Consider the following 70,020-nt stretch of genomic DNA (forward strand, 5'->3'; position numbering starts at 1 on the left):
TGACCTCTGCCCCCTGCCACACACGCTGCAAACACGCGTGCAACCCGCACCCCCCGGACAACGCGCTGTTTCTGGGCGCTCAGACCGCAGGCCGCAGCCCTGGAGAGACAGCAGGCCGCCCTCCTCTCCAGGCCGCACTTTCTCACGGTGTCTGGGAAGGCGGCGGTCAGGTGACGTGTGGGGCTGCTCCCGGCAGGTGCGGGGCAGGTAGCAGGGAGGAGAACCCCGCCCCGGGCGGACTCTCTCAAGCCCTTTCAATAGCTCTCCCAGGACGGCTCTTGGCAGGGCGGCCACAGCGGCTCTGGCAGGCTGCAGGGAAGCCAGTGTGAGAAAGTCAGTCAAGCGGAGGAAAAGGGGGGGGGGAAGGCTTCAAGTCCTCAGGCAAAATACCTTTTTTCTTCTCTCGCTGCTCTGTCTTTTCTGTAGCTTTAAACCAAACCCACAAACCATTCTGACGGCTAGGGACAAAGGGGAGTCTCACTAGAGGTGCAGTTATTTGTTTTATGGTTTCAAGCAAGCAGGTGATGGAAGAAGACAGAGAAAAATCACCCTTCGTGGGCCAACAGGGTCGGGGAGGGATAAACAGAGCAGCCCCCAGCCGTATTTAGGCAGCAGGATGCAGTGGGAAGGGGTCCCCGCGTGCTCGGCTCTCACAGTGGGATCAAAGAAGTGACCTCTGAGGATGAACAGGGCTCCCTCTTCCTCTGCTTTCAGGGTGGGGGAGGCCTTAAAAATAGAGGCCGTTCCATCCAAGGGGAGGCTTCCGATTCCAAAAGGTTCTTTTCTTGAGCAGAGGAGCTTAGATCCTCATTCGAGAAGGAGCTGGAAAGAGTGTCAGCTTGGCCCTATTTTCCCTGCCCAGGAAAGAACACCATAGAAGTACATTTGCAGAGAAATGTCCTTCTTGAATGGTTAGGGTGGAGGCCCAGAGAGATTTCATGGGGTGGGTTTTTTGTTTGTTTGTCTGTTCGGCCCAGAGACAAATTCATGGCAAATTTCTGGTTACTTGACTGACCCCTCTGTCTCTTAAAAAATGTGTGTGTGTGTGTTTAAGTTATTTGCTCACTCTACCAGTCTAAGCACTCCTAAAGTGGCAATAAAAGAGTTGCTGATTAACTATCTGACCCGCGAGGGCTGCTTCAGGCACAGCAGAGACCCTCACCTGACGGCATCTGCAGCCAACATTCTCCGCGCACCTTCAGCCAAATGCGGAGGAGACGCCGGAGGCAGAGACAACAAAGACTCGGGCCGGCCGGCCAAGGGTGGCACACCCAGGTAGTTAGCAGGCCGACAGGAGACCAAAGTCAACGTCATAGCAGAACTTGGGGGAGGAAGTCAGTGGCCCTCACAACCCAGGAAGGGTTAACATGCTTCCCTGGGAAGGTTTTGGTTCCTCGGAAGAATCTGGGTCAGAGTATTTATGCAGTTTTTAAAAAGTCAGATGCTGAGCAGAGCATTTTAAGAAGCTTGCAAAGTCTGCATGGCAGAAAGGAGGGTAACCTCGGAGCTCATCACCTTTCACCAAGAGGATTTCGAATACACAGGGAAACTCTACTTTAATTTTTTTTTTCAAAAGCAACAGACAATTTTCTGTCATCGCCACCTTTCCATCTGCTTAAAATAAAAAAAGTCCTGTCCCAGTGGCCCAGGGTACAGGTCAACAAAGGAGACATTGTTCATCATTTCTTCAGAACATGATAGGGCACAGCCCACTCTGCTGTGTGTTAAGAAAACACAGAAAAATCCCAGAGAGTAGCCCGAGGGGCAAGAGTGAGTAAACCAAGCCTGCAATGAGGTAAAGGTTTGGCTGCAGACTCAAGGGCTGTCCTGGAAGGTGGAAATGACACTTGGAAGGCAAATCCAGTCAGTCAAATGACTTTAGACTCCAGGTCTTGGGGGGGGGGAACGTGGCAGGAAAGGGTAGGCAGGTTTCTGCTGCGCGTGGGTCACTGGACAGGGTGCAGTCAACGCCCGGGTGAGCTGGTTCTGGGCAGGTGCTTCCGGGTGAGTGTCAGTGTACACCTGGCACTCGGGAACCTCCTTGACCGGCCTGAACCTCCTAGCTGGGCTCTCTGCCTCTAAATCCTGCGATCCGCGCTCCACACTTTTGCCGGAGCCACCCTTCTGCAGGAGAACCCTGATGCCCCTGCTCCATTCAAGAGCTTTTCGTTGCTCTCCATTGTCTAGAGATAAGGCTAAAATCCTTTAGCAGGATGTTTAGGGGTCTTGTGACTTGGCCTCACGCCTCCTCCTGCCAGCCCTACACCCTGGACTCCAGACCGCGTTCTGTGAATCACGACCTCAAGTTCCAGACTGTAGGGCTTGAATGCCATGGGGCCCTCCCATCCCACCCCCTAGCCCCATGACCCACATTTCCAGGGGCCCAATCCTACCTATGTTTCAAGATCCCCTCCTGGAAACATTCCAGGATGCACCCACTTATTGGTAATGGACTCCTCCTAGACCTCCGGAGCACCTTACTTCTGTCTGGAGCACACATGTCTCTCCCGAACCTGCGAGAGGCCTGTAGTGTGAGTCGCCGGCCGGCTGGAGAGGGTGGGGTCTGGGCGCTGCCGGCCTCCTGGGGTCCCCGGGCAAGAGCGCCCATGGGAGTGTTTAGGGCCTCCTTAGGTCTCCTGGCCCCGCAGGCCACCATCCAGGCCCGGGGAGGAGTGCAGGGGCAAGCCCGGTCATCAGAAAGTCAAGCTCCTCGCCGCCGGCCCGGGCACCCGTCCTGCGGGTAACCCCGGGGCCAACACGGAGCGGCGCCTGGCTCGGAGCGGGCGCTGCGCGGGGGAGGGGGGCCTCGCGGAGGTCCCGAGTCGGGCCGCTGAAGCTGCTGGGCCGGCGAGAGGGTGGAAGCGTTTACAACATTATCTCAGCGGGGAGCTCGGAGGAAGGAAGGAATGAAGTGTCTGGGAACCGTGTGCCAGGCCCCCGGCGGCCTCCAGGCCTGCGGCGGGGCTGGGGGGGGGGGGGGCGCCGGCAAACGCGACGCCGGCTCCGGGGCCCCCCAGCGTCCGAGCAGCGCGCGGAGCCCGCGGGGGCGGGGGCGGGGCCGGCGTGGAGGGGGTGGGGACGCAAGGGTGCGGGGCGGGGGGAGGCGCGGGCAGGGTGGAGGAGGCGGGCACGGGGGTGGGGGGCGGGCACAAGGGTGGGGGCCCGCGTGGTGAAGGGGGTGGGGGCGCGGGGGGCGCGCAGTGTGGAGGGGGCCCGAGGGTGGAGGGGGCCGGGGGGTGGGGGTCTCGCGGGATGGAGGGGGTGGGGGCGCGGGGGGCGCACAGGGTGGAGGGGACCCGCGGGGTGAAGGGGGGTGGGGGTGCGGGGGGCACACAGGGTGGAGGAGACCCGGGTGCCGGCAGGGTGGAGGGGGTGGGGGCGTGGGGCCGCGCAGTGTGGAGGGGGCCGGGAGGTGAGGGCCTCGCGGGGTGGGGGGGCGCGCGGGGTGGAGGGGGCTCGGGGGTGGGGGCGCGCACAGGGTGGAGGGGGCCCGGGGGTGGGGGCGTACGGGGTGGAGGGGGCCCGGGGGTGGGGGCTCGCGGGGTGGAGGTGGGGCGCGCGCAGGGTGGAGGGGGCCGGGAGGTGGGGGCTTCGCGGGGTGGAGGGGGTGGAGGTGGGGCGCGCGCAGAGTGGAGGGGGCCCGGGGGTGGGGGGCTCGCGGGGTGAAGGGGGTGGGGGCGCGGGGGGCGCGCAGGGTGGAGGCGGCCCGGGGGTGGGGGCGCGCACAGGGTGGAGGGGGCCCGGGGGTGGGGGGCTCGCGGGGTGGAGGGGGTGGGGGCGCGGGGGGCGCGCAGGGTGGAGGGGGCCCGGGCGCCGGCAGGGTGGAGGGGGTGGGGGCGCGGGGGCGGCGTCGGGGCAGAGCGCGCCGCCGGGCCGCGCGGCAGGCAGGTCCCCGGGGAGGCGGCCGCAGAGCCCCGGCGCTCCCGGCCCGGCGCCCGCCACGTGGCACCCGGCGGCGGCGGCGGCGGCTCCTCCCGGCGCGCGGCCCGGCCAGCCGGCAGCACGCAGCCGCCCGCGCCGCCCGCCTCCTCCCGGCCGCCCGCCGGCCGCCTCCCGGCCTCCGGGGCGCAGCGAGGGGGAGCCGCCGGGCGGGGGGGCGGGGGCGGGGGCGCGAAGCCGCGGTGACCGCAGCCGCCGAGCGGAGGCAGGAGGCCGCCCGGCCGCTTCCTAAGTGCGGTCAGGCATCTCGTGACCGCGGCGGGCGCCGGGGCCCCGCGGGGGGGGGGGGGGGGGGGGGGAGAGGGGAGGGGAGGGGAGGGGAGCCACCAGGAGCGCCCGCCCGCCTGGAAGCCCCCGCCCGGGTCGGGGTGCGGGGGGGGAGTGGGGTGAGCCCGCCGCCCCCGCCCGGAAGGCCGACCTTGGCCCGCCCGCCCCTCCCGCCCCGCCCCGCCCCTGCCCGCCCCGCCCGGACACACGCACCCCCGCCGCCGCGCGCGCCGACGAGCCTGCCGGGCGCAGGGGCGGGGTTTTCCCAGGCTCGGGCGCAGCAGCTGCTCTCGGCCGTCCCGGCCCCCCCGGCGCGCCCCCGCCCCCGCCCCCGCCCCTCCCCGCCCCCTCCCCCTCCCCGCCCCGCGCTCGCACACGCACTCACACACGCACACACACATCCTCCGGCCCGGCCGCAGCCGCCGCCGCAATAAAACATCCTGGCACGTGCTCCGGCCCCGGGCGCGCCCTCCCGGCCGGCTGATGTCAACCGCGGCGCGGCGGCGGCGGCTCTTAAAGGGCCCGCGCGCGCCGGGGCCGCCGGGGGAGGGGAGGGGCGGGGAGGGGCGGGGGAGGGGAGGCCGCCGCCCGGGAGCCCGTGGGCGGGAGGGGACGGAGGGCGAGGGCGCGCGCGCGGGCCTGGGGCCCCGCCATCAAAGCCCCTCTTGTTCATCTTTCATTTGAAATTCCATTTCCTTTCTGCCCGGTTGGAAATTATTCTGATTGTTTCCTGGGGAAGCGCGGGATCCAAGGCCCCAAGTGCAGAAGAGGAATGAGGGGCGCGCGGGGGGCGGGGGGGGGGAGGGGGGAGTTGCAAAAAAATAAAAACATCTTGCTCTGGAAACTCGCTCACGTAGGGTGGGAGGCACCTTTTCCTTTTTCAGTATGCAAAAAAAAAAAGATATTTTTGCCTCTTTTCTGCATGATCGATTTTACATCTCCCTCCTCGCCCCGATGTGTAGCGTCTCAGCGGTGACTCAGTTGGATGTTTCGGTAACTCACACCCTTGCACACGGTCTCCTCTTTCCTCCCTGTTCTTCTAAACCCTTTTTTTAAAAAAAAAAAAACATATTGCAAATGAAGTTCTTGTTAGTGCCAGAGCAGCTCTATGCTACACGTGGAAGGGAATAAAGAGCAGAGACTCTGGCCCCAAAAGAAATAAATTAGACTGGGGCGAAACCTGCGGAAAAATCCCCTCTAAAGCAAAGCCCAGCAGGGAGAATAGCAAAGGGTTAAAATCCTTTTGATTGACGTTGTAGCCTCCGGTGCCCCGGGCTCAGGCGCGCGCCATTGGCCGCCAGGCCTTGTGCCCGGCGGCCAATGGGGGGGCGCGGCCCACGAGCGGTGCCGCGTGTCTCCTCCTCCCATTGGCTGAAAGTTACTGTGGGAAAGAAAGTTTGGGAAGTTTCACACGAGCCGTTCGCGTGCAGTCCCAGATATATATAGAGGCCGCCAGGGCCTGGGGATCACACAGGATCCGGAGCCGGTGCAGATAACAGTGGGATCCCCCGTCTACCTCTCTCCTTGGTCCTGGAATAGCGCTGCCGGCCGCCGAGTGGCCCTAAGACTGTACCCTAAGCCCCCAGCACTTGCTCAGTCGTCCTGCGGAGGCCTCCAGTGAAAGGGACATAAACAAAGCAATTTTTTCTGTGTGTGTGTGTGTGAAGGACTCCAAAAATAAAATTCTCTAGGGACTTGGGGGAAAAAAAAAAGCAACAGAAAATGCCAGCTGATATAATGGAGAAAAATTCCTCGTCCCCGGTGGCTGCTACCCCGGCCAGTGTCAACACGACACCGGATAAACCAAAGACAGCATCCGAGCACAGAAAGGTAAGGGCAGCGCCGCTCTCCCTGCAGCCCCGAGACCCAGGTCGGCGTGGGGGGCGGGGGGCTCCCTTCTCCTAACCCCGGGGTGAAGCGGCAGATCCCAGGGGGAACTCGGGGCGCTTTGTAAAAAAAAAATTATAATTTCTTTGCAGTCATCCAAGCCTATCATGGAGAAAAGACGAAGAGCAAGGATAAATGAAAGTCTGAGCCAGCTGAAAACACTGATTTTGGATGCTCTTAAGAAAGATGTAAGTGGGTAATGCTGCTTTTTTTTTTCTCTCTTTCAATTAAAATGAAATCCCATTTTTGGGCTACTAAGCGCGAACCCCCCTCGCTGGCGGGATCGTCCCCGCCCGCATTGAGGTCTCGGGGCCGGAGGCCGGGCCCCGCCAGGGTCTGGGGATGTCGGGGGGCGGGGGGCGGGGGGGGGGAATCCCAGGTGTCGGGGCCGCGGCCGGGCGGGGGGAACCCCAGGTCTCGGGGCTGCCGGCGGGGGGTCCACATGTGTCGGGGCCGCCGGCCGGGTGACCCCAGGTCTCGGGGCCGCTGTTGGGGGTGACCCCAGGTGTTGGGGCCGCCGTTGGGGGTGACCCCGGGTCTCGGGGCCGCCGGCGGGGCCCTCACGTCCGTGCCTCGCCTCCTGCTGTGTGCAGAGCTCGCGGCATTCCAAGCTGGAGAAGGCGGACATTCTGGAAATGACAGTGAAGCACCTCCGGAACCTGCAGCGGGCGCAGATGACGGGTGAGGCGGCTGCGCGTCCCCTGGGGGCGCCCCGTGCGCCCCGCGGCGACCCCTCCCAGACTTCCGCCCGCGGTGGAGAGAGGCATTCAGCTGCGTTTTACTGCCTTGGCTCAGCCCCGCGTTCCCACGGTCTGGGCTTATTTATAGCCGCGGCTCCAAGTTGTTAGTGTTCCGGAGGGGGGGGCGGGCCGGCGGGCAGGGGGGGCGCGGGGCGCGCAGCCTGGGGTCCCCTGGCCGCCCCCTCCCCCCCCCCGCCCTGCAGGAGCCAGGCCCGGGCGGCGCGGAGGGGGAAGGGCGCTGCCCAAGGTCACCAGCGCGGGGGCGGGAGCAGAGGTGCAGGGCCCCCCCCTCCCCTCCCCCTGCCCTCCCCACCGGGTGGTCCGGGCGGGGCGGGCCGGGGCCTCGGGTGACCCGCGCGCCCCCTCTGCCCGCAGCCGCGCTGAGCACAGACCCGAGCGTGCTGGGCAAGTACCGCGCCGGCTTCAGCGAGTGTATGAACGAGGTGACCCGCTTCCTGTCCACGTGCGAGGGCGTCAACACCGAGGTGCGCACGCGGCTGCTCGGCCACCTGGCCAACTGCATGACCCAGATCAACGCCATGACCTACCCGGGGCAGCCGCACCCCGCCCTGCAGGCGCCGCCGCCGCCCCCGCCCGGCCCCGGAGGCCCGCAGCACGCGCCGTTCGCGCCGCCCCCGCCGCTCGTGCCCATCCCCGGGGGCGCGGCGCCCCCTCCTGGCGGTGCGCCCTGCAAGCTGGGCAGCCCGGCCGGGGAGGCCGCCAAGGTGTTCGGCGGCTTCCAGGTGCTGCCGGCGCCCGACGGCCAGTTCGCCTTCCTCATCCCCAGCGGGGCCTTCGCCCACAGCGGCCCGGTCATCCCCGTCTACACCAGCGGCGGCGGCGCCTCCGTGGGCCCCGGCGCCGGCTCGCCCTCCAGCGGCCCCTCGCTCACGGCGGACTCCATGTGGCGGCCCTGGAGGAACTGAAGGCCCGGGCACCCTCCCCTGCCCTGCCCCGCCCCCCCCCCCCCCCCCCCCGGGGACACTCAACAGGAACTTGGACACTGGGAGACCAGAGGACTGTAATGATCAAGTGGTTACTTTGTTTCATTTTTTTTAATTTCTAAAAAGTTACTTTTTTTTGTAGAGAGCTGTATTAAGTGACTGACCATGCACTATATTTGTATATATTTTATATGTTCATATTGGATTGCGCCTTTGTATTATAAAAAAAACTCAGATGACATTTCGTTTTTTACACGAGATTTCTTTTTTTATGTGATGCCAAAGATGTTTGAAAATGCTCTTAAAATATCTTCCCTTTGGGAAGTTTATTTGAGAAAATATAATAAAAGAAAAAAGAGTGAAGGCTCCTATGTCTTAGAACTGATTATTTCGGTATATATGTAAAAAAAAAAAAAAGGTTCTTGGCAGAATTTGTGGATTACATGTAATCTGAGAATTCAGTCATTGGCTCTATTGTTATTAAAAGAACATTTTTAAAAATCCAGCAGACCTTTTAGCGGCCTCCATGAAGTAAATTCCACTTAATTTGCAAGAACCCGTCTAATATGGCTACTCTGATCAATTTGCGGTCAATCTCTTAAATAGGATTTCAATTTTTTTTTTTTTTAGTTGCAGTTGGGTAAATCATTCAGTCCTGGTTTTCCTTCCAGCTCCTTCTGAAGAAGGCTGAACCAGACTGAAGTCAATCAATCGAGTAATGCGTGCCCACCACACAGTAAGTGAGACCCCCGTGGCGCCCCTTCCCTGGGGTAGCACACCCACATCCAAAGGAAACGGCTGCAGCCTCCGGCCCTCAAGCGCTGGAGCCCGTTTACTTAGTACAGAGGTGCAGCTAGCTGCGCAGTCCCTTGTACCGGCATCCAAAAGTTTGAAAATGCCTCTCTGCACCCTCTTCAAGCAAGCTGAGAAGGTCAACAGATTCCTTCTGCCAGGGGACAGCTAGTTAGACTCCCAAGTGGAGCCCAAGTCCAGATGATTAACACCAGACATATGTTTTTGATAAGTTTCTGCGCTTGGCTCTAATAGAGAAAGCATGTGGGGGCCGCGCTGGCAGGCACACAGGCCATCTTCCCTTTAATACAAACAGCAAGCGACCCCTTCGCTTGGTCATGCCCCATTTCCAGGCAAGATGTGGGCTCCAGATAGAAGCAAAAGGGTTGTCTCGGGTTTCAGCTCACATAACCCTCCTTAACAAGTCCTAACTCAAAGCGGACAGCTTTAAACTGTGCCAGGATCTGCAGGGAATTTCTTCCAAATCCCATCACAAAGGCTTGTCAGATTTTGTCAGATTTGGCCAGGTGTTTGACTGCATCCAGGTGTTGGGGAAATGAAAACCACGAGCCCTGCGAGACCAGACACATCAGCCGCGCTGTGGGTCTGGCGGGCGCGCCCTCCTCCCCCACCGCCGGCCAGTCCTCCTCCCGCCCGGCCCCTCCCGCCAGCTTCCTCTCATCCCCCTTTTAGAATGGCTTCTGGGAGGAGAAGGATGAGGCGGGAGAAATCAATCTTTGAAGCCTTCCTAACAAAGATAAAGCCAACGATTTTCTGTCTTGTTTCAAAAGCTTTACCTCTCCCCTGCCTTGCTCTGGCCTTTCCCACAGGCCAGCGTGGAGAGCGGCTGTATCGCGGGAATGATCTAGCCAGCAGACAGCACTTTTCTACCCAAATACCTTCGACCGACCCAGCTTTGGACGCAGAGGGAGAGTTTTCAAAGATATTTTTTAAAATTTGGCCCCTACTTGCCTCATTATGTGAAAGGTGTCCAATAAATACACGCACCCACCCCCGAGAAATACACGCACATGTACACACACCCTGCTTTATTGTACCATTTTTCCATGATTTCTCTCTTGTTTGAACACAAACAAAATATCAATTGCTCTATTAAGACATCCAACACAAGCCTGAGTGCTGCATTTGGTAAACCTGTCCTCTGGAGCCCTAGAAGTCCTGAACTGTCCTGGCATAAATAATGGAGACGTCAGGGTCTCCTTTTTATAAAAATACGTTTATGTTCTTTAAGAAGCCACAGACCCGCGCATGCACGCACGCACACACACACACACAGCGGAATCTCTACACCAACTTTAAATTAATTAAAGTGAATTCTATTCATCAAAACTACATAAATTTCTTGGGGGAGGAAGTAATAAATTTAAGGAAAAGAAGTAAATATTTGCTCTTCTGATAATTTGAAAATCGTCTTTTTTATTTTTTTCTTGGAATTTGGGTCTAGACTCTTAGAGGAGGCATTTGTTTCTGTACAATGTGGAGAGAAGGGTGACACCCTAGGCCCCAATGGGAACTTTCAGGCTCCTGTGCCAGCTGCACCACTGAACTGGCTGTGTCACTTTGGATGAGTCACTTCCCTTATCTGGGACATTTCCAGGTCCGTAAAATGAGTGGGTTTATTTGGAAGACCTTGTGCCCTCCTGCACCCAGGCTGTTTCTGGAGTAATTAGTCGGGGTGGTGGGGCGGGGGTGGTGAAGCTTCAAAGACGACTGCGACTTTGGCCAGCCACCCCCACCCCAGTCTGGCCTGGTTTTACGACCTCGGGGCCCACCCCGCGGCCCCTGTCCCCCGCCCGAGGCTGTCCCGATGGTTCCCGGAGATAAGGCCCAGCGGCCCAGCTCCCAGCCCGGCCCAGCTGCCAGCCCCGCGTCCAACCGGATGCGGGCTGCCCCCCAGGAGGCCGACGAGCACATTACCCTGTCAATGGAGGGCCTCAGGGCCCAGGCCCCTGCCGTCCGGGCCGCCTCCCTGGGGGCGGGGAGGGGCGCTGGGTCCCGCGATGGGGGCAGGTGGGGGGGAGGCGCTGGGCTGCAGGGGCGGGGGCGGAGGGGAGGCTCTGGGCTGTGGGGGGAGGCACTGGGCCGCGGGGGGGGGAGATAGGCCGTGGGGGGAGCCGCTGGGCCGTGGGGGGGGCGCTGGGTCGTGGGGGGGCGTGCTGGGTCGCGGGGGGTGGGGCGGGACATAGGCTGCGGGGGAGGGTGCTGGGTCGTGGGGTGTGTGTGACAGGGTCTGGGGGGACACTAGGCCACGGGTTGGGGAGGCGCTGAGCCGCGCGGGGGGGCAGGGGCCGTGGGGGGCTGCCGGGTCGCGGGGGGGAGGGGGCGTTGGGTCGCGGGGGCGGGCAGGGGCTGCAGGGGGGACCCTGGGCCGCGGGGTGGCCCCCCCAGCCTCCCCCGCCCCCCGTGAACACGCGCGCCCCCGCGCGCCCCCTCCCGGCCCGCGTGTTTCTGGGCTGGGGCCCGGGGTAGGCTGGACCCCCTCGTCGTCACCAGCGTCCCGGGAAACCTGTCATTAAAGTCCATTAACTTTTCCCACACCCCTTGGCCGGTAACAGCCGCCGCTAGCTTCCTCCTCGGCCCTAAGTGCAACCAGATGGGCCGCCGCCCCCCCGCCGCCCCCGCCGCTGCCCCCGCCGGGCGGCCCGGGCTCCAGGGAGGCCGCCGGGCTCGCGTCCGCGGCCCGGGAGGGAGCAGGCAGGGCGGCCACGCCGGGCGGCCCCGCGGCCAAGGTGGTTTGCTCAGCAGGCCCGGCTGCTCTCCGGCAGGAAATGAATAGCTCCCAGATGAGCTCAGGCAACCTGAGAGGTCGTGAGAACCGCGCGAACCCCCGCCTGTGCAGCCGGCAACCTGCCAGGCCGCGGGGGGAGGCCGCGGGGCGGGGAGGCCGGGGGAGGCCGCGGGGCGGGGAGGCTGGGGGGAGGCCGCGGGAGGGGGGGAGGCCGCGGGGCGGGGAGGCTGGGGGGAGGCCGCGGGGAGGCCGCGGGGGAGGCCGGGGGGAGGCCGCGGGGCGGGGAGGCTGGGGGGAGGCCGCGGGAGGGGGGGAGGCCGCGGGGCGGGGAGGCTGGGGGGAGGCCGCGGGGAGGCCGCGGGGGAGGCCGCGGGCGGGGAGGCCGACACACGAGCCCGCGCCCGCTCCCGCTGACAGGCAGGCGGCTGTCCCCGCGCCCCCGCCCGCCCCCGCCCGCCCCCGCCGCCCAGGCAGCAGGCCCGGCCGCAGAGCACCCCTCCCCCCTCCCGCGGCCTGGGGGTGGGGCGGCCGCCAGTGTTTTTCCAGCTCCCGGGCAGCAGTTAGAGGCCGGGAACCTGGGCCGAGGCCAGTGTCGCCCGAGGCCCCCGCGGCCTGCGGCCACTGTCCGACGTCGGCGGGGGCAGGCGGGGTGGGGGCCGCCTCCCAAGAAAGGGCCGCCAACCGCAACTCAGGACGCCTAAAAAGAAAACCAAAAAACAGTATCTGGCTTCTGCAACCCCGAGCACCTACTAAGTGCTGCAAAGTTCAAGCTCCTTGACGCTGCTCAGCCCCAAGTCCCAGAGCTCTGGCTCAGCTGGGGAGGTAGACAAACATTCAAGTGACTCACCCGGGCAGGGTGAGGCAAGTGCCAAAAATGAAGTTTAAACAAAGGGCACCTGAGAACAGAGAGATTAATTCTGATTTGAGAGAAAACCAGGTAAGTTTTTCAGAGACTTGGCACTTGGAGCGGAGAGGTGAAGGATGAGAGCAACAGGAAGAGAAAGGAGGAATGGGAAGGTGAAAGAAAACGCAGAGATAGGTAAATATGTAGGTCCAGTTTGGGGAAATTTCAGGAAGTCCACCAGGGTTGTCGTATTTAAATTTTCAAATGTAAATAATAATAATAATAATAAATTTTCAAATGTATAACTTGGCTTAAAGGAAAAAAAAAAAAAGAAAGGGAAAAGGAGAAAAAAGAAAAAGAGGACCAAGCTGTCTGCTTCAGTCCTCGGTTTACTGCAGAATAGCCCACGGGTTTAAAGCACAGGGTCCAGCTTCAGATGGCGTAGGTTGTAAGACCAGGGCAAATTAAATGCCCTAAGCCTCATCTGTAAGTTGGGGCTCAGAGGGGTGGTATTTCATGGGGTGGTGAGGATAAAATAAGTGAATGCACATAAAGCATTTGGAATGCTGCTGGGCACAGGAGACCTCAACACAGGTCAGCACAGCGAGGGGGTCGTTCACCAGACCAGGAAGCCAACCCTGGACTTTGCCCGGTGACTCCAGGGACTGCTTCTAATTGCACCAGCCCCACGTGGAAGGCCCACCGCTCCTTCCAGAGTTTCTGAATTTCATCTACTCATTCGATAATGACTGAGCAGGCACTATGGGAATAAAGGGAGAAGAAAGGCATGATCTCGACAGCTATAAAGCTCACGGTCTAGAAGGGGCGACAAATGATAAAATAATTAATAATAACGTAGTTACTCTGCATTAAGTGCAATAAAGAGTAGTGTACCCTGGTGATACGAAAGGAAAGGGGACATGTCATGGCAGGTAAGTTCTTGGTCCTCCAAATTATGATTAATCTGTGCATTTTCGTGACCACCCACACTGCTGGCACAGTATATGACCAGTCAGATTCCACCATAGAAAAGTTATTGTCAAATGGTTAATTTCTACACCATTTTACGACACTCATATCTTCTGAACGAGCACAATCACCGGATGTGGTCAAGGAACTAGACGCACAGTCTAGGAATCCTGGCCACTACCTGTGAAATGCTGAGCAAATCCCGTGGAGTCTCTGGGCTTCCACTGCCTCCCTGACAAGGCGAGAAGGTCGGGCCGGAAGCCTCTGAAGACCTCTTCAACCTCATGGTCCGCGATTCTCCTTCCTCAACACGCTCCCATGCGTCTCTACGTTTTGACACATGCTCTGTGGGTCCAGGAACCCGTATCGGGCATATTTCAAAACATTCAACCAAGGTCTGGGATGATTTTACAACCAAGTATTTTCACCTGCAGTTAAAGATGAGGAAACAGACCCAAAGAGATGGGCATTGGATTTCCACTGTGGCAGGGAGATAGCCTGGCTGTGTTAGTGAGAGTCCTGCTCACTGCGTGGCACATCAAAGGAAGACTGCATCTCACGGGATTTGCTCACATATCTGCTCCTAAGACCCTATTCTCCACTGTAATATCTTGTTATCTTGGGATCCCTGGGTGGCGCAGCGGTTTGGCGCCTGCCTTTGGCCCAGGGCGCGATCCTGGAGACCCGGGATCGAATCCCACATCAGGCTCCCGGTGCATGGAGCCTGCTTCTCCCTCCGCCTGTGTCTCTGCCTCTCTCTCTCTCTGTGACTATCATAAATAAATAAAAAATTAAAAAAAAAATATCTTGTTATCTTGCTGGAAAAACAGAAGAACAAGAGTTAAAAACACTATCACTTTCCCTCTTCATCCTAGAAGATTGCTTCCTATCCTTCTCATTTATCCATTTCTTTTCTGAAAAAAAGAACGTGATCTGTTGTTTATCAGGGCTCCTTCCATTTAGGGAACATAGTTCCACAGTTGGCTAGAATTTTTCCACTAGTACAGTCACTGAATTAAATAAACTTACTGAATTAGTCTCTTTAAACAAGAATGTGCGTCTGAATTAGTGAAAAATCTGAATTTTAAATATCCAATAGGGAGAGCAGTAAACTTTGCAAATACTTGTAGTGAGTCTGAATTCATGGTTTACAAAAGCACTTGCTCTTATAAAACTAATGCATCAGGGTCATTTAAAGAACGTATTCTCCTAAACAGGTTAAACGTGGCTCTTGCAATATTATTTATTTTATAGCTGACCCTTGAAGAATGCAGGTTTGAACTGTACAGGTCCACTTATACATGGTGGGTTTTTTTCAATAAATACAGTACTATAAATGTATTTTCTCTTCCTTGTGATTTTTTAAAAGATTTTATTTATTTATTCATGAGAGACACAGAGAGAGGCAGAGACACAGGCAGAGGGAGAAGCAGGCTCCATGCGGGGAGTCCGACGTGGGACTTGATCCCGGGACCCTAGGGTCACGCCCTGGGCCTAAGGTGGAGCCACCTGGGCGCCCCTATATGCAGATTTTAGAATGAGGGAGGCTGGTGCTACGCCTCCTGCACTGTGCGAGGGTAACTGTATAAATCTTTCTTTATAGTAAGAAAAAGAGCTATGATTGCAACCCAAGTAAGTAATTGCAGCCTAAATTCATAATAAGGCTTTCCCGTATCTATTCTGCGTCTGGATATGTTTCCAGTTGTAATTTGCCTCTAGTCAGGCAGAGATCGATCCGCGTTTTTCCCTTAAAATTGCAAGTATCACCTGACCAGAGCCGTGTTATTTAAGGAATGCTATTTGCGACTTACTGTTTTATCATTCACACATGTGGTCTGTTTTTACGTTGGACTAATTTCACCTGTTTAGTCACCATTGTGAGACATGACCTTCGTGAGTCCAGCTTTCAGAAGACACCCGCCTCGAGAACAACTCTTGGGGCCCACAGACACCAGCACCCAAAAGGTCCTGCTTCCTGCCACATAGGTTTGCGTCTATCAGCTTTTCCCCCAGCCATAAAACCCGTCTGTGTGGCATCAAAATGTGTAACAGGAATTCCATTCCTTCGCGGGGCCAGGAGAGGGCAAAAGCGAAGGCAAATGCGTTTGAGAAGCAGCTGCCGTAGATGACGTCCGGGAGTGAGACTTAAGTGGGAAAGTGCTGAAGCCATTCCCTCATTTCACTGAATGCCCAGGAGATATATGGGCTCAGGGGTAGGACACAAAATGTAAAGGAAAGCTTCCCACAGCCCAGCTTTGTGAGGAACAAATACTCTTGAACATGCCCAGCTATTCTTTCCTGTGCTCTGTTCCATAATGGGGACCCCCGTGGTTATTTTTATACAAATAGACTCTTGCAAAACCAGACAGATATTTCCCTTAAACTTCTTCATAACAAGGTAGTTGTGGGATTGGCCATTAATGCCTTGCAGAGGACAGCAAGCCTAAAACAGAAACAAAACAAAACAAAAAAACAAAAATGAAAGACTCATTTGTGTGTCTTTGGGTTTGTTTTTTGTTTGTTTTTTGCTGCAAAAAGCCGTATTTTTAAAAAGATTTATTTGTTTATTCATTATTTATTTATGATAGACAGAGAGAGAGAGAGGCAGAGACACAGACAGAGGGAGAAGCAGGCTCCATGCATGGAGCCTGATGCAGGACTCGATCCCAGGACTCCAGGATCACGCCCTGGGCCGAAGGCAGGCACCAAACCGCTGAGCCACCCAGGGATCCCCCCAAAACTATATTGTTTCCATTTGGTCCAGGGTTTGGGAGAGGGGCTCCATGGTGTTTAAAAAGCTGCCTAGTGGCCCCAGGGAGAGGCTCAGGCCCAAGCCCTGGGACCAGGGGGATGCCAGAGGGGCCCCTCAAAGGCTGCTGGGCTCCAGAGGCTCCTGGTGGTGGTGAGATCCTCACACAGCGCGGCCTGGGGGCCGGCCAGCCAGCCTGCAGAGGTGAGTCAGGTGGTCCCCAGCTTCCGGATGGCTTCCCCTCCTCTTCTGGGAAGTGGCTCTGCAGGAAGTCCAGAGACGGGGGTCTGAGTGGGCATGCAGATCCCCACGACCCGGGTTCAGACTCCTGTCCAGAACCAGGGCGGCATCCAGGGTTTCCCACACTGCTCTCGGGAGTGTGGCTTCTGAAGTCGCTGGGCTGGTGTTGCACCTTCAAGAGGCTGAGTGCCCTCCAGCTTCTCCCCAGCCAACTCCCCGAGGAGTGGCCCCCGCCCTCCAGAGCTATGTCATCGTGGTGGAGCCAGAAGCCCAGAGATGGGGCTGCGTGGAGGCTGCAGGTATGAGCTGGACACGTGGCTGACGGCGGCCTCCTCGTCGGTGAATAATTCCGCCAAATCTGGGAGCTCGTGGTTGATCCCTAATGAGGTGCTAAGCTGGAAATAGACTGTGGGCCACCCTGGAGGCAGAGGGTGGCCGGGGAGAGGGCTCCGAAGGCAGCTGCTGCCACAAAGGAGGGTGGCCGCAGGCTGCTGGACGGGGCGTCCCTGGGTTTGTTCCATCCCAACACGGTTGAAGGGAGACGCAGATTCACGGACCCCCCCATCCCCTGCCGTCTACCTCACTTGTGTTTTGTTTCCTTGTTTTGGGGTAGAGGAGGGGGAAGGTGGAGAAGCCAGGGTTGGAGAGGCAGCGTAGTGTGGTCCTCCAGAGAACTCTGAAGTGTGCTCTCCTGACTTCACTGTAAGTTCAAGGCAGAGAGCATCCGTCCAAAGGAGAGACGTTCTGGAACCGCCTAATGCTGGAGTCCTTCAAAGGGGTAACTTAAAAGGCTGTTCTGGCCTCACGTAGTCACCCAACTCCAATATCTGGTATCAAAAACCCAAGGCCGCGGCTCTATTTAAACACACGTTGGTATAAAGGACAAGTTGCATTTCCCGCGGTCCGTCGTCTTGAAATGCAGCAGCCGGTGCCTAACCTGATGCTGGGCTGATCTCAACTTGCTTTCTAAGAGCGAGCTTTGCGCTTGGCACGCAGGCTCCCCGGCTGCAGGCCTCAGCTCTCCCTCCCTGCCGGGGGCCCTCAGCCTCTCCACTGTGCTCCCTGGGAGGCTGTGCTCTTCGTGCACCCCGGCTCCTCGCCTTGGCTCTCCCTGCCTTTGTTTTGAGGCTGCTGGACTGATGGGTGCTCCTCTCCCCGACCCAGGCTGCCAGTGGGCAGGGCCGGGGGGGATGCGGAGCGTGTGCACTTGCGCTGGGCACCCGGGTCCTGGGAGTCGGGGTCTGTACCTGGGCCAGGGGTGCAGATGCCGTGAGCTGCGAGCGAGGACACCACCTTTGCCCCCCCTCCCCGCTCTCTCCCTCCTCCTCCCTCCTCCTCCCTGATGCTCACCCTCACCTGACTGGTGCTCCCTCCTTTCTAGGGGATGGGCTCTGAGGTCAGCGCTCTCCCCTGGGCAGGTGTGGTCTATTCCTGCCTTCCCGCCTCCCTTACCTTTTGCCTTTTCCCGGGGCACAGGCATGTTCATTCCTCCACAGCCTCCACAGGCCCAACGTCAAGCCCGCGGCTCCCCCCACCTGCGGCTTCTCCCTTCTCAGCAGGACCCCATGACTCCTCCCGCGTGTCCTCCCACATGGCCAGGCCTCTGTGTCCCCCCTCCACAGGATGCTCTGGCCAGGGCAACCCAGCGAACAGACCTGACGGTCGCTTTTCTGTCCTTCCCTCTGTCCCTCCCTCTGCCGTCAGTGAGGCTTCCACCAGGTGCCAACTCCGTGCCCTCCTTCCTTAGCCCCTGGGGCGCCTCTTCCTGCGAGCTTCCGCCGACCTGTCTGGCAACTTCTCAGCCCCGGTCACTGGGTTCCTCCCTCCTGCTCGCTCCGTTGAGGCCACTGTCCCTGACAACGTGTCCACGTCCTGTGTCTCCCATTGCCCAGCCGGCCACGGCAGGGATCGGCACCCGCATGAAGCCCATCACGTCTGCTGTCTCCCTCCTCGGCTTCTTTCCCAAGCTCCAGACCAGATCCCACTGACTGCTGGGCCTCGCCCCATGGAAGTCAGTAGGTCTCAAACCCCCACATGCGAGATGCCCACCTCCGTCTCCCCGGGGTTCCACGCGACCTCCTCCGCCCCCCACGTCCTCCCAGTGTCAGGGTCTCCAGGAGCCCCCCTCAGGCTTCCCTATCTGAGAAATCTCAACCCCCATTGGCATGACCTTCGTGCAGGAGTCTGGGGGCTCTGCTTCCCCCCTGCAGCCTGGCAGCCTCCAGCCTGTCATCTGTCCAAGGGTTCACACCTCTGAGAAAACACCCGAAGGCTTCCTATGGCCCATGCGACTGCAGGACCTGTGTGATTTGCTCCCGGCCTACGCACCTGCCCTTGGTCTGTAAGAAGCTGCATTCTGTCTGTCACCACCCGCCGGCAAGGCTCCCTCCGAGCTCCCTCTGGCTTCTACCCGTCACTACACTGTCTTGGGCTGGGGCTGGGCCTCCAGGGCTTCCCATCTCGGGGCCTCCTACCCTAGGTGTCCTGCAAGACTTTGCTCAGTCCACCCACTTCCAGAAGCCCATCCTGACCCCCCAGTTCCCTGCTATGGCCCCTCGTCCTCCGTCTTGTCCCATCCTGGGCTCTCGAGCACAGCGCTGGTCATACTGGGTTAGCGTGTCTGGTTCTCTGTGTCCCCAACCCAGAAGGGGCAAGTGTTGGAGGCAAAAGACACACGTTTCTCTGTTCTCCCAGCAAGTGGCACAGGGCCTGCCGTACAGAAGACGCGCAGAAGCTGCATGTCAGCGTGCTGAGAGGCTGGATATCGATAAAGCTGGCCGCCGACGTTTGAATAATACTTCAGGTTCACAAAATGCTTCCACGGCCCCCGCGTCATGTGACCCCCAAGGCAACCGATGTAGGTAAGTGGGCCTAGGAATGTTTTTTTAAAAAGATTTTATTTATTTATTCATGAGAGACACACAGAGAGGCAGAGACACAGGCAGAGGGAGGAGCAGGCTCCATGCAGGGAGCCCGATGTGGGACTCGATCCCGGGACCCCAGGATCAGGCCCTGGGCCAGAGGCAGGTGCTAAACCGTTGAGCCACCCAGGGATCCTTGGGCCTGGGAATGTTAACCTGATGGCAAACGTGGATAATCAGCCTCAAAGACAGTAGCTGGTGCGTCCCAGAGGGCGGCCAGGCGGGGGGGTCCCGGGCCTGCGCCCTCAGGCTCAGCGCCACCCTTCGGGGCCTGTAGCTACGAGGCCTGCCCCTGCCGCCTGCCTCCGTGGCTGCGCTGCTCCCTCCCTGCTGATGTCCAAGGGGGGCCTCGATCCAGCCTCGCAGTCCTGCACTTTTGCTACAGAGGTAACCAGCACCGATCCGGAGCAGCTGGAAATCTGTTCTCAGCCCTGCTCTGCGGCCTTAAGACCACAACGGAAACCTCTCAGGACCCGAGCGCTGCAGGTTCCTTCCTTCCCCTCGTCTCCCAAGTGGCAGGGAATTGATGCAACCGAAGGCAAAGAGGTTTTTTAAACATGAAGATTAATGATCCTCGGCGCAAATGAATTACCAGGAATTTTTGAGAATCAGAAGTTCTGCCGAGGGAACGGGAAAGCAAATCCCAAAGTTTATGAAGAAAGAAAGAAAGAAAGAAAGAAAGAAACCATCAGATTATGGAGATCGTATTTGTATGGCTGCTTCGAAACAGAGCCGTCCTGTACCAGGTGAAGCACCCGGGAGACTCTTCCTACGGGGCTGGGCTGCCCCTCACTTGGGCCCCCTGGTCTGATAAGTGACAGGAGCCCCGGGAAGAGCCCGACTGAGCTATTTGTCCCTGGGAAGTCCTCCCTGTGACCGTGAGCCGCCCCGCAGGGCCGCCCGTCCTCGTCCTCACAGGCTCCGGGGAACTCTGGGCCCCGCGCAGAGCCGGGCTGGCAGGGAGCGCAGGGCCGGTCTCGGAGGGCCCCTTAGGGAAGGAGGTTGTGGCTGAGGTTTCTTCCTTTCCCCGCTTTCCAAATACTCTGCAAAGCAGCGATGCTACTTTTGTAGCTGAAATGTTCATATTTTTAAAAATGAGTCTTTGGCAACTGCTTAGAGAAAATAATCTTGTCTCCTGAGTGCCAGCCTTACTGACCAGCAGCTCGGCTCAGCACTTACAATCCCTTCCCAAGTCCTGAGCGAGGCTGCGGGGGCGGGCTGCGGGGGCGGGCCACGGGCCACCCACGGCTCTTCTCCACACCCCTCTGTGGGGTGGGCCCCGGCCCAGGAGAGACCTTGTAGGCTCCTGCCGCAGGGTCGGGCCCGGCTCCAGGGCTTCAGGCTGTGGACCCCGCCCCGCCTGGCCTGACCTCGGCTCCACTCTCCTCCCCACGCAGGATGCCAAGCGCCCGTAAGTCTCCGAACTCAGCCCTCGGGAGAGCCACACATTGGCCTCGCCGCGGGGCAGAGGTGGCGCTTCTTTCTCCTTTGCTCCATCCGGCCTGGCCCCGTGGCCCTTCCGATGAGCAGAGGGTGGCAGGGGCGCTGCTGCCCGGGCCCCAGCCTCGGAAGGGCCGGCCTTGCCTTGGAGCCCAGGGAGCACCAAGCTGCCCCCAGGAAGCCCGCTACGCCTGCGAGGCTCGGGCCCCTCCGTGCGCGGCCCACGACAACGGAGACACCCCAGGCCTTCCGCTCTCCGACACCCCTCCTTCCCCATTCCCCTGATTATGCCCGTTCGCCCACTCATCGTGTTCATCACATACCCGCAGCACCCGAGGTGCCAAGGGGAAGAAGCGGGGCTCCCAGCATCCGAGCAGCCCGAGCAGTGATCAGGAAGCAGCAGAAGAGCATCAGACCAAACTGGTCACAAGTGATTGCGGCACACGGAGTGTCCCGAGGCAGCGGGCGGAGGACAGAGAGGCGGGCAGGGGGCGGCACCTGTGCCCACGTGAGGATGGTGAGCGCCCCCGAAGTCAGGTCCTGAGGAGTTGAGGCCTGCCTCTGGCAACTTCGCACCACACGGGCCTCGAAGGTCGTGGTGACAACACTGCCTGTGAACCCAAGTGTCACGGAAGCCGGTGGAGCCGGGGCTGCTCCAGGGAGCTCGAGCACCAGCTGCACAGGCGACCTAACGTGTTCCAGTAGCCACGTAATTTAAAAGGAAGAAAACCAGATTGATTTTAATGTTTTATTTGATCCTGTAATATATCCAAAATATTTCAGCACACAATCCACATGCGAAATTATTAATGGGATATTAGACGTTCTTTTTTTGGTTCTTAGTCTTTTGCTTTGTTTGTTTTTTTAAGATTTTATTTATTTGTTTATCCATGAGAGACACACAGAGAGAGAAAGGCAGAGACCCAGGCAGATGGAGAAGCAGGCTCCATGCAGGGAGCCCGACGTGGGATTTGATCCCGGTACCCCAGGTCATGCCCTGGGCCGAGGCAGACGCCCCACCGCTGAGCCACCAGGGGCCCCAGTACTTAGTCTTTGAAGCAGGTGTGTGTGTCATAGTGACGGCACCCCTCCATCCAGAGCAGCCACATCTCAGGTGCTCAGGTGTCCCACCCATGGCCGGTGGCTGCCAGCCCAGCCAGAGCAGCACTTGGGATGCAGTGGCCGTCGTCCTCCCAGATACCCCAGCTCAGGGCTGTCTTCTTCCTTCCTCCCCTCACACCCACGTGGCATCATCACCCAAGAGTTCAGGTAGTTCAATCCCGCTAGGGCTGTCCCATCGTTTCTGCCCCAGTGCAAGTGTCCTCCCTATTTTGCACATCAGTTATTGCTACGTCCTCCGAGCTGGGCTTTTGGCCTCTACGCCCACCACTCTCTGTCCACAAGGCTCCCGACACCCCTGCTAAACGCAGCTCCCACCTTCTCCCCTCTCCCTGCAAAACCTTCCCCAGCCATCCCGCCCACGGGGTTCAAACTCCCTCGAAGGCCTACAAGATCCCTCCAGGAACAGTCGCACGCCTCCTTTGAGCCTTCCTTCGCTCTGTGCCCTTCACACAGCACCGTTTACACCCAGGTAAAGGCAGTGCCGGCGACCTTGCAACATTTGGCTACGCGTCGCCTGCTTGTTGCTTTATCGCTTGTTTGTTCTTGCCCCACAAGCCGACTCTTAGCGAAAGCATGACATGGCGAATGGGCATAATCAGGCATCCCAAGGGGTGTGTGTGTGTGTGTGTGTGTGTGTGTGTAAATTAATGGGCTAAAGTATACTTAATTGTATTTTGAGCAACCTATGACATCACCTGAAACGGCAAGAAAGCCTGTGGGTTATGACAAGTCCGGGCTGGGAATCGCTCCCCTTGACTTTGGTTAGGCCGCCACCTTTGAAGTAGGGTGGGAAGCCCTTCCTCGTGGCTTTCTTCCCCCCGGACTGAAACGCTGAAGTAAGTGGAGGCGTGATTTTGCAGACCCCACTCTGAAGGAGCATCCAACCCAGGTTCACGCGGTGTGTGCATGCCGGGACCCCTCCCACGGCGGCTCCTGAGACGGTGGCTCTGGAATTAGACTTGAGGTGAGCTGAGTCGTAGGTCGTTACTGAAGGAGGCCACACTCGCAGCTCTGGACATGAATGTGCAAAGGCCAGGGGTTCATGTGCAAAGGCCAGGGGCTCACGTGCAAAGGCCAGGGGCTCATGCGCCTCCTCCGCGGCCCCATCACCTCAGTCTGGCCTGCAGACCTGATCTGGTTTGATTTTTATTTGGTTTGGGAACCTCCCTCAGTGCTTTGCATGCATTTGGGTGTAAATGAGGGTCTCCTGGCTAACAGCTTCTGCTCCCCATCAGCACATAGGGGCCCTTCCCCCTGCCACGCCGTGGGGGGCCGGGGCTTTGCTGAGAAGACCCTAAGCTCACCAAGCGCTGGCTCCCCAGGCCGCCTGGAGTCCTGGTCTCCTTCCTTCCCGCCTCCTCCCAACACTGGGCTCTGACTGAGCACCTACTGTGTGCCGTCACTGTGGAAAAACACATGAGTGGGACACTGGCCTCTCAGTCTCTGGGGAATTCAGGTAGAAATAAAGAACTTCTTATCAGGGGCCCCGTGAGGTGATTCAAGCGAAACACAGGCTTCTTTTCTTAACACAGGCTGGGGATTCCAGAGAGCTCGGAGGTGAGAGCAGCTGGCGAAGTGGAGAAGAGGTTATGGGAGGCTCCAGGGCTGGAGGTGATTTCAAAAGGGCAAAGAAAGGCCAGGTCTGACTGGTTCCATGTGCTAATGAGTCACAGCCATCAATCAATGTTGTCCAGGAAAAGCTGCCTCTTCAAATCCCCTGGAGGAGGACAGGTGGAGACAAGGAATGTGGCCTGGGGATGGTGTGGGGCCCGCCCCAACTCAGAGTGACCTTGGCAATGTCACTTGACTCCTTTAACTCGGTTCCTTACCCTGTGATTTAGGATCATTGGATCGCACGGTCCTAGGGGCCCCCAGCTTTGGAGCCAGAGTCCTCTGAATTACCTTCCCAGTGTACCTGCTGTCTACGGGGTTCAACAGGTGCAGTGTCTGCTGCAGATCTTAACGCCAGTGTCTCAGTGAGTGTGACGCACGAGCTGCAGGAGCACATCGTCTGCCCCAGGTCACAGAACCCCCCCTTTCTTTCTTTCTTTTTAAGATTTTATTTTCTCCTGAGAGACCCAGAGAGAGAGGCAGAGACACAGGCAGAGGGAGACGCAGGCTCCATGCAGGGAGCCCGACGCGGGACCCGATCCCGGGATCCTGGGGTCACAGCCTGAGCCCAAGACACATGCTCAAGCGCTGACCCACCAGGCGCCCAGAGAACCCCCCTTTCAATCTCTCGGCTCTCAATCCTGGTCCCCAGGCTCTGCCCACTGCCGATCCCTGCTCAGTCTCTCACTTCTCTCCTCTGCTGGCTCGTGGTTTACTTCTTCACTGGTGAACTCAGCAATTGTGTTGGCACCTACTAGGTGCCAGGCTCAGGACCAGGTGCCCAATCTATGCCTTCCTGTCTCCAGCGAGCTCAGTGGGAAAGGAGGGAGGGGAGGCAGGGAGGGCGGGCTGGCCCCAGGAAGCCCCGGGGAGGGCCCTCCTTTCTGGACTTTTGCCAGATTCCCTGGAGGGGAGGATGAGGGGCGTCGCTGGCCTGGCGCCCCCACACCCCAGACCCAGCCTCCTAGCCTGACCTGGGGGCTGCATCCCCTGGATCACCAGGGTGCGGGAATTCTCCTCCTCTTCCAATACCTTTGGTCCCCTTCCCTGGGCTCCATTTGGGTGTGCTGGGGGGGCCCACAGAGAGCAAGTGGCCCCCCCCCAAGTGGAAGGGCACTTGTGGTCAGGACCAGCAAGGAGGAGGAGGCCCTGGGCCCCCAGCGGGAGGTCCAAGCCTCAGGAAGGCAGGGCACTGGGCGTGGGCGGAGGCCTGGGCCTTGCTGGAGTGAGGCCCCTGGCAGCTCCCGAGGGTTGCTGAGTAATCCGGCGTTTGGGGCTCAGAAATGCCAGCAGCTGGCACTCTCCCCCACCTCCAAGTCATTTTCTTCCTCCTCCCTGAGGCTCTCTGTTTGCCTGGACCCGGGAGAGCCTGCCACGGAATTCAGCGGAGAGCCTGCCTCGGGGGAGAGGGGCTGGGCCAGGCCCGGGCTTGGGGGGCGCGGGCTCCCCCGTCCCCAGCGGTTGCCTGTCCCTGCTGGCCTTTGGGAGGCCACATCTTGCCCTCATTCTTCCCTGTTCCCAGAGAGAGTTCAAATCCGGAATTCAGGAGGTGGTGACTGCGGGAGGGAGGAAGGGAGGGAGGGAGGGAGGGAGGGAGGGAAGGAAGGAGGGAGGAGTCCCGAATTAGGAAGCCAGGGCAGCCTGAGTTGTGGCACCTCTGAACCCGGGAAGAGAGAATTCTCTGAGCCGGTGCCGAGGGTGGTCTCAAGGTGGAAACGAATCGGGGCCGGTGAGTGTGGACACGAGAGGAAGAGGAGACAGATTCACCGAATTCTGGGGGCAAACGACTCTCCCCTCCCTCCGGCAGCTGCACCAGGGCCCAGCCCAGCCGGAGGGGCTCCACGTTTCAGTCTCTCTCCCTTCCCTCCCCACCCACCTCCTCCCTCCCCACCCCAGCTCCCTCTTCTTTTGCTTCAGGGCTTTGCATTATCCTTGGTAGAGTGGCTGGAGACCCGGTATTTACTTGGGCCCCAGCTGCAAGCCTTCCCTCTCACTCCAGGAACCGCACAAATAAACCCCCGAGGGCAGAGCCCTCCCCCCCACAAACAGCTCAGGGCTCCTGCTCGGCTCCTGCTCAGCCTCGGAGGCCTTGCACCGGGTCCTGGGAGGGGCCCCGGCCTGGTGACAGTGGGCACTGACACAGCCTGCTTGTCCCCCACATGCCACCCCGGGGGAGTGAGCAGGGCGTGGGGAAGTCACAGTCACCCCACCCCTGGGCCAAGCTGGGTCCAAGCACAAGGCTTCTCTCCCAGGGGACCAACCACACAATTCAGTAACCTTGAGAAAGTTATTTTAGCCTCCACAGACTTCCTTTTCCCTGTTTTTAAATAGATCAGAGATTTATGCTTCTTAATTCACAAAGAAGCTGCATGGAAAAAGACTGATTTATTCTGAAGTGTTCGGGCTTCCTGAGAGGAACCCAAGGTTCTAGCCAGCACAGACAGACGAGCACACACATGCGTGATGCAGACCGGTCCATGCACTTGTGCCACGTGGATTCGTGGACTGGGCCTAATGCCAGCCACAGGGACGTTGTTGCATGCCCTCCTGGGTCCCCTGCGGTGTGGTGCTTGGGACAAAGTTAATGCTCAATAAATACTGATTGAATGAATGCACCAGACAGATGTTTCCTGCCTGCCTGCCTTGGACCAGGCGCCTTGCTCAGGGCTTAGGGCAGCCCTGGCCCTTGAGCTGCTCGCGGCCCAGGACAGGGATATGCATGTAGACAAATAGAGCCTGTGGGGAGCGGTAAGGGGCCCCAGGACAGACGAGAACACAGGGCAGAGGGAGGCTCAGAAGAGCCCTTCAGCTCTGCCCTGTGTGGGGAACGGAGATGGGAGTAGAGCTCTGAGTGTGGAAGGAGAGACGGGCGCTCGTTAGTCACACAAGACACGGGTGGGGGTGGCACATGTCTTTCTGCAGAAGGAAACATTCAACAGCCCTGGCTTGGCAGGGTCAGGGCGCCAAGAATTATTCCCAGGGCAGGACCACAGGAGGTTAGGAGACGAGCAGGGGGGAGGGAAAGGGCCAGATAAGGAGATAAGACCAGGTCTTTATGTCCCCATACTTTCCAGTGATTCCTGTATGTGACTTCAACATTCACTTCAGATGATTAAAATGTAGTAGTCTTACCTTTTCTCTGCCAGTTGAGAAACTACAGATGCACGGTGGACTCACAAACCCTCTACAGTAATTCTCAGAGCCCGCCCCCACCCCCATGCCGACTCCACAGTGCGGCCATACATTGGGAAGCGTTACTTAGGGTGGCTGCGTCCATGTCTCTTCCAGACTGGTGCCCTTTGGAGAGTGAATAGGTCACTACGAATTATTTCACCAGAGTGACAAGAGCTAGGACTATTCTGGGCAAACCAGGAAGCATGGTGACACCAACCGGAGACCTTGGGCTGCCATTGGCGGGTTCTACAGAGTAAATGGTACCATCAGATGCGTGTTATTGGATTTGGGTTACTCTCCCACTCTCACTTTTTCACAGAACAGTGGGAGTAAGAGGAGAAGGATGGTTCAGATGGTCCTGGAGGCCCTTTCCAGCTTCAGCATTCTATAAATATGTGTTCAGTAGGCCTTTGAACAGTGAGAAGAGTTGGATAAAATGTAACCTCAAGGAAGATTTGGGGGTGGCCTGCAATTCAACCTAAACCATGAAGATCCATACCAATATCCTGTGTTTTCAGTTGAAACTCAATGAAAGTGCCCAAGAAAAACACTCCCAAGGAAACTCCACTCACTCACCCATCCAGGAAGGGAAAGGCAATGCCCATGAAAACATTCCATTGAAATTAAAGCCCTGCTGCCAATCAGCCTCTCCCACAAGCCCTATCCCTCCCTTCCTCTTCTTCCTCCTCCTGCCCCAGTGGCCAGCAGGTAAGAGGGGATTGGGTCTGTAACAGGATGTGAGCTTGAAGTGGTTCAGCTAATGCTGTTGGTCGACTCTCATGACCATCCCCTCCCTCTTAAAAACCTTCTCTCTTGAAATATGACAAACTTCATGGCTCCTCATCACCTAGAAAATCAAGCACAGACACCTCAATCTTCATTTCAAGACCCTTTACAGTCTGAAGCTTTGTCTCCCGTTGTATTCTTCCTACACCCTTTCCTGTAATCTAACTGGAAGTCCTGCTGAATGTGCTTTATATCATTCTTTCTAGATGCTAATGTTTCAGCTACTCCCTAGTTATCAAGTTTCTACCAATAAATTTCATCTCTTCCATGAAGCTCATCTTCTCCCTTCCCTCACTTCCTGTCTTTCAAGTTACTTAAACCCTTATCCTTCAAGAGACTTGTGTACTGTACTTCTAATAAAGGTGTAATGACTGAATATCTATCTCTGAATCCTCTTTAGAATAGCGTGGTTTAAAGGAGTTTAGACTCGTGTCTGTATGTCCCAGGCCAGGCTAGTTCTGTCCAGTTTAGAAATACAAAGAACCTAGAATAGCCAAAAACTTTTGAAAAAGAACAAAGTTGGAGACTTGTACACTACCTTTTTTCAAGATCTATTTAAAGCTACAGTAGTCTTGGCAATATGTTATTGGTCTAGCAATGGGCAAATTGATCAATAGAAGAGTACAGAGAATCCACAAGCGGGTACCACATATATATAGTCAATTGATTTTTGACAGCGGCAGAAACAATTTAGTGAAGAAAAAGTGATCTATTTAACAAACTGCGCTGAACCAACTGGATAAACAATGTAAAAAAAAAGAAAAAGGAACTTCAATCTATACCTTACATCATATTCAAGAAATAACCCATGATAGATGTTAGACCTAAACATAAAACTACAAAATTTCTGTTTTTAAAAGAATTTTTTATTTATTTGAGGAAGAAAGAGAGCATGAGGAGGTGAGGGGTAGGAGCAGAGGGAGAGGGAAAAGCAGACTCACTGCTGGGCAGGGTCCTGGATCAAGTCCTGCCTCTGGCTCCCTGCTCAGCCTTGATGTTATATATATCAATAATGTATTCCATTTTATTGCTTAACTGACTGAGCCACTCAGGTGCCCAAAACTACAGAATTTCTTAAAGAAACATGGGAGAAAATCCTTGTGAGCCATAATTAGGCCAATATTTCTTAGATATAATACCAGAAAGCACAGTGCTTTACAAAAATTGAGTACATTAGGGATCCCTGGGTGGCGCAGCGGTTTGGCGCCTGCCTTTGGCCCAGGGCGCGATCCTGGAGATCCGGGATCGAATCCCACGTCAGGCTCCCGGTGCATGGAGCCTGCTGCTCCCTCTGCCTGTGTCTCTGCCTCTCTCTCTCACTGTGTTCCTATCATAAATTAAAAAAAAAAAAAAAAAATTGAGTACATTAGATTTTACCAAAATCAAGAGCTTCTCCTCCAAAGACAATGTTTTGAAAATAAAAAACAAACAAACAGGGATCTCTGGGTGGCGCAGCGGTTTAGCGCCTGCCTTTGGCCCAGGGCACGATCCTGGAGACCTGGGATCGAATCCCACATCGGGCTCCCGGTGCATGGAGCCTGCTCCTCCCTCTGCCTGTGTCTCTGCCTCTCTCTCTCTCTCTCTCTCTCTCTCTCTCTCTGTGTGACTATCATAAATAAATTAAAACAAAAAACAAAAAACAAAAAAACAAACAAACAAACAAACAAACAAAAGCACTTTGGAGAAAAAAAGACAAAAGACTTTGGAGAAAATGTTTGCAGATCATAGATCTGATTAAGAGGATTGTGTTCAAATTATGTTGAAAAACTTTTAAAACTCAATAATAGAAAAACAAACCAATTACAAAATGGGCAAAAGATTTAAACAGATGCTTCATCCAAGAAGAATACAGATGGCAAACAACCCATGAAAAGATATATATCATCTGTCATTAGGGAAACACAAATTAAAATCACAATGAGATGCCATATCCCCCTGACATATCCACTACAATTAATCTAAAACAAAACAAAAACTAACCATATTGAGTGCTGGCAAGGATATGGAGCAACCAGAATTCCCACACACCACTGGTGGGAGGAATGCAAAACGGTAAAACATTCTGGAAAACAGTTTCTTAAAAATATGCCTAACTTATGATCCAGCCATTCCACTCCCAGGTATTTGCCCGAGAAAAATAAAAGCATATGTCCATGCAAAGACTTATACTTGGATATTCAAGGAAGTTTTATTTGTAACAGCCAAACACAAGAAACAGCAAAAACATCTACCAATAAGCGAATGGATAAACAAATTGTGGTATTTCCATTCAGTAGATTCCTACTCAGCAATAAAATGAAATACATTATTGATATAGATAACAACAAGGGTTCATCTCAGAATAATTATGCTGAGTGAAAGAAGCCAAAAAAAAAAAGCTTCTTTATGATTTCACTTACACGACATTCTACAAGATGCAAACTAATTTACTGGGACGGAAGGCAAATCACTTAGTTGCCCGAGATGGTGGAAAGGGGAGGATAGGGTACCGAGGGCTGAGCAGAATTGCAAAGGGAAACAGGGAAGCTTTGGTGGGTGACGGATGTAGTCACTATCTTGATTGTGGTGATGGTTTCATGGCTGCATACATATGTCGAAATATCACATCGTACACTTTAAACACATGCAGTTGATTTTATGGCAAGCACACGTCAAGAAAGCTTAAGTCTTAACAAATAGACGTCATTTAAGAGCTTAGAATCATGGCCTCACTGAAGAGACGCCACTCGTAGAAGCGGCATTTCCATTTGTCCGTTTTGTTTAGATACTGTCTAGACCAGCCTCCTCCACAGCCACTCAACACCCGGCCTTCCAAACCGCTCAGGTACTGCCGTCCCCATCATGCACCCACTCCTGCTGTTTGATCTTCTGGGTGGGAAGGAGGGTGAAGATCTGAGTCCGGTTTCTTGACTTATAGCAATTGCTTCTGAACCACAAGGGCCCCCAGGAAAGGACAGAGGGGTCTTCGAACCAGAAAGGGCCTGTGGGGTTTCCTGGGCCCCCTTCCAGCCAGTGTGAGAATCTCCCCTACTTTGGAGTAACCACCATTGAGTCTCTGACATTGTCTCCCGGGATGGGAAACTCCCACTGTTTCCTGCACACAAAGCAGCCAGCTACATTCCAAGAGGGAACAATCCAGAGTAGGATATGGGGGAGTGAAAGAGCTGTCCCTGAAACCCCCCAGGATCCATATCCTCCTTCCACGTGGTTCCTCAGGAAACTTAAATTTAGGAAGAAATCAAATCAATGTTTTCAATAGACTAATACATTTTCTTTGGCCCATGATGGAAGAAGGATGGGTAGAAGGAGAGATGGGAGAAATTGTCAAAAAAACCCTGAGTCACCAACAAAGTCTTAAAAAAAAAAAAAAAGAACATTTGCATTTCTGACCCAACGGGCTATTTCTTTTTTTTTTTTTTTAAGATTTATTTATTTATTTTTATTTTTATTTTTTTAAGATTTATTTGTAAGTAATCTCTACACCCAATGTGGGGCTCGAACTCATGACCTCAAGATCAAGTGTCACAAGTTCTACTGACTGAACAGGCCAGGCGCCTCCCCCAACGGACTATTTTGGTTTGCTTGGAGTGTTTTTTATGTCGTTTAGCTCTAACCTTGAGCCCATCTCTAGGGTCTCATCACCTTGGCTTTGCCAATCTTGTGCATTTGGAATCAAGAGCCTGGACCTTCCTTCCTCCTGATCAGAACCAAGGCTCAAAGGACTTCGGGTTCTGGGGAGAGAAAGAAGCCCTGCATAGAAAGACCAGGACCACCTCATTTCTATTTCTCCTTGACACCTTTTCATGCTTGGTGATTTCAGCTACTTCTCTGAAGGGAGTAATCTCTTAAGCTCTCCATCTAATCTGTTCTCAGACAGGAGTTTAAACTCTCCCCCATTCGAAGTTTATCAGACAGATCTACAGAGCCTTTTCCGGGAGGATGTTTACAGAGGACTTTTAGTGTTGCCAAGAAAAGAAAGAAGGGGAAACAGGGTTTCTGAAGGGCAGTTTCAGAGGCAGTGAGATTGAAACATCAAAGAGCCCTTCTCTCCCGGACTAACAGGTTGTCCAAAGGCCGGTGGCAAGCAGAATGGTTTGCAACAGGGGCAATGGCTTCCCTGCTGGAGAGGGTCCCTTGGAATCACTGCGGCCAGTGGTGTTTGCTCAGAGGGTAGAGTCTTGCTGTCTCCCGTCGCAGAGCTGGAATCACTGGAGAGATGAGAGCCTGTAGCTCTGTTTGGCGCCGCTCCTCCACTTCCTGCACCATCTCTTTGTTCTGGGACGTCTTCTTCAACGGTGATGTCCTGCTTAGTGACAGGATCCCGTCCAAGCGACTGCGGAGCACTAACCATGTAAGGTTAAATTCATCTCCTCTGGGGAGAGGGAAATTCGAAGGCTTCCTAATCGTCGTATCTAACAGACGCAGCATTTTGAGTACGTCTTCATAAATCAGAATTATTTAGAAATTGTGTACCTGTTCAGGTCCTTCCAACTCTGAAGGTTCCCATTGTAGAAATCTAAATGCATTTGGCCTATTAAGTTTAGATTCCTATGTGAGAAGATTTCCCCCATATTCAGACATATGCTAATACATAGCTCGGTCTGGAGAGCAGCTTTCTTTAATGCGTTTAGGCTGTATCATTACTATTTCTAGAAAAACAAACACTTCTGCAGCCAGCCTTGGGAAACAGTTTTTCTCTCTGATGAGAAGGACTTCATTTTATCCCAGTAAAAGATAAGTTTTCATCATCATAATCAAGCAGGAGAGACATGATTCCCTGTGAGCTGCATGGCAAGTTGTATAATTGGAGTTAATTTTAATTAACCAGCTCCATTTTTGAATTGTTAATCTCCATTCCTTTCATTTTAGTCAAGACTAAAACTAAATGGATTTCAACGGTGAGTTTCCCCCGCCCCTTCCAATGAACTACTACATTTCAAGTGTCTGCTAAAGGAGAAAATGAATTTATCCCATTTGTCATAAAGGTGAAGTCTTCAACTGTAGGAAAAAAAGACCTTGTTACTCATGGTAATGTCCTTGTGTGGTGAGAAAGAAGGTCTAAGCGAGAGCTTCTAGAGAACATCTACTGCGAAGTGAGCGAGGGAGGGCTGTGCGTCAGGAAGGAGGGCAGGCGGCCTGGCATTCCTCAGGAAATTTCCACGCAGCCTCGAAAAATAGGGGAATGGAATATTAAGTACCAAGCTTCAAGTCACGTAACGTAGCGACATGAAGGAACGTTGGGATCCAAATCTTACGTTTCCTGGCGCTGCTCTCAGCACAGCACACACATGCACACACGCGCATATTTTTTATAGTCTTTATTTTTTGAGCAGCTTTAGGTTAACAGTATTTTTTTTTTAAAGAAGAAAAACAACGAGTCTCCACACATTGCCGAGAAAGACCTCCAGGAACAAGGGGTAGAGGTGAGACTACTGGGAATTAAGCGAACCCGGAGGACGGGCTTCACTGGCCCTAGTTACTTCCGTCGGCCACTGGGTGGAGGTGTGATGGAGACCTTCCCAGGTACACTGGCCTCCCATCTCCCCATCCTTGCCTTTCCCCCAGGTCACCCGTGTCACAGGCTGGGAAGTGTGTGTGGGGAGAGAGTGTGTCATTTGAATCAATAGAATGCTGTCCTGATTGACTGTGATCTGCAGCCGTCATGACAGAGGGGATTGTTCCGCCCTTTTCAATCAACAGCTTTCCATCTAGAGGACACAGAGGTGGCTTAGAAAGAGGTCACCACAGGGCACAGGGCCTGCACGATGGTCCAGAGCTTGTTTTGTGACACGAGAAGACATGCATAGTCAGCCTGAGGGAGTAAAATGAAAGTGTCTCAATTAAATTGTAATCATGCACATATGTCCATTCTACTGACTCACAGAAAATCAAAGCCCTTACTGTCACCCAGCATAAGGAATCAACCCCCACCCGAACTTTAAGTTTTGTAAGATTTTTGCCTACCAATGTGCTACTTTTTTTTTTAAGATTTTATTTTATTTTTATTTTTTTTTTTTATAAATTTATTTATTTATTCATGATAGTCACAGAGAGAGAGAGAGAGGCAGAGACACAGGCAGAGAGGCAGAGAAGCAGGCTCCATGCACCGGGAGCCCGACGTGGGACTCGACCCCGGGTCTCCAGGATCGCGCCCTGGGCCAAAGGCAGGCGCCAAACCGCTGCGCCACCCAGGGATCCCAAGATTTTATTTTTAAGGCATCTCTATACCCAACGTGGGGCTTGAACTCACAACCTCAAGATCAAGAGTCACATGCTCTACTGACTAAGCCAGCGGGAGCCCCGATGTGCTACTTGTATTAAATGATTAGTTTAATAATATTGTATTGTATTAAATAATTAGTTTTCCAGGACGCCTGGGTGGCTCAGGGGCTGAGTGTCTGGCTTCAGCTCATAGTGTGAACCGGGGTCCCAGGATCGAGTCCCACGCCGGGCTCTCTGTAGGGAACCTGCGTCTCCCTCTGCCTAGGTCTCTGCCTCTCTCTGTGTCTCTCATGAATAATAATAATAAATATTTTTTAAAAATTCAGTTTCCCAGTTTTCATTAATCAAAGCTACTAAAGGTATCAGCTAACTTTGATCAAGGACTCACCGTGGAGCAACCCCAACTCTGTGGGTAGGTGTCATGACTGTCCTTATCCTACAGACAAGGACGTGGAGGTGCAGAGGGACGGGCGCCTCCATCGGAGTCCTCCCACCAGGAAGTGGACGAGCGCAGGCTTGACCCCAGGTCTGTCTGCTGTGGGAGCCCAGGTGAGTCATCGTGTTGCCATCCGGCCCAGCAGAGCTGCTCCTGGCTTGCACGAGGTAGTCCCTGGTGCCACCACACAGCCAAAGCCAAGGGAGAGGGGAGTGTCGGCGAGACTGCACCCGCATCCAAGCAAACACAGAATTCCCATTAAACCCTTTGAAATACTGGAAATCGCTCACAGACCTCCTCTCGTCCTCTTCCGCAGTAACACCTGCGACCACCTGCAAGCATGTGGGCTGCACAGAGCACGTCCCCTGGGCACGGGGCGGCTGACATGCATGGGACTGGGCCTGTGGCTGTGCGCGCAGGTCCGGGCTCCCTCCTCGAAGGGAAGTAGTACTTGGGCCTAAACAAGACCGTCTCCTGGTTGTCCTTCGCACAGCTGCTTTCCTGGGAAAAAATCCTACCCCTCATTGCCCGAGACTCAAAGCCTTCAGCCTCTACCAACAAACAGCAGAATGTTCTGTTTTTTTAAAAAAAAAAATTAATCCCTTCAGTAGTAAGGTATTCCTAGCGTGTGACCCAGTGTCTGACACTCTGGAGATCCCGCATGCTGACCGCTCCTGGCCATTTTGGAACAATCTGGGATCTAACCCTACAGGCCAAGGAACACAAAGTGGGAGCCGGGCCATCAATCACAGGTGGGCGTCCTGACGGGCTCCTGCTCCCACTTCAGAGTGGGGCCAGGCCGGGCCAGAAGAATGTGAACATTTAAATAGTTCTCACCGGGACTTAAAAAATGAATTAATATCAAAAGATCTTTGAGACAAGCTGAGCTGATGTTGAAAATAATATTTGGGGAGCACTATGAACCCGGCTTCTCTCTGAGGTGACCCGGCCCAGGAGCTCACGTTTCTGTTGACGGTTAGCTGCTGGGGGCCGGGCCCGAGCCTCTTCATCGCTCTGTCCCCACAGCGCCTAATATACAGCGAGGCACCCTGGAGTATTATGGAAATATTGGCTTTATTACTAAAAATAAAGTCCAGAGCCTTCAGGGTTGGTGCAGAAAGAGACTGGCTAAGGGCACAATGGGGGTGTGGGGAAGGCAGCTCCAGGATCTTCCAGGCATTTCTAGATTCGCCCTCTCCTGGGAGGGGTCGTAAGCCCAGCACTCCTACCTCCATGGTGGTCTCAAGGGAGGGCTGGAGTTGTGGGCCCCTACCCTCTCCAGGTGAGGTCTGGAGCCTGCTGACAGGAGGCTGGAGCATTAAAAAAAAGGAAAAAAAAAAAACTGCCAAGGGGATAGGAGGCCACGAGAGAGGGTAACCGAGAGCTCCAGTGGGATTTAAGAGCCTGGCTTTACAACACGGCTTTGCACATCAGCAGCTGGGGGTCCCCGGCGCCCCTCGCCTGCCTCTGCGTGGCGGAGGATGGCTTTCAGCACGTCCCGCAGGAAGGCTGCCTTAGGCCCCCGGAATTTTCCATGTCCACTGCCCAAAGGCAGTCCACGCAAGTGACTCAGAAATTCTACAAGTCAGGTGACGTCTGCATTTTTATGATACAGTTAGAAATGTTCTTTTTTTTTTTTAAGATTTTTTTTTTATTATTTAGTCATAAGAGACACACATAGAGAGAGAGGCAGAGACACAGGCAGAGGGAGAAGCAGGCTCCATGCAGGGAGCCCGACGTGGGACTCGATCCCAGGACCCCGGGGTCACGCCCTGGGCCCAAGGCAGGCGCTAAACCACTGACCCGCCCGGGGATTCCTAATTAGAAATGTTCTTAAACCAAAACAAGAAATAAGACACACACTGCTGCAGGGGCGACACCACTTTAACACGTCACCGGCCACTGAAAGGTGATTCATTTTAGGGTCGACCTCAGAGCAAGACACGTGCTCTCTCTGTGTACTTGAGGAGTGTCCCCGGACAGCAGGGCCACCCCCTGAACAAAGTTCCTAATTGCAACTGGGATACGACGCCACAACATAGATCACGGCCGTCGAGCAGATGCCGAGGCTGGTAAGACAGCAGTGGTCACCCGGGCCCTCCGAGCTCAAAACCCTGTGTTCGTCAGAACGACCAACTGCTTGTGCCTATAATAATGTCATAAATTTGAACGGACCGGGATCCCTGGGTGGCGCAGCGGTTTGGTGCCTGCCTTTGGCCCAGGGCACGATCCTGGAGACCCGGGATCGAATCCCACGTCAGGCTCCCGGTGCATGGAGCCTGCTTCTCCCTCCGCCTGTGTCTCTGCCTCTCTCTCTCTCTCTCTGTGACTATCATAAATAAATAAAAGTTAAAAAAAAAAAACAGTTTATAAATTTGAACGGACCAAGTGGATTTATGCTGCTAGGTACCGCTTCGGTTTCGTGTATCGTGCTCCACGTTACATTGCATTTTGTGAAAGGACTTTGGTGTCTCTGAGTTCGGAAGCCCCCCCCCCCCCCCGCCAAGACCAGCTGAGCCTCTGGGCCAGGCCGGTGGCCCAGGACCACCGAGGCCCCAGGACCCCCACCCCCGGACCTGTCCTTATCCCTGCAGGACTAAGAAAGCCAGGTCCCGGGGCAATTCACCCAGGAGGCTCTTGCCCTGCTGAGCCCCCACCCCCCGCCTCACGTGGCTTTCCTGGGTCTCAGGAACCACGCTTGCCTCCTAAAGCTCACGGATGGACTGGGGTGTCCACTGCCCCTTGGCATAAGGGACGGCGGGGTGGTTGTCACAGGTGCCGCGAGGGAGCATTTCTTACACGCGACAGCCCGGCGACCACTGCGGGGACTGTACAGCACCTGGCACAGCGGCGCCAGACCTAGACCTAGACACCCCACGTGTCATGCAGGAAACTGAGGCCCGGGGAGGGAGGTGACGTGCCCGAGGTCACACCACACGTGCTCCCTCTTCTTCCGCGAGGGCTCACCCCCTCCCTTGCGACGGTGATCGGTTCTGGGGTGAGAGGGTTAACCTTCATTCTGAAAAGATATTAGTAGTGATTTATATTCTTAAATGTGGCTAATGGCAGAAATAAAATGATAATGAGGAAGCAACACATGCTTTCCAAGTGACTGTTCGCCAAAGCGAACATTAAGCCTGATTTGATCACACCCATTAGAGGTTTCAGCTGAACATTACAGGGATGTTTCTGCTGAATTTGTCTGATGGATGTGGCAGGGTCAGCTGATGGGGATAAAGAACCGTCACTGAAATGTCCAACTAGACAAAATTTTATCAATTATAGGTACAAGAGAATTTGAAGTGCTCCCTGTAAATCAAACGATTTCTAAAACGAGGCAGTTAGCTTTAAAAATTCATTTGTATAATACAAGCAGTTTTACCTTTATTGGCTCTTCTCATAAGTAAAAAGATATTTGGGGAGGGTAGATTTTTATTTATTGTCTCAGTTGTTGGGTTTTATAAAGCAAGAGACACCTACAGAAAGAGCTGCGGCCTAGACGTCACCTTAGAGACCCTACGGTTCGACCTCTTCATGTTCCAAATGAGGCAGCCGTGGCCCAGAAAGGGGAAGTGACTGGCCTGAGGTCACACAGCATCAGCATCAGAGCTCGAACTTTGATGCCTCTGGATCCAAGTCAAGGGGTTATGGGGTTGGAAGCCAGAACTCCTGCCCTAGGAGCCGCAGGAACAAGATGACAGCGATGACAATACCAAGGAGCACAGTCTACGCCTTTATAAGTCTTTTATTTTGCTTTTATTTTATTTTTTATTTTTTTATTTTGCTTTTATAAATGTAATATTGTCACCCAATTAAAAAGAAAAAGACCTTTAATAGCGTACAAGACACTCGCAAGGAAAAGAAAGAAAAAAGGAAAAGAAGAGAAGGAGGAAAGAATGAAAGGAAGGAGGGAGGAAGAAAGGGAAGAGGAACAAAGGTAGGCAAGCGGAGACCACACGCGCGTGTGGTCTGCGCGAGCGGGAGGCGTGGGCCCGGATGCCTGTTGTGGGTGGAATCAAGACCTCTGGTGGGAACAGTCGCTAAAGTCGATGGAGCTCTGCGTGTCCTGGTAATGCGACTGCTCTGCTTACTCATTTCCAGAAACCCCAGCAACAGAAGCGTGGGGAGCCGCCTCCCTTCCTGGCCTCTGGTCCCCCCCACCCCGGCTCCTGTGAGCAGCCTGAGCCCCGCAAGCCCGCCCGGGCCCGAGGGCCCCCTGCCACCAGCCGGCCGGGCCCTGCGGGACAGGGACGCCCCGACCTCGGCCGAGCCCAGGCAGCAGCTCGGCCCACGCACCCCATGTCTGCCTTCAGGGCTGCTGGTGATTAATGCGTTTTTTTTAGACTTGTTTTCCCAAATACCCCGGTTGCATAGCAACAGACGGCATCCCCATCCTCCTGGGCCGCCTCCCCGAGGACCTTGAGCCTGATGCTCGGGAACTTTTTCCTGCTGCCGTGGTGGTTTATTAGGTTCAATATCCGCTCGCGCCTGGCGTGTGGTCCTGCAACTCAGCCCCGGGGAGCAAAGGGCAGAGCAGGAAATGGGGCGTCAGAGGCCGCCGGGCCAAGGTCACACAGCCAGGCTGCGCCGCTGCCCAGTAGCTCCTGACCGTGAAGCCAGCAGGTCTCCTGTTCCCGCCACCCCAGACGCAGACCCCCCGCTGCCCGCTGACAAAGGCCCCACGAGGACACCGTGACAGCTGCGGGGGGCGGCTCCACGGTCACAGTGCGTCCCTTAGAAGCCCTGGACAGCCGATGTGGCGGATTTAAGTGAAATGCTTGCTTCACAGGGATACATACTCGCACATATATTTCAAGCTAAAAGATTCAGAGGCTCATTTGGACTGTGCGGACCCTGATGGGCACTTCAGCAGACGGCCTGTGGGCCCTGGCCAGCCAGGGACCCCCGGCACGTAGGGGGACACTGTTACGAAACCGCAGAATGAGATTCGGGGGCCGCAGGTTCGGCAAGAATCAGGAGAGGCGTGAGGCAAAGGAGAGCATTTGCCGAGCGCAGGTCGGGGAAGATGACCTCTGCAGTCAGGGTCCGACCCTGGGCCTGGGGCTTACAGTTTAAAATAATAATAATAATAATCTAACACGTTGGTTCAACTGGAGTCCGGAAAGCCGGTGTCTACAGGCGCCTCCTGCGGGGGCGTCCGTGGAGACGGAGCCGGACACCGGGAGAACCGGAGCCGAGAGCTCCCAGCTGGGCGTCACCCCGGCCACCCCCTGTCTGGGCTTGCAGGACCGGCGGTTAGAGAAGTGTCTCCGTCTTGTAAACACAGCGGATGTGATCTGGAAGTCATTGAGAAAACATAAACACGGAGCCCCACGCGGTCATGTGTGCCTGCTCCAGCCCCGGTGAAAGATGAGCTGGTTATGGAGGGGTTGGGTTTTTTTTTCAAGGGCACTTTTTTTTCTTTTTAAATGAAAATCCCAGGACACACACTTTACCTCGAAGACCAAAGTCCCAACAGAGAGACCACAAGCACACGACACTAGTGCCGCATTTCCTCAGGCTGTGCCCTGCGACCGCAGGAGCTGCCTTTCCGACGTCGGTCGTCTTTGCCACGGCAGGTGGCACGACCGGAACAGCCTCCCGACTGCGGCCTCGGTGCAGACCACGGTTTTGTGACGACTTCACGGTTCCCAAGTCCACTCCCGGTTTGCAGTAACATGGACCGGGAAAGCCGCCCAGTTGCCCCCACTTAACCGAGACATAGACGGAGGCGCAGGTGGGGAAGTGGCTTTAGGGAAGGTCACAGAGCTCGTTGGTGCCAGAGGTAAAGATAGGACAATGGTTTCCTGACGTCTACTGGCTCCTTCGGGACATGCCTCTTCCGGATATTGTTGTTCACCTCACTTTCTTGTCCAAAGGCATTTGTCTGGCGTCGTGTTCCCCGGGGAGCAGGTAATCGGTGTCACTCCGTAACGTGGGCATGAAAGAAATGCCACATGACCTTTCTCTGAATAAGCCAATCCTGATGAGCGGTGCCCAGCTCGTGGGTCACTGGAGAAATCCACCGCCTCCGTTAGAAGAGAATGGGGCTGGTCCCAGGAGCGACCGCAGCACCACGGGGTCCGGGCACGTGGGAGGCCCCGAGGTGTGCAAGAGGAGAGGTCGTAACGATGTCCTCGAACCTCAAGGCCTGTACAGGCCGGTAGCTCGCCCGCTCCTGGGCTGCGGCATCTGCAGACGCTATGGGCTCCTGGGCTCACCCAGGCTCCGTCTCCACTTTGGGGTCCTGGGAGGGTAGGGAGCAAGAGCCGGAACCCAAGCCACTTCTCGTCTCAGTTGGGAGGACCTCTCCAGCCCCCTTCTCCCCGTGCCCCGGTTCCCTCCCTTCTGCTCCTGCTCCCCAGCCTCTCAGGGGCCTCCTCCCCAGACTAGCACAGTCCTCTGCAAAGGCAGGCCAGAAAGGGAGAGAGAACCATCTCATAGAACTCCTGTGCTCGACCCTTTGGAAACAGAGAAACCCAAAAGGCCTACCCACCTAGAGCGAGAAAGGGAAACATGCAGTAGGAAAAATTCCAAATTGGTATCTCGGGAGATTATCCTGCTCAGACGTGGCCGTGGTCCAGGAGTCAGATCCCTCGATGGTGAAACAATGACGCCCTTGTCCGACCCCTGGCGGCCTACCCGGCACTTTCAGACTCACCCCTCATTTCACCCCGGAACACTAGGGCAGGGCCTGTCACCCCACTGCAGATGAGGACACTGAGGCTCGGCGAAGAGAGGAGGTGTCTGCAGTTCCTTTTCCCTGGTCCTCAGAAGAGGGTGGCAAGCCATGCGTGTCACATCCCCGTGACCTTAGTGGGACCCTCATGAGCCCGGGCCTGTTCGAGCCACCGCAGTCCCCGTCCTCCCGTCCCACCCAGCCCGGTGAGCTGCCGGGAAGCCACCAAATGCAACAGTCGACGTTCTTCTGGGGTGAGCTCCATTGTTTTTGTTCACCGGAGCTTCAAGGTTAAAAAAAAAAAAAAAGGACCAAAGATCATAAACAATCTCCCGACTTTTGTTCCTCCTCTGCATTTGAAGGTTTTGGAAAGAAATTCAGTGAGTGATGAATAGAATTGTTTAAATTCCCCAGGGCTATTGGGGTAAGGGCTTTATGCCCTGGTGCCAAGACTCCCGAGACTTGTTCTCCACCTGCTCCACCGCGCGCCCTGGCTCACTCCGCACGCCCGTGGGGCCGGCTTGCTGCCTGGTGTCAGCCTCGTCTCCCTGGAAACCCGCTCGGACCTGAAGGAGCTGCCCCTGTCATTGCCCTGCTCTGACCATGTCTCCCTCCGTCCCCTCAAATCTGTGTGTTGAAACCCTAACCCCCAATGTCATGGTATCAGGACACAAGGACCTTGGGGGGCAATGAGGCCGTGAGGGTGCAGCCCCCATGAATGGGGATTAGTGCTTTTAATAGGAGGGACCCTCCCCAGAGCTCCCTCACCCCTGCGGCCCTGTGGGGACACCATGGGGGACACCATGGGGGATACCATGTAGGGACATAGTGCGGGGACACCATGTGGGGACACCGTTGGGAGACACAGTGGGAAGTCGGCCCTCTGCCAACCAGGAAGCAAGCTCTTACCAGACACCACCCGGCGGGCTTCCAGACCTAAGAACTGTGAGGGACACATTTCCGTTGTTTAGAAGCCACCGGGTCTGTGGCGTCCTGTTACCGCAGCCGGACGAGGACAGGCACTCAGCACCCTGGTCCCCCAGTGAACGTTTGCTGGGCAGGCGCTGCGTGCTGGGCGTGGTTTTGGTACGTGGGGAGTCAGCCACCGAGTCCCTGCCCGCGGGGGCTCCTGTTGTGATAGAGGGAGAGCGTGACAGACGTAAATAGAAATGAATAAATAATATTCCCGGTGACGGTAGTGATACGAGGAAAAGACAGTTGACCCTGGAACCACTCAGGGGTCAGGGGCCTTGCCACCTGTGCAGCCAAAAACTTGCATATACTTTCTGACTCCCCCAAAACATAACTACTCGTAGCCTACTGTGGACTGGAAGCCCACCGGTAGCAGAAGGAGCTGGTGGCCGCACATCTGTGTCGGTGTGTGCATCGCGTCGGTGTGTGCATTACAACTGCACTCTCACAACAAAGTAAGCCAGAGGAACGGAAACATTAAGGAAATCATAGGAGGGGCGCCCGGGTGGCCCAGTGCTGGAGCATCTGCCTTCGGCCCAGGGTGTGACCCCCAAGGTCCCAGGATCGAGTCCCGTGTCGGGCTCCCTGCATGGAGCCTGCTTCTCCCTCTGCCTGGGTCTCTGCCTCTCTCTGTGTGTCTCTCGTGAATATATAAATAAAAATATTTTTAAAAGAAAGAAAATCATAAGAGAGAGGAAGTCCTTCCAATACTGTCCCATAGTTACAAAAAAGTCCCCCCAACCCAGCCGTGTACGCGGGACCCACACAGTTCAAACCCGTGCTAGATGAGCCAGCCGGGCAGCGGTAAGGGGATCTTCTCCTACAGAGTGGGGCCTCCCGCTGCGACTGGCAGGCTGAGAACCCGGCTCCTGCCACCTCGCCACCTCGTTGCATTTATTAGACCTCTGAGCTGCAGGAACGTGACTTCCTGAGCACGAATGTCCCCTGGAGGCTGCGAGGGGCTATGCCCATCCACGGAGGCACCACCACAGGGGCCACAATCTCCAGCACGGTAGCCCCGAAAAAGAACAAGACTGATTTCCACTTGTATTGGGATTGGAAGCCCTTCCCAGCACCTCCGTAGGTGAGCAGAGCAGGATGCAGAACGTGCAGGACACGACCCCTCGGGTAGGACGCCTCCAGCTAGTGTACTCACGAGCTCACCAGTGCATGGAGGGGACACCCGACCACAGGCCCCCTCTGGGAGCGGGCAAGGAAGTTCCCGTTATGGTTGTGGGCGGTAAAGAAAGGGTGGGCCTTGTGGTTTAGCTCCAAATTCATATTTTGTCTGGACTTTTTAAAAATAAGAAATAATCCATATATTGTGTAGATTTAAAGAAGTTAACTGAAAAGCAGGGGCTCCTGCTGGGGGGCTCAGTCAGTTAAGCATCTGCCTTTGGCTCAGGCCATGATCCCAGGTCCTGGGATGGAGCCTGCTTCTACCCCTCCCTCTGCGGCTCCTCCTGCTTGTGCTCTCTCATTCTCTGTCAAATAAATGAATAAAATCATAGATAGATAGAGATGATAGATAGAAGTTAAGTGGAAGCAATGTTCCCTGGTAGGCCACGGTGGTCTGCAGTCTAAAGTCTCGACTTGAGCGTCCCTGTAGGAGGTGACCTTGCTCAGCTCACTGACTTGCTCCAGGGCCCCCATGTGCAGGCGTGTAGGCTGTACACTGCACCATGCAAGGGGGAGCCATGCACGCAGGGCCCTCTTGACTGTGAAATGTGGGACTCTTCCTCTCCGGGAATTCTCTTCCCCGCCTCTAACCCCACGCGATCGCATACTCTTTATTCACCATTTCCAGAATACGAGATACCCTTTTGTGCCCTTTAAATACTGTGGTCGCTTTCTTAGGCAAGTATCTCTTTACTGTCTCCATCCACAATCTCTTATTCTTTCAAGACCTAGTTCAAATATCCGCTCTCCAAAGGTCGTTCTGCCTCCCCAGCAGAATTGGCTCCTTTATTTTGTCCCCACACCACCACCTCTCTTACCATATTGGTTTGTCACATTTCCCAGTGAATATCTTAGGGATAAAAACTTCCTGTCCTATTCATTTTGGTTCGCTCAGAACTGTATGAAATAGGAGCAATGGAATAAATGAAGAAACACCACCGGCAACCCTAGAACGTTGGTCTTTAGGTGAATTGTCCAGAATTTGTTCACTCTTTGACCAATTCGTTTTCTCAAACCATCCTGCAAAGCATCTCTCTCAAAAGATTAATTCTGAATTTAAAAAAGAGGTTCAATGGGCTTATTTTAGGGAAATGCCATATTACAGGTGAGGAGTTCCTTTATCCAGTCTTCTCAGAGGATTTCAGATGCTAATAATCATTTCGAATTGCCAGGAAGGGAAAACTGAAAACCAGTCCCAACCTTATTGGAGCTTTCATCTGCTTTTTCACAAATGCCTCTTCGTCCAAGAGTCTATTGTTGTATCTCGTCTCTACCTGCGTCCCCTACTCCCCGCCCCACAAAGAGGGCAGCAGCTATGTCCCGTGGTAACAAGCAGCGGAATGGAAAGATGGGGAGGCTCGGGCGAAACACGTGTTGGGCCAGGGGCTGGGTGCAGCTTGGTCGGCAGCGGGCAGACGCCCGAAGATGTCAAATAGAGGCTTTGCGATTTAGAAAGTCACCCTGGCGCCCCTGCAGGGAGAGGACTGATAGGGAGCAAGGGTGGGTGAGTCAGGGAGACGAGGGGCTGTGGCTTCAGTCCTGGTTAGCAGCGACGGTGGCTTCCTGTGATGGCGGCAGTGGATTGAGAGACAGAGACGCAGAGACACAAAGAGGCAGAGACAGAAAGAGATGGAAAGATGGAGGAAAAAAGAGGCAGGGACAGAGAGACAGATGGGGAGGAAGCTACAAACTGGAATTAGCAGGACTTAGGACTTAATCACCAATCAAATTGTACTGGGAGAGGCAGGAGGGGCTCAGGCCAAGCTGAGACCAGGTGCAAAATTGAAAGGGATGCCAACAAACTCAGGACTCAGGATAAATGCTTCAATGCAATGGTTTTTTCCTCCCTAAGCTCTTATTTATTTATTCATGAGAGACACAGAGAGAGAGGCAGAGACCCAGGCAGAGGGAGCAGCAGGCTCCATGCAGGGAGCCCGACGTGGGACTCGATCCCGGGACTCCGGGGTCACGCCCTGAGCCGAAGGCAGACGCCCAGCCATGGAGCCACCTGGGTGTCCTGGAATGTTGGTTTTTTTTTTTTTTTTTAAGTTTTGTTTGTTTGATTGTTTTTTAGTAATCTCAACATTCAATGTGGGGCTCGAACTCAACCCGGGATCAAGAGTCAACGTGCTCTTCCAACTGAGTCAGCCAGGTGGCCCTTAGTGCAATATTTTTAAAAATAAAAAATAATGCAAGAAATTCATGATATAGAAAATATTAAGTTTCTAAATAAAGACAGGATGTCTTTACTGATTTCTTTGCTTCTGTCTCATTCTGCAATATGTCTCAGGAAGGCAGTGGATACAGGCTGACCACTCGGTTACAGAATTGTGCTGCGTAACACACTGGGAGCAGGAATTGGTTTGGGGGCAGGAGTTGGTGGATGTGGCTTTGGCGCTTACAGGCGATCAGGCTCCTCCCGCTGCGGCCCAGGGCTACCTCTACCTCACGCAGGAATGAAACAGTCTCTGAGGTTGTGCCAGTGAGAGGGAGAAGAGGATCTTGGCTCCATGCTGAGACCACCGAGTTCTCGCTCGCCTCAGACCCGACCTAACCCTACTTGGCTTCCCCGCACCAAATGGGAAGTGGCAGGAAGGGCCCCGGGAAGAGGTCACTGCTGAAGCGGCTCGGACCTGGATCACACTGTCCCAGGTGCCCGAACCCAAGCTGTGAGCACCGTGATTGGGCTGCTGCACCAATTTCTCCCTCTCCCCCTTCCCACCCGCCCGCCCATCCTCCTCCCCCTCCCTCCTCCTCCCCCTCCTCCTCTCCCTCTTCCTCCCCTTCCTCCCCCTCCTCCTCTTCCTCCCGCCTCCCCTCCTCCTCCTTCTGTTTGCCTGCTCTGGGTGGGAAATGACAACCCCGGATGATGGTGATGATGCTGAGCAGGAAGGAAGAGGGGGAGGGGAACAATCTCTGCCACTGGAGGATGAAGGGAGGGAACGAAGAAGGCTGAGAGGAAGAAAGGAGAGAAGAGGGAAGAGAGAAGAGGAGGAAGAGAGGACACAGTGCTAAGTCAGATCATCACCTTTCTAAATTACGAATAAACTATTTTAGGTGAAATTTTTTTCTATTTTTTATTTTTAGGTGAATTTTGAGGTTGAAAGCTACTCACCGCAGCCCCGCCAGCGTGAGATGGACCCGGAGGCGGCCGCGGTGGCGAACTGGAGGGAGACACACACTGATTCAAAGCTCGCATGTGTTTGTAGTGGAGAACGAGGGCCCGCCCAGGGCACCGGCCACCCGGTGGCCTCCCCGTCTGCAGCCGGCCCCCCGCTAGCTCTGCAGGCGTCCCCCAAGGCCGGGTGACGGCCACACGCCAGGGACTGGTGGCTGAGGCCCACACTGCTGTCTCATTCTGGAGAGAAGGACAGAGAGAGAGAGAGAGAGAGAGAGAGAGAGAGGCCACCGGTGATTCGCTGCTACCGTGACTCACATTAGCTCTAAGGACCAGTCTTGACAAACACACCAGACAAGACAAATGGCCCGAAGCCACATGAGCCAGACGGAGCAGGTCGGGCCAGGGCCCGGGTTCTTCCAGGTGGGATTTCGGTGACGTGAGGGCGTCCAGGAGGCCCCTTCCCTGGAAACCACAGTCGGCGGGCACTCGGCGTCACTGCGGCTGTCCCTCCGGCCCGGGGCCAGACGGGCCCCCCCGGAGGTGCTGGGGCAACGTCCCAGTGCCCGGCGAGAGGATGCCCGGTGACTGGCAGGCCCTGGAAACAGCCTTGGGTCTCAGGAGACCCCTGTCCCGAACTTGGTTGGACGGCCTCGGACACACGGCCTCCTTCTGGACTCAGTTTTCACATTTACAAACAGGGGACAGTGGGGTGGGGAGGAGGTTTCGCCTCCTGTGGTTCCCGGATGGACGCCCAGCCAGCCAGGAGCCACGCCGGACTCGCCAGGGGTGGGCCCGGGCCGGGGCCTTTGCCGCACGTTCTGGACCAGCCCCAGGTTCTGGTCTCGTGAGTCCAGGACCCCGCAGGCCGGGTCGGGTGAGGCTGCGGGCCCCGCGGGACCTCTGCTGCCCTCGGTGGCCCGTAGGCGGCCGGACACTGGCACCACACAGGGCGACGCTGAATCACATCAGAGTCATCTGGGGACACGACCGTCTCTCACGTGACGTGGAAAAGCACAGGACGGCCTAGAGATTTCAGAATATTTCAAGAACTAACGCTCGCGATGGGAAGTAGAATCCACATAAATAAGCAGACCTGAAAAGGCAATTAAAAAAGACTTTCCGTCAACCTCGACGCCTTAAACACCATCTCCAGGGATCCCTGGGTGGTGCAGCGGTTTGGCGCCTGCCTTTGGCCCAGGGCGCGATCCTGGAGACCCGGGATCGAATCCCACGTCGGGCTCCCGGTGCATGGAGCCTGCTTCTCCCTCTGCCTGCGTCTCTGCTTCTCTCTCTCTCTCTCTGTGTGACTATCATAAATAAATAAATAAAAATTAAAAAAAAAAAAAAAACACCATCTCCAGGCGCGGGAGGAGGGCGGGGAGCGAGGGAGTCTCTCCCCACAATCACTAGGGGGTCTGTTGCAGAGGTCACACCGCCCGGGGGGGCTGTTAGGGTTCAGGAGCCCCACTAAGCTTAGGGTTAGGGGACCCTTTCCGGGACCTTTGTGTCGAGGGAACGAGGAGGAGGAAGGGAGGACGTGGCTTTCTTTCTTTCTTTCTTTCTTTCTTTCTTTCTTTCTTTCTTTCTTTCTTTCTTTCTTTTCTTTCTTTCTTTCTTTTCTTTCTTTCTTTCTTCTTTCTTTCTTTCCTCCTAGCCCTGGCGCTGCCTGAGGCCTGGTCTGAATCTGGGGGCTCGATTCTGCTTGTCTTCCTTCGGGAGTCACGTCCTGATGTTACAGGCATTCTCTGCCCACCGCCCAGTGTTTGTTTATGGCAGGCAAGTAGAAAATTGTCATGTCTGCAATTGTTAGGGGTTGGCGGATTGTGCGGCCACCTGGTCTGCGGATCCAGGACAGAGGCCCTAAGTCCCCCTTTACGAGCTAAAGCTGTGGACTTTAGGAGGAGGAGAGGAGGGGATGTTTGTCCGCCTTCTGTTTGTGTCTGGGTGTTGTTCTGTAGAGAACCATTTAAGGTCGAAATTATTTTAACGAAAACAATCGAAGCCCCTCAGCGCCTGCTGGCGGCACAGGTCTGCCCTGGAAGGCCGCCCTTCCTACGCCGCGACGGCCTGAAACTGAGGAATCCCTCAGCAAACGACGACGTCATCCCTGCTTTGCCCTGCATGGAGCTGGGCGTGCCGATTCCAGATGTTTCCCAAAGGGCCCTGTGCTCCGAGGTACAGCGGCGGCTCCAAGGCATCCCTCTGGTCTGCAGAGACCCCACAGCTGTTTCAGCAGATTTTTTTTTTAATTTCATAAAATGCCACATTCAACATGCACGTTTCATCCAGAGAGGCTGCTAGGATGTTCAAAGGATTCGGGAGTACCACCCCCCAAACCCTCTGGAGTAATATTAATGACTAATATTAATATTAGTCACAGAAAATATTTAACATCTGTACGGCTGTACCACCCAAAAGTTTTAAATTGGAGGAAGATGTGTTTCTTGCACCAAATTACCCAAGGAATTTTCCGAGTAGAGCTCGGTTACCTAGGCTGGGCTGGGACCCACGGCAGGAAGCCCCTTCCCCTCTCCCAAGCGCCGGGGACTGCGCAGGACCTAAGGGTGGCACTTTGCTCTGCACCTCACCCCACGTGGCGCCAGGCAGTAGCTGTTTGCTAGCACGTGACGGCTCCGGCGTGCTGAGGATAATAATAATTCACGATAATACTAACAACAACAGCAACTGGTGTCACTGGGTGCTTACTACACACCAGGCCTCGGGTTCAACGCGTAACGTAAGCGATTTCATTTCCCCTCCGGAGCGACGTCAGGAGGCCGGGATCCTATACGAGGCTCCCACAGTCTAGATGTCTGGGCAAAGATCACGACGGGGGAAGTTAGAACCGAAACTCAGCTTCATGGGGCTCGGTGCGCACGGCCGCGGCCTCTATGCCCTAACTGTCCCTCCAAGGCGAGGCCCCAGGCCACGCAGAGAAGCATTAGCCGCCTGTCACCCAGATACGGCGCGTCCCACCGAGAACCGGGAAGTGCGGAACAGTGGGCTGGGGTCAGACGTGCAGAAGAGAGGTGATGGCCGATTCTGCTACTAGCGCGACAGGCCAACAGGTTGGTGACCAATGGCCCTGGTTTGCCTGCGACTGGCTTGGTTGCAGCACAAGAGCCCTCATCCCGGATGTGGCAAGCAGAAGTCTCGGATGACTCCCCAAATTGCACACGACCGCTGCTGTACACACGACCGCATCCACGTACTTAAACATTTAATGTAGGTGTTGCCGTGAAGGGATTTTCCAAGTGCAAGTGAGCCGACTTTAAGACAGGTGAGGGCACCTGGGGGCTCAGCCGTTGAGCATCTGCCTTTGGCTCAGGGCATGACCTCGGGGTCCCAGGATCGAGTCCTGCGTCGGGGTCCCCGCAGGGAGCCTGCTTCTCCCTCTGCCTGCGTCTCTGCCTCTCTGTGTGTCTCTCATGAATTAAACAAACAAGCAAACAAAAAGACACAGAGTGAGTTGGGTGGGCCTGACCTTATCAGAGGAGCCCTTTAAATCTGGGCTTGGAGGTTGGAGACCGGAGTCAAGAGATTTGACAGGGGGATTCGATACGGCTTTAGAGAGGAGGGGGGCGCTGGCAAGGACCATGGGCGGCAGCCCCAGGCGCTGGTGGCCTCCAGCTGACAGCTGGCAAGGAAATGGGGACCTCAGCCCTTCACTGGAAGGAACTGAATCTGCCAACAACTTGAATGAGCTTGGATATGGATTTTTATGCAGAACCTCCCGCCGAGGCCTCGGCCTGGGGGACACTTGATTTTCGGCCTTGTTGACGCGAGCTGCCCAGCCATATGGGCTCAGTAAGTGCTAAGTAAAGAGATGGATGAATGGTTTCCTATGGACAAAATGATGCCACTTTAGGCCGAACCTGCAGCCACGTTGTCCCTGGAGATGACTAGGAGGCTGGCAGGGCTGCCGCGTCCCATTCTAATTCCGCCTCCTGCTGGACCTGCCCCTCCTGCTGTGAGCAGGCACCTCCTGGGTCCTCCTCCCGGGGACCTGGGGCCCCGAGATCCTACAGCCAGTCTCAGGGCTGCTCCTTGGGCAAGTAGCTTAACCTTTCTGGGCCTCCGTCTTTTCACACGTGAGTGACACGGCACAACGGGTCCCACCTCACCCGTGAGTCTAAGGATTAAATGAGTCAACGTGACAGGAGAGCCCTTCGCATGGAGCCCGGCAAAAGGTAAACCGCAGTCAGCTACGTTGTTACTAGGATGAATTTTTATTTCAAATAACTGTGACCTATTTGCTGAGCAAATTCAGGTAGAGACGCTTCCACCACCCCACCCCAACCGGAGGGCATTTCAATTTTACTAGAAGATTCTTGAAATCACAAAAACTTTTGAGACCGCGTAGGCTGACCACCCAATGGAGGGTGGGCGGACCCAATGGAGGGTCAGAGCAGGGAACCTCCAGAAGGCCCTCCAGAAGGCTGCTCTGGAAGTATGGACCCACAGGGCCCCACCTGGGGGCAGGTGAGCACCTGCAGAGGCTCAGCCCACCTCCAGATCGCCAAGGCCCGATCTGCCTTTTCACAAGCACCCCTGGGAGAGGCACCACGAGATGAACTCCCATCAGCCCTGCATCTGGGCAATGCAGCGTCTCTCTGACCTTTCCTTACAATTTGCTTTAAAAGTTAAGTGTTTAAGCACATAGGCGAGCCAGACCACAAAACTCAGAGCTGGCAAGAGAGAAACTCCTTTCTAGGGACAGCTGGCTCTCTACATGTTTCAACAAACTGGCATTATCCAAGAGCTCTAATGGTCTGAAGTCAGGCTTAAAACTCAACAAAAATAAACTTTCCAGGAAATTTCTGGCACACCCACTCTTCAAACCCATCATCTCAGGAATGTTATCCAAGCAGTGGCCTCTCTCCCCACTTCTAACTCCATTTCCCAGTTTAGGACAATTCTTGTTCTAGCCTTGACCTGACAAAACACACATACACAAACGGGAGAAAACCGGGGAGCCCCATTTACTGAGGGTTTTAGATAAGTGTCTTCGGGAAAGTCCACTATCTCATTTGGCACAATTAGTGTTCTACTCCTTAATGCAAATACTGTTTTAAAAGCGTATCTCAAAAAATAAATTAATTAAAAATAAATTAAAAAATAAAATAAATAAAAAATAAAATAAAAGCATATCTCAATCTGAGGGACATCCGCTCTTGGTCACTGGGCTTCAAAGAGATATCCTTGCCAATAGAAGTAGAACCCATACACCCGCCTTCGTGTGGTCAACAACGCCATGTGCCATTGCCTTACATCCACATGAGCTGACCACCCAAGTCTTCCTTGAGGATCCAAACTCCAATCAGTCATATCTTTTGGACTCATTCACATATATTCCTATTTATGAACGGATGGACTTGTGTGATCACCACTCCAGCGAATACGACGAGGTGTGATGCCTTCACCAGAAGAAACTCATGACTCATAGGGAGACGTGTGCATGGAAGGTATTAGTCAGGGTCTGTCCTACTTATCTATCGCTGCGTAACAATCCACTTCAAGCTCAGCAGCTTACAGAAGCAACTGTTTCAGTATGTTTCATAGTATCTGCGGGACAGGAGTCCGGAAGGTCTCAGCTGGACTTCTCCGGCTCTGGTCTCTCCCATCCTGCAGTCAGACGGGGTGCTGAAGCAGCAGGGGCTGGCCAGCAATCTCTCCAGGGCTTTCCCATATTGTCTTTCCGCAGGAGCCAACTTGGGCTTCCTTGCAGAACGTGGCCGTCTCAGGACAAACTGTTTACATGACAGACAGCCCAGGGCTCCAAAGGCAAGTGTCCCAAGAAGATCAAGTAGAAGCCATATTATCTTGTAGGACTAATTCAGAAGTCACAGTGTCACTTGCTCTTGAGGGGGAATTGTCAAAGTCACATTGGAAGGAGAGAATGTGGGATGGGAGATATGGTTTTAACCATCTCTGGAACATAAAATCTGCAATAGGGTTCCAGCAGAGGCTTAATGAAGGCACTGGTTGCAAAAATATAAGCAAGATATAGGGTAGTAAGAGCTAAGTGAGGTATCCTGACCGGGCTGGTAATGGAGAAATTGTCACTACTCCCATTTGGAAGGAACAGGAAGAGGGAGGGATTTGGGGAACTCAGAGAGAAGGGCTCTCTGGAGAAGGTAAGTATCCTGACCTCACTTGCCCTGCCCTCCAGTATCCTGGCTGGGGTCCCCACTGGCCAAGCCCAATAGGAAGCTCACACTGTTGAGCAAAGCAGAATGGAGAAGAGAGGAGAGTGCATCTCCAGAGGCAAACAGAAGCTGCCCAGCAAGAGTAAATATCTGTAATACAAGAAAGATCATCATCTGATGCCAATGGAGAAGCGAGTAATAGGAATGCATTTCTGCAAGAGGGAAACTCTGAGCCATTGCTATGTAAGGTCATGGAAATACAGGGGGAAAGTTCACGTCACCAACAGTCCTCCAGATGTCTGGGGTCCCATCCTCTCTCTCTTGGGGTTAAAAGGGTCCCAGGCTGTTGGGAAGGGAGTTGTCCCAAAGGCAAGCCAGAGAGGACACACACAGTCTCTGGGCAGGAGTGGTTCTTGATGGATGGTCCATGGTGGTGGTCCAACAGGAAGACGTGGCTCCTCAGCACCAACAACACCTGCTGGGATGGAGACTGGGTGGTCTGTGGAATTGTTCTGACCCCCCGGAGCAGTGCTCCCATGACCCCTGAATGAGTCCTCTTCTGAGTGGCCCCATCCAGACATGGCTCTCATACTGAATCCCATAAACTTCTCTCCTTCATCATGTTCCCTCCCCTCCCTTCTCTCCACGGTCCAGGGAATCTTTAACCTGGGGGTGAGGGAGCCTGGTTTTTCATCAAGTCTTCCAAATTGGTTATTTATTATACAAAATGCAAACTCAAAGGTCCAGGTTCTAGTAGCTCCACATCCTCACCCTTTGAAACTCAAAAGCCAAGATCTGACCTGTTTATTCTCTGCATTCTGCAAGTGTGTCCTGTCCCTTCCTTGAAACACACAGTATGGAAGCTTCGGGGGCTGGAGGAGGCTCACAAAATATGTGGTGGTGGTGGATGGAGGGGTGTCATAGAACAAAAATATGATCACAATTCAAACTAGGAAGTATAAGAACCCAAAGTACCCCTTATGGGGATGACCAGGAAATAATTCATTGGACCCTTTGAAGGATGGATAAGATTTCAGCAGGAAGAGCTGGAAGAAGCATTCCTATAATGATCGTGAGAAATAAAGCATACTCAAGAAAGGACAATTTAATTTATAGGGACTATAAGGGTGTTTGCATGTATTGGAAACAGTTCTAGAACGGCAGTGTGAGGCCAGGTCATGAAAGACCTTGAAAGAAATCTTCCGTGTTCTATTTAAGAGGCCACTGAAGGGTGTGCACATTGGTGGGGTAACCGGTGTAGGTTGTGCCTTAGGAAGAGTAGTACGGCGACAGTGTGCAGGATGCGGATGCTTGGTCAGGGTGCTGGACTCCGCTTAGGTGGATACCCGTCCGAGCCTCGTGCCCATGGCTCTGTCACCATCTGGCGAGCAAGTCCACAGGTTCAGCTGTGGTTTCACCCCGATTCCAAACCTGCATTGCAACTCCCTGTAGCACAGGCCTGCCCACATGTCCAAGCGCTCTTTAACTCAAAGCACCGAAAGCTGAACCGTCACTCCCTCTTGCCCTCACCCCGCATCTGTGGCTCCTCTCCGCATCCCACCCCAACCTTCCCTGGACGTGCTGGAGCTCCCAGAAATCTCATGTTCCTCAACCTCCCCTCTTCCCCTTCCTCCCCCAGCTCCATGGCCTCTTCCACCCTTCACTTACCATAGCCAGATCCTTCCAGACGGCCCTTTCTTTCTTTTCCCACTGCTGCCATCTCCCTTTTATCCTTATGGGAACTGTCCAGGTCAAGCCATCAGCACATGTCCCTCTGAGGACGGGTTTCCCTGTTGCTGAACTCAGGGCTACTATGCCTGTCCTAGAGTTCAGCCAGTGTTCCCTGAATACTACACCTGATCGTGGTATTTCCCCTTGAAAGACTTCCAGCCATTCCACAGTCTATAGGATCAGGGAAAAACCTCTTTTACTTAGCATTTAAAAACTTCAGAAGCTGGGGCACCTGGGTGGCTCAGTGGTTGAGCGCCTGCCTTGGGCTCAGGGCCTGACCCCGGGTCCTGGGATCGAGCCCTGCATCTGGTCCCTGCAGGGAGCCTGCTTCTCCCTCTGCCTGGGTCTCTGCCTGGGTCTCTCATGGATAAATACACAAAATCTTTAAAAAAAATAAAACCTTCGGAAGCTGACCCTGGTTACTCTTCCAGCTTTGTCCCCTGCCCCTGGTGACCTGCATGAGCTGCTCCCTTGGCTCTGTATTGAGCTGGCTGCGCTACCTCTCCTGGCAGCAGCCGAGTGATGATGGGATTATGCACCAGCTGTTTGGATTGGAGAGGGAGAGCCTCCGGGCACAGGGAAATCCCGGATGTGCGCGTGTGCCGGGGGTGGCAGAAGGAACGCAACGAGACCCGATACGATCTGCCACCCAGTCAAATAAGGAGGCATATGCTGCCGAAGAAAGGTTTGAACTGTCCTGTATTTAACGACTGGAAAAGAGGGGCGCCTGCGGGGCTCAGTCAGTTAAGCATTTGTTTTGGGCTCAGGTCACGATTGAGCCCCGGTCTGGATCCTTGCTCGGTGGGGAGTTTGCTTCTCCTTCCCCTCTGCCCGGCCTCCTGCCCATGCCACTTCCCCTGCTCTTGCTCCTGCTCTCTCTCTCTCCTTCTCAAATAAATAAATAAATAAATAACATCTTAAAAAAATAAAGACTAGGGGCACCTGGGTGGGGGGGCTCAGTAGGTTGAGTGTTTGCCTTTGGCTCAGGGCATGATCCCAGAGTTCCAGGATCGAGTCCCATGTCGGGCTCCCTGCATGGAGCCTACTTCTCCCTCTGCCTGTGTCTCTGCCTCTCTCTGTGTGTCTCTCATGAATAAATAAATACAATCTTAAAAAAAAAAAAGACTAGAAAAGAAACAACAGGTCCGGATGAGATCTTATTCTTTGAGGGGCTGCCCTGGTGAGCCCTCAAGTGGGTGTTTTTACAGATTCCTCCCATGAGACCAAGTAAGAGACTGGCATTTCTTCTTGCAGGACTCGCAGGCACAGGGAGAGCTTGGGCGGGCAGGTGAACCTTAATAAACACTCTTATGAGAAAGGAAGAGAAGAAGGAATTCAGGGGCAGTCGAATCGGTGAATCATAACTAATTAACTTGTTTCTTCTTCTTTCTCTGGCTCTATTAGATAAACACAGATGGTCTAAGTGAAACAGGTTTTGCTAACTTGATGCTGTGCTGTTACCAGAGTGAGAGTCAGGAGACCTGTCCTCCGGCTCGGTGTGTCCCTAACTAGCTGGGTGATCTCGGGTAGTCCCGGCCCTTCTCTGAGCCTCAGCTTCACTCTGTCTACAGCCAAACATTGACCTCATTCCACAAGTCCCTATAAACTCAACTCCATGTTTCTTCAATTTTAGGCCAGTAAAATGTCTCCCCTCTGTTTATCTACCCCTGAATTTTACTTTTTTCAATGACTTCAGTCTTCTTTATTTTTTTGTTTTTCTTCTCATTCTTTCTGCTCAGCCAAGCAAGGCATAGTACTCATTCAGCCATTTTTCAGACTCTTGACTTGGGTTTACGGAGTACATCCTGCCCACTAAATCTGTTCAGGAGTGGAACCTCCTTGGTTAGGACTCCAGGAGCCAGGAGACCTTGGAACCCAGCTGGCTAGGACCCTTCCCAGGCCTGCAGGAGATGAGACCCAGGGGCTCTGATGCACGAGATACCGTGCTGGCTGTCACCAGAACAGTAGCACCCTCCAACAACTTTTCTCACTTGAATGATCCTATTTATAAAATTAATGCTTCACAAGGGAAAATAAATCCAACAGTTATACAAACTGCCCTAAAAAAAAAAAGTTGCCAAACTAAGGTCATGGAAGTCATTCTGATGGGAAGGAGATCACTCAGGCAGCCCCTCAGCGCAGGAGTCTTGCATCATCTCAGTGTTTTTGCATCTACTTTCCCTTGGACCCGTTCCAGTTAATGGACCCCAGGATAAGGATCTTGATATTATATGTTACCAAAGATCAGGATATTTATTCTTCAGAGGCAAACATCTGGACGAATGAGTGGGTTTTCAATTAAGAAATGATGTCTTGACTTCACCTTGGCTCAGATGGAGTGATGAACCACTAACCACAACACCAGGTACCCCTGCACGGGTGGCTAGGTGCACATGGCAGGAATTTTGCATAAGAAGCCTGTGAAGCATCTTATGATATTAAAATGTGTCAGACAGACACAGCTAAGTCTAAAAGAAGCCAGAAAACTAATGCAAGCTGAAAATACCACATACCATGGAGATACGCCATCCTTTTTAGCCTCACCTTATTCACCAACCTCCAATGACGTGAGAAAGGACCTGAAGAATGTTCTCAGACAGGCTGTTTGGAAGCTTTTTATCCCAATAATAATCCTTTCCACCTACAAGAATATTCAGTTTCAATCATCAGCCCAACCCCTTGATTACTGTCTTCAGCATCTCTGACCTCGTCGTTTGGCAATAGTTGTCATTGCGTGCCGAGCACGGTGTTAGGATAGCACAGAGCGGAACAAGACACCGTCCTGACCTGGGAGAACTCACGGGACAGTTGGGGACAACTACGCTTAAACAAAGAACGGCAAATAACAAGATGTTCACCAAGAACAGACACACGGAAAGGGAATTCAATTCTGTAAGAAATCAAAGAGAATGGTTTGGATTTCTCATTAAACCATAGACCATCAGCACCAGGAGAGACTTTATGGATTATCCAATTCCAACCCCCTTCATTTTATACGTTGCACAGTTTTCAAGCTGGGGCCCATAGATTAATTCTTTTTCTCTTTTCCTGGTTGATGATTTATTGTATGTTTCTCAAATAGTTTCTTGAAAAGCAAGAATGAAATCATAAATACACCATGGAAAATAATCCATTTTGTTTTCCAGCCACAAGTACACAAGATATATCTCATCAATATTTGTTAAGCAAGACCATGACTACTCTCCTAAGAGGGCCACACTCACTCACTTCCCCGTCCTTCGTCCTTCGTTCGCTTTGTCTGTACTTTGAAAGTCGTTCCTTACACCCCCTTCCTGCCACTGCTCTTAACACTGCGGTGCCGCAGAGAAAACTCATCGTCATACTTGCTGCATCCTCTACATTTGCACAGCTCTTTGGAGCTTGAAAAAGGGCGGTCAGGCTGTGGCGCTGCTGGCTTTAGAGGGAGGCGGTGAGCGTGAGGGTGTTCAGAAAGGAGCCGAGCATATGGTCACGGGTCGGGGAACGGGACCTGCTCGGCCAGGGGAGGGGCGCCAGGTGCCCGGACTGCGCTCGTGGGCGAGGCCACCCGAGGAGCACGGCGAATAGGCTTGCAGCCCATGGAGCCCGGTGAACTGGAAAGAGGCAAGTCAATAAACACTTGGTGAATAACTCCTCTGTGCACGGCACCAGGCTAAGTGGTTCCAAGGATGAATAATGAGTCAGGCTCCCGGTTCCAAGAATGTTTTGGACCGTCGTCAGGTCTGCTGGAGCCGAGGGCAGTGGAAGGCATGGGTGAGCAGAAGCCACAGGGCGGAGAGGAGAAGTGGGTGCCCCGAGTTCCCGAGGCGTGACCGGAGCTTCTCCAGCGGGTTTGGAAGCACCCCAGCTCGAGACGCGGGGCAGGCAAGAAGCCCCCAGGCCTCCTCGCGGGGCGGCCCACGCAGCCACTGAGCACATTCAGGCAGAGATGGAAGATGAGCTGTCACAGGGATGGTTGACCCGAAGCCCTGGCCCAAAGCCTGGAGGCTGACCCTCGGGCAGTGCTTCCCTGCAAAGCCGTCATACGGGCGCCCGGCGGCCCAGGGGTTGAGCAGCCGCCTTCGGCTCAGGGCGTGACTCCAGGGGCCCGGGGTCGAGTCCCGCAGCGGGCTCCCCGCAGGCGGCCCGCTTCCCCCTGCCCCTGCCCCCTGCTTGTGTGCCCACTCTCTCTCTTCCTCAAATAAATAAATAAAATCTTTAGAAAAAGCCATCAAGTAGATTCCCGCGAGTGAATTTCTGTTCACTTTGTAGACAATGGGATTTTAATAACGCTGACGTAGGCTGAAAGAGGGCAAAAGGACCGACTGTGTGATTTCTGCAGCTTGGGGCTCCCCGGCTCGGTGCAGGGGGGCCGAGGCGCGGACTAAGGGAGCTGAGCTGCCGACGGCGGAGCGGGGCCAGAGGGGCTCCGGCGGGCAGGGCTGAGGACAAGCTGCAGGCCACCTTTGGACACAGGAAACGTAACTTCCATGGAATGTCCCAAATCAAAATTAGGAGGGAATGGAGGTGGACGGAGGCGCACGGGAGCTGAGGACGGGACTACCACTAACCTGCGGTGAAGGCAGCAACCCCCGAGGGAAGGGACAAGTTTGGAACGTCTCCCAGACGTCAGAGCAGCGGCTGGAGCGCAGCCCCCCCCCCTCCCCAGCAGCCTCCTCCATCTGGCCTGCAGGCCCTCGCTGCCCCTTTCAAGTGGCCCGGCTCTGCTCGCCACGTGGCAGCAGCCTTGGGCAGCTGGGGCCTGGGCCGCCCCCCTTCCCTCCCAGCCCCATCCCACCGCTCCCACCGGGCCCTCCGCTCCTCTGCTCCGCAGCTGCCACCGTCTGGACCCCCTCAGCAGACCTGTGGTTGTGTTCCCCATCCTTGCAGACTCCACTCCGTGCCACCGCCTAGGAGAAGCCTCTCCTGATCCAACCCCCCGCCGCTGTATGCTCCCTCCCCATGGCACATGCTTCCTTATGACACTTCCATTTCATCCTGCATTACAACAGTCTGCGTTTGTCTGAGCTCCTACGCTCCCCCTCCTCAGAGAGCTTCCAGGGCAGGGACTCGGTCCCTCTCACCTATTTGAAGCCCCAGGATGGGAACTAGTGTCATAGACGCTCAATTACAGCCAATGCATCCCTGGGAGACAAAGCTTCCACGGTTCTTCAGAGGCCATGAGCTGGGCCCTGGACTCAGACCCTGACACTCGCCTCTGTCTCTAGCTAGGAGACCTAGGGCGATCGACTTCATCGCTGTGCCTCAGTTTTCTTATCTGTAGCAAGAGAATGAGAAAACCTACCTCAAAGGGACTTTCGATGGTCTGGGTGCCATCCTCAGCATGCTCCCTGGACCTATTGAATGTTCCATAAATGTAGGGCATGATTAGGAATAGGGGATAGTACGGGAGTAATTTCCTTCTGATTTCCAGGAATGCTCTAATTCATTCCTGCTGCATTTCCACCTGGAAGTCTTGGTCTGTGTTTAAAGCACGCTTGTACCCAGCCGCTCCGTATCCCTTCGGTGTTAGGTAACCTGGCTGCACATACACAGGAATGCGGCCAGGCCGTCTGCTAACAGATTCAGGATACCCAAGTCAAAGAGATTTTCCACAAAGCAGTTCACCAGTCCATCCATTCACGGGCACGCGCCACTATGAGCTCGGTAAGGCCTGCAAGGCCTCCAAAAATGAAAATGAATGGAATGAAATCCTGTCCTCCTGTTCATCACAGTCTCCTGGGGCAAAGCCGTCGATGCCAGCAAGTGCCATAAAGGAGGGCTGTGAGAATCCCCAAAGCGCGGTAGCCACCTCTGTGCATCCAGAGCACATTGCGGGGGCGTCAGTCCCTGCGGCAACTTCACAGGGGAGGTGACCAGCAACTTGTGCAAAGGGACAGAGCCCCAACAGTCTGCACTTAGAAGGCGGTAAGGTCAGCGAGCCCGAAGGGTCCCGAGAATCAACCCATGTTATTCTAATCCTCACGCAGACCGTCTTTCAACTAGAAACCTTTCTATCAAATTAGGTATGCAACCCGGAAGAGATCATCTTATTGCTAAAATAAATGTTCTTTCCTTATTTTTTCCCAAAGGACTTGACGGTTGGTTCCTTTTCTAAAGCATATTTTTTATTTATTTCTGTTGGAGAGCAAGCAACTCCGGCAAGTCCCATTGGGGCGAGGAGGGAAACGAAGGCAGCCCGGGATCAGAACGATTTAGTTAGCGCGCCCTGAGAGCAGCCCCTGTGTCTGCGGGACTGTTCCAACAGCCTGACTTTGGCTCTTCAAAGGCAGCAGACAAGCCGGGGCTCCCGCGTCCACAAGAGGAGGCTCATTATTTCCCGTTGCGTTTGTTCCCTCGATTATTCCCTAAGCCACGGAGGGCAATGCAGCCAGAGGCCTCCTTCGTGGGAACACGTCGGGGGAGGAAATCGTGTTCGTAGCTTTGCCCGGAGGCCGTTTGGCCAAACGCACTGACCGGAGGTCAGAAAGTACATTTTCTTTCTAGTCCAGAGAGGAGGCGCGGCAGGCTTGGCGGCCCCGGAGGAAGGAGGAACACGCGGGCTTTAGGTCCAAGTAGACTTGCCTCCCAGGGGTCGTCGAGTGGGGACCGGAGTCTCACGGGGATCCCGGAGGCAGCGCTGGGTCCCCGGCAGGCAGCCGAGTGACTATTCGAGGGTGCTTGTTGGGAATTTAGGAGTCGCTCTGTCCCCCGCAAGCACCTGGCCAGTCGGGTTAGAGCTACCATTTCCCGGACTGTTTGCCTCTTGCCTCAGGCCCGGGCGGGGCTGGGGACCAGGGTCTGGGGCCGCCTTGGGGAGCCCGCCCTCTGCAGGGGGGTTCCAGAGCCAACGCCTCGTCTGTGATGCTTCAAAGTGTCCTGGAGAAGCGCCGGCGGCAGTGGGATCGAGTCCCCGCTGCTCGCTGGCTCGCAGGCCTCGGTTTCCCCAGTTACGGGAGGTATGGGCGGCGTGGGGACCAAGGTGCCTGGGGATGCTTAACATTTTCCCATTTAACTGATCTGGAAAGGGGCCTCTTTCTATCATCTTGGTTTAAGGATATTTTGTGGGGAACAGGGGAATTGTGCTTCCTGAGTCCTTTACCAAAGAGGCATCGGTGATCGTGGGGCAGGCGGGGTTAACCTGGCAGTAAAGCCTGCTACACCGAGCACGGCCTGCTTTCTAGAACCAGAGGGTCGTGGATTTTAAACTTGTTTCATGGAAGCATGCGAGGGGCGGGGGGGGATGCAGACGGAATAGAAGCCCAAGATGAGAGTCTAAGCACTAAACCGAGTCCCCGACAGCGTGACCAGAGCACACCCTTCTTGGGTCCTCAGGTTACTTGTGGGTGAAATGAACACGGTGGACAGACTGTAAGGAGGCCAGGTGGCCCATGCCCCTTGGAAGCCCTCTTATCAAGTGTGGGCAGGACCTGTGACATTTTCTGACCCATGGACCCTGGCAAAGGCAGTGGGATGCCCCTCCCGTGGTCATATTACATAGGATGGTGGCCGTCCCCTTCCTAGAAGACTCTCTACTGGCTGCCTCCCTCGATACAATAAGGGGCCATACAGAGAGGTCCCCGTGGCAAGGAACCGAAGGTGACCTCTGGCCGGTGGCCTGTAAGGAGGCCTCAATCCAAAAACCCTTGAGGAACTGAGACTTGTCAACAACCACATGAGCTTGGAAGTGGATCCTTCCCCAGTCAAGCTTCAAATGAGGCCCCAACCCCAGCTAATACCTGGCTCAGAGCCTTGTGAGAGACCCTAAAACAGGGGGCCTGGCTACGCTGTGCCTGGACCTCAGACCCTACAGGAACCGTGAGATCACGTGTGCGTCGTCTGAAGCCACTAAGTCAGCGGTGATGTGCTACGAGGTAGCAGATAGCGATACAGGGAGGCAGCTGGGCACCCGAAGTCCTGAGAGTAGGATAATCGCATTCTTATGCTATCAGCATTGCACACACAGAACTACTGCATCAGGACCCGGACAAACACAGGGCGAGCTGCTGTCCGCGTGCAGGGTAAGGGTGCTTTGTCTTTCCAGAACTCCTCAGGCACCTTCTCCACGCTTAGATTCTCATATAATCAGGCCTCATTTCCAGGCTTCTCCCTGCTGATGGCAAACACCACCCTCACAAGTGTCCATGGCCACACACAGGTCCTGCGTTACCCTGAATTTAGTTGGGGATCAGCCTGAAATAAAAGAGCTCCAGCAGAAAAGAGGACTCCTCTGAGACGGATTCTAAGGCTTTGGTATCACTATTTGGTAGGGTTGGTTTTGAGAGAAGGGGTCAAGCATGAGAATCTGCCAAAGCAAATGAAGCCCGCGGAAGAATTAGTCTAGCAGCCTAGTGGGGAGCCTCATTTTGCAATAAAAAATAAAATAAAATAAGGCCGGTTGTATTCTAACAGCAGCTAAAGATATTGGGCTTCATTTTATGTGCAGATTTGCTCAGAGTGTGAGCAAGCACCCAGTACGTCGTATGTTATCCGCCACATTTTGTTCCTTTCCAAGCCCGCTTTTCTGGAATCCTGACATCCTCTATAAATAAAATCAACACTATGAACTGCCTCATTCTGGACAGGAAAGGAACAGGAGCAACGTTTGGCTGGTGTCGGAGGTGGCTGGTGGAAGTACAGCCCACACACGTCTGCGGGAGGAGGGGCGAGTCTGAGCTCGCCCTGCAAGGGCCCTTTGTGCTGGTGAGGAGCCCAAGGCCTGTGCTCCCCGGAGGTGGGCAGGTGCTGCCAGCGGGAGGCCTGGGGGCCCGAAGGACAGGGGCCGGAGGGGCGAGGACATTCTGAGATGCCCGGGGGGTCGGGCGTGCTCCTCAGTGCTTTGGAATGAATGAATGAAGCATTGATTCCTGCCCTTAGAGGTCCAGAAGCTACCCCCCCCACCCCCGCCCCAGCTCCCCTAGCAGTGCTTCTGCTGTGTCATCGAAGGCAGCGCCAGGGCCGCCGCTGCCCTCCACAGACCAGCACACAGGACGGGCAGGCAAGACCCACGACATGTCCCCAGTACACTCGCAGAGGGACCCCACAGGGAAGGGGGGTTCACTGAGCCTGAGCCAGCTTCCGGTGACCCCACCAAAACCCTAGCAGGAGCCGGAATTATTATTCTTTTAATTTTTCATTGTTTTCATTGTTTTTATTGAAGTTCCGTTTGCCAACATACAGTATAGCACCCCCCCCCCCGCGCTCATCCTATCACGTGCCCACCACCCGGTCACCCCACCTCCACCTCCCTTCCCGCAGTCCTTTGTCCCTGTCCCACAGTTAGGAGTCTCCCATGCTTTATCTAAGAGGTGGAATTAGACGAGGGAGTTGTAGACCTTTGGTGAGGAATGATCGAAGCTCTGAAAGCCGCCTGCTGCCTGCGACCCCAGCGGAAGCCCTTGGAGTTCCAGCTCTAAGACAGTGAGGAGCCCCTCTCCTTTGGGAGGGGAGCCCTGGACACGGGTCCTGGGTCCCCAGGCCAGCAGCAGTGGCGGTGGGGTAGGTTCAGGGGCCTGGGCCTCTGGAGGGGGTGGATGGGGAGGGTTCGGGGATCCCGGAGGGCTGTCCTTGCCCCGCGCCCCCCACCCCGAGGTACAGGCGGCAGCATGGGGCCCCGGGGCTGCCTCCTGTAAAGCCGCCCCCACCCCCGCCGCTGCGCCATACCTGGCCCTTTGTCACCGGCTGTCAAAGAACTCAGAAAATCACATTTACTGCCCGGCTGCGTGGGGCCGTGGGTGCAGCGAGGTGGCCGAGCCGGTGGCCTCCCCGCACAGGGAGGGTGCACAACCCGCACAAGCGTCCAGCCTGTTCAAGGGCGTAAATCAAGAGGCATCTCGGGGTGGAGGGCGTGTTTCCTCCCCCTTGGCAGTGAACAGACGAGCTTAGCTGACCGGCGCGCCCCGACAGGCCCGTGTTGTCCTGAGCTTTCAGCACTGCCGCCTCCTGTCCCGGCCGGTCGCCCAAGGGCCGCAGGCTGACGGGAGGCCCCTCTCCAGGCGGGACTCGCAGGGGCCTGGGCACCTGGAGACCAGAAGACAGCGCTGTGACTCTCCTTGATTAGGTTAATATTTCCCGAAATGAATCCAAAATATTGTTTAGCAAAATTTTTTGGTTGTTTTTTGGCTATTGAGTGAAACCAAGGGAAAATAAATGCCTTTTTTTTTTTTTTTTTTTTTTAAGAAAACCAATAAAAGAAAAAAAGTCATCTAGGCACATGCTTACAACACACATCCCCTACGGTCTTTTTCTCCACCCTAAAGTAATGTTTAGCAGACATGGATACGCTCAAATCCACCAACACATCAACAAAAGTCCAGTAATCCGTGAAACCGGTCCCAAAGAGGTGCGCCTGGGCGGGTCAGTCGGAGAAGCCACTGCCTCTGTCCAGTTCAGGTCGTGATCCCCCGGCTGGTTGTCCCCCCTCAACAGGGAGGCTGCCTCTCCCGCTCCTTCTGTTCCTCCCCCTACTCTCTCTCTCTTTCAAATAAATAAAATCTTTAAAGAAAAACAACAGTCACAAAGAGCACAGTAATTTGTACCCTCATTATAACATACTATACAGCACAATAAGTTGAATTATATAGTCATGAGGCAGAGAAATCGATAATAGAATTTGGTCCATTGCTTGCAAATTATGCATGTTACAAAGCTTTCACAAACACTAAAAAAAAAAAAAAACGATCTGTAGGGCTTAAGCAGGAGCCTTTTTTTTCCTCTACCGTTTTTTTTTTTTTTTTTTATCGTGAGAACTTGGAGATGCCACTCGGTCGTTCTGTGACTAAAGGAAGCGAACATAAATCAATGCCACATTTGCTAACAGACAGCATTCCTCTGCTGACACATCTGCGCGTCTCCTTGCACGCATGCATACACACACACACCCTGCATGAGCGCTTGGCCCACTCGGCTTCCCCATAATTTCACAAAAGAGTAACTCTAATGTTTTCTGCTTCGTAGGGAGCCGGTGGGCACGGCCGTGGATTGGATACCTACACCAGAAAAGACCCGCGAGGCGTAATCAAAGAAGGGAGGCCCCTGAACTGAACTCCCAGCAGGAGCAGGAGGGAGGCCTGGAGAGGTTACAGGTACTTTTTATCCGACCTCGCAGGAGAGCACCAACTTCCTGCTGCTAGAAATTTGTCTGCACATTTTTTCCTCATTCAGGCGGGGAGCTGGGGTCCAGGAGACACCGGGTTGATATGATAACTTGATTAAGGCCGGGACAGATGACATGGAGCACCAAGTCGGCTCAAAGGAATCTGTGCTCTCCTCTTTAACCTCTCCTTGGGAGCCTACAAATTATATCTATTAATGGATCAGCCCCCTGGCATCACACAAATACGGCGTCTGCTTAAATGTGTGTCAATCATTCACGGGGGCCTTTGCGGGATTCCCACCACATTTTCAGTTCTGTTCCCCCTTTAAAAAAAAAAAAAAGTTTAACCTGTTGGCTCCGTCCTGACAATGGCTCACAGCCTGCCTCCTCCTGCTGAAATCACTTTGGAGGGAGAAGTCGAGTTTGTCTGCCAAAGCGTTCAGAGAATCGTTTAAATGGGCCCGGGGCAGCTGGACCGTGTCCAGGGGAGGGGCCTGTAAGGAGGAAGGGTTTGGAAACCGTGTTCAATGAAGCATGGATGGAAAAACTGGGGATTAGCCTGGAGCAGAGAAAACACAGAGAGAACTGGAGATCTGAAGAAGTGCTTAGGGGAAGAAGGATGGGGGTTCTCGGGGGCCCCGAGAGAGCGCGGGAGAGACAGGCATTCACCAAGTGCCAGCAAAGTGACTGGATGAGGAATGGGCCACGTGCTGGGGCTGCCCCGGTGGATGTGAGGGAATTTGTAGGGTGGCCACAGCTGCGGGACCGTGGCTTCCCTCCCCAGGTCTGAGCCGGGAGACGGCCAGCCCCACTGAGAGGCCGGGAAGCCTCGCTCAGATCATGTGGGGCTTTAATTGAGAGTTAATTGAACAAGCAACGCAACGTAGAGATTTCCGAGTGCACGGCTCAGCGAGTTTTGACAAGTGGAGCCCCTGTAAGCACCACCCCAGTCAAGCTGTAGAACATTTCCCTCAACCCAGAGACTTCCCTCGTGCCCTCTTTGCAGGCAACCCCCCTGCTCCACCCCAGGCAAGCACCAGTTCCTATTTCTATCACTCTCAGTGAATTTGGTCTGTTCCAGAACTGCAATTAAATAAAAGCATCCAGTCTGTGTTCTTTTGCATCTGGCTTCTTTCACTCAGCATGTTTTTAAGATTCCTCCATGGCTCCTTCTTACTGCTGAGCAGTATTTTCTAGTAAGGATATGATGAATTTTGTTTGCCCATTCTCCTGCCCAGGGACATTTGGGTTGTTCCTGCCCCGAGGCTGTTATGACCACGGCCGCTGGGCCCAGCCTCGCAGCTTCATCACGGGGTAGTGCACATTCCAGACGCCACTCCGAGCAAGACTCTAAGCAAGAGAAGCCCGGGGTCACGAGAAGCGTGCTCTTGCTTGCAAGACAAGCAGGAGTTTCGGGACTTCGTTTCCGGGGGTCGTGTCCTCCCAGAAAAGCACAGGTTGTGTCCCCATTCCTCCCACTGGTGAGCAGGAGGCAGACACCAGCTCTGACCTTGGCAGCCTGACCCTTCAAGGGCAGGAACATCTATGTCAGCAACATGGGCAGTGGCCACCTTTCCAGCTACTCAAAACGTTCGGATTCACGTCTACCAAGCTCCTACTCTATGCGAGGCCCCGTGCCTGCGCCGGGGTAAGAGAGGGATGACTTTGAATTTGATGAGCCTCTGACTTTGAAGTGCTCAGGGACTGGAAGGAGAAATAAAACGAGTAATAAAATATGAAACCATAACTCAGTGTTCAACAGACACGGGTCAGCTGCTGTGGGAGGTGGCCAACGCGCTGCTCTGAGCACCGGGAGGGGAGCCCCCCGCTCCGGAAGGATGAGTCCCATCCAGAGAAGAGTACATCAGGCCAAGGGACAGATTTGGATTTGGACTTGAAACTGTTATTTGAGAATCCAGATCCGCTGCATCTCCTTGGGACACAGAATCCGTCCGTGCAGATGTTGCCATGTGTCCTCACGGCCTCCCTTCAGGTGGTCCTGAGAGTGACGTTGGCACTGAGGCTTTGAAGCTCACATCACAGACATCCAAACACAGATTACAGGTGCCGGATGGCCCTTTAGGGTCCGTTGTCCACTCTATCCTTGGGACAGATGGGGAAACTGAGACCCATGCTAAGAGAAGTTAGTTTCCCAATGTCCCAGGGCAAAAATGTGTTCCTTCTAGCCCATTCATTCTTCTGCTGTATCGGTCTGCCATTTATTATAAAATTCTTACTATATGACAGAGACTTCGTTATAATGTTGTTATCGGAGGGATAAGATTAGCACATTTCTATAGTCTCAGCAGGTGAATCTATCAGACTTTGCCTGTGAACAGCGGTTACATTTGGAGAAACATATTTTAATGCAAAAATTATCTAAACGGTGTGATAAAAACAGCCCACATTATGATATGGCCTTTGTGATTGGGGCACACTTATGTTCCGTGCGAGGTTGTTTTTTTTTTTTTTAATTGTTAGGCTTTTGGTTTATTTTCATTCATTTCCCTATGCACAGATTTGATGACTGTTTAATTACAGAGTGCTGTATAATCTACATTATATTTTGCTTTTTTTTGCATAGAACAACGCTTCCTTACTTTGGCCAAGCCACTCTGGCCTTTATAAACATTGATATGTATTGCATTACCATAAGGAGGAAAAAAGTTGTGAATATACTGACGCTCCATACTATCTTCCAAATGGTTATTAACAGATTTCTTTAAAAGAAAAAAAAGACTTGAATTTGGATTTATGCAAATTTGGTGGAAATTCATTTAAAATTAATTTGCAAATTAGATGGAACAAAGCAATGTTCATGATTCTTGCTTTGTGATTTTTTAATAATGCTGAAAGTTGGGGGTAAAAGTTTTTAATGATGCTAAAAGTTTGTGATATTTTAATAATGCTAAAAGTTGGGGGTGCTCTGTCGGTTAAGCATCTGCTTTCGGCTCAGGTCATGATCCCAGGGTCCTGGAATCAAGCCCTACATTGGCCTCCCTGCTCAGCGAGGAGCTTGTTTCTCCCTCTCCCTCTGCTCCTCCCCATCACTCATGTTCTGTCTCTGGAATAAATAAAATCTTTAGAAAAAAATAATATTAAAAGTTATGAAGTCCTTTATACATGCACAACACTTCAAATTTTTCAAAGTATCTTTTTTTTAAAGATTTTATTTATTTATCTGAGAGACAGAAAGATAGCAACAGAAAGCAGGACCAGAGGAGAGGGAGAAGCAGGCCCCCCGCTGAGCAGGAAGCTGGGATCCCAGGGCCCTGGGGTCACGACCTGAGCTGAAGACAGACACTTAACTGACAAAGCCACCCGGGGGCCCTCCCCAAACACCTTTATATCCTTTTTTTTTTTTTTTTTTGCGGGAACTTCAGACAAAATGGGCATGTGTTATCTCCATTTTGCAGATTAAGAAAAGAGAGGGCCCGAGATAAGCGACTTGTCCATGTTCACTTAGGTAATAGGTCCACGTGGCTTTCCACCAGGCGACCCTTGGCCCGCAGAGCGAGGCAGCGCCCTGCAACAGCACCTCCGGCACCCAAGTGAGACACAAAGAACTGTATCATCCACACATCAGCTCCCATGAGTTCGTCATGGGATCTGTGATCACAGAAGGTCTTAAACACATTGTATTCATTTCTATATATCTTCTGTTGGAACAGGGCGAGCCACGTAATGCAGGGCCAGTGCAGAAGGAAAGCATCGGGCCTCTCATCCAGAAATCAGGGGGAAAAGTGCCATTAAATGTGCCAAAATATGCAGCTTTTCCTTTCTTTCCGTGGTGTCTCCCTCGACTTGTTGTGATTTTTATTTGCCATTTAGCGTTAAGTAAAGAGAAATTAAATATTTAAACCACTTGCATGAGTTTTCCCGTTCATCTACAGATTGTAGGGTGCTAGTTTTCAATGCAACTACAAGAGCATCTACCCCGTGGGCAGAGTTGCCAAATGCAGAGCTTCGACCTTGTCGCCCATGCGTGCATGCGTGTGCTGCTCCTTCCAGAACAGCGGAAGCACCGCTCCAGGCTCACTCGACTGCTTTTATGACATCCCACGTACCCATGCCTTCTCCTGTCCCTGTGCGCTTGGGTTCACTGCGGAGGCTGCGGGGAAGCCAGACATCGTGGCCCCTTCCCACCGCCCAGACGGCTCCCTCATGGCCTTCAGCGCGCGAACAGTGGCGCAGGGGGCAGGCCCACAGGAGGCATGTGACGGGGCTCCCCGGGCAGCCGAGTCTCTTCGAAGCCTTCGCCTTCTTTCTGTGCCCCTCCATCCTGGTTTGAACAGAAGGCCGGCGTCTCAGGGCCGGGGCACCCTTCAGTGGCCGCACAGGGTCCAGCAGGGCCCAGCTGGCTGTGTCCACCGAGCTCTAGCCCGGTGCATGGGAGCTGCGTGGACACGCTGAGTGCACGTGTCGCCCTTGCACCCTGTTTTATTGGGCTTCTCTTATAGAGCACAAGGTCAAAGACGAGAGCAATAAGAGTGTCAGGAGGGCGACGGCACAGCTCGGAACCCCGCCCTGCAGGGCAGCGGCCGCCCCGGAGCACGTGCCCAGCACAGCAGCCCTGGTCGGAATCAGAGTCAACGCTGACCGTCCCCAGTCTGGAGGCTCTGAGGGTGTGGACGCGTCTCTCGGGTCTGAACCGTGGCCGACCTTGTAGACGAGGGCCAGGGTGTCCCCTTCCTCGCAGCGCCCCTGGAACTGATAAGGCTCAGGGAGGCGCCCGGGAGGGACACGATACCCAGGAGCTTCTGAGCTGGGCAACTGGGGTCGGGACGGAAGGGGCGGATGTGAGTCAGCCAGCTTCCTGGGCAAGGAGGAGTCCTGTCCCCGAAATGCGACCATGACCATAGAGCAAGGAGGGAATCCAAAATGTCCCCAGGATCCAGCGGCACCCTTCTTTCCTGCAACGTAACGTGTCCGCGAACTCCTCTCCGCGGTATGTGTGCGGTGCTTGCACCTGCGTGATGCACGGCCGGGCAACATGGGGCAAGTCGGGGGCCTGCGATCCGGCCGCAGCGCCTTCTCTTTCAGGTCTGTGACCACCGTTGGGTCCCTAAGTCCTCTGAAGCCCAGCTGCCTCGGCAGAGGCTGCGCACAGAGAAGTGGACCCGACAGTGTCCCCGGGCGGGTTGAAGCCGAGAGCGCGCGTGGCCCAGTGCCCCTGCACCCCACGCAGAGCGGTGTCCCACCCGGACCCCATCAGGAAATTCCACTCCGGGGCAGAGTGATTTACAAAGCCTGCTCAGAAGTGGAGTCAATTAAGGTCAGCTT

At 54.5% G+C, this 70,020-nt stretch overlaps 1 protein-coding gene and 1 long non-coding RNA gene across 2 annotated transcripts; one reads left to right on the forward strand and one right to left on the reverse strand.

The window, feature by feature from the left end:
• The first annotated feature begins 5,028 nt into the window (after positions 1 to 5,028).
• Positions 5,029 to 8,140, forward strand: HES1 (hes family bHLH transcription factor 1). The gene is made up of 4 exons (XM_041734652.1): positions 5,029 to 6,036; positions 6,186 to 6,281; positions 6,687 to 6,774; positions 7,209 to 8,140. Exons 1-4 carry the CDS (start codon positions 5,929 to 5,931, stop codon positions 7,757 to 7,759), a joined length of 843 nt encoding a protein of 280 aa, XP_041590586.1. The 5' UTR covers positions 5,029 to 5,928; the 3' UTR covers positions 7,760 to 8,140.
• Positions 8,141 to 41,269: 33,129 nt separating this feature from the next.
• LOC121478935 lies at positions 41,270 to 56,999 on the reverse strand. The gene is made up of 3 exons (XR_005984618.1): positions 56,892 to 56,999; positions 45,778 to 46,020; positions 41,270 to 41,640 (listed from the first exon to the last, which is right to left on the reverse strand). It is a non-coding gene; the product is annotated as an uncharacterized LOC121478935 (long non-coding RNA).
• Between the last annotated feature and the right edge of the window lie 13,021 nt (positions 57,000 to 70,020).

The sequence above is a fragment of the Vulpes lagopus genome, chromosome 19, assembly GCF_018345385.1.
Source record: "Vulpes lagopus strain Blue_001 chromosome 19, ASM1834538v1, whole genome shotgun sequence".
In the NCBI taxonomy this organism is placed as follows: domain Eukaryota; kingdom Metazoa; phylum Chordata; class Mammalia; order Carnivora; family Canidae; genus Vulpes; species Vulpes lagopus.

Bases quoted from the DNA above. Each gene is read 5' to 3' on its own strand.
- HES1 (XM_041734652.1), top strand. From the start codon at position 5,929: ATGCCAGCTGATATAATGGAGAAAAATTCCTCGTCCCCGGTGGCTGCT. The intron at 6,037-6,185 runs GTAAGGGCAGCG...ATTTCTTTGCAG, and splicing joins CAGCATCCGAGCACAGAAAG to TCATCCAAGCCTATCATGGA. The intron at 6,775-7,208 runs GTGAGGCGGCTG...CTCTGCCCGCAG, and splicing joins GCAGCGGGCGCAGATGACGG to CCGCGCTGAGCACAGACCCG.